This window comes from Stomoxys calcitrans, chromosome 4 (assembly GCF_963082655.1).
Source record: "Stomoxys calcitrans chromosome 4, idStoCalc2.1, whole genome shotgun sequence".
NCBI lineage: Eukaryota > Metazoa > Arthropoda > Insecta > Diptera > Muscidae > Stomoxys > Stomoxys calcitrans.
Window position 1 is genome coordinate 126159288 of NC_081555.1, and position 72089 is coordinate 126231376.

Sequence of the window (72089 nt, forward strand, 5' to 3'; positions counted from 1 at the left end):
AACGCCGACTATATGAAAAATCCGCAATTACTTTTTGGGCAACCAATACTATCAATGAACTTTTACATTGTTGATCCATCATATGGATGATGGAATGGAGAATGTAAGCATTGTATGAACCACGAGCTGTATGACGACGCACAGTGGGCCAAACGGCGAATGATTTGGCAATAATTCCACAACTTGTTATCTTTTTTGAGCTGCGTACAAAATGTTCTAGACATTCGTAGGGGAAGACATAAGCTTTCAGGAAAGTGGTCTATATCTTTAAAAAAAGGGTGATATACAGGGTGTCAAAGTTGGCAACTTTTCACTTCTCCAAACTTCAAGGGGTATAACTTTGATCTACCAATCCGAGTTGCATGATTTAGAACTCTGAAGAAAGAGCTTGACGAGGTAACGAGTTAACGAAAATTAGTTAGAATGGGAGTAATTTCTTTGAACATTTTGCAAATCTTTGACAAAAACAATTTCATTTCGGAGATTTACTCTGAAAATGGAAAAGGAAAGCCGGAGATCGCAACACACACTAACCACTATAGGACGCGTTTTGTAATTTGGTTACAATTACTCATCAGCCATATTTTAATTGAGCTTAAAATTGAATCGGACAGCACTCATTGATTTGCGAGAAGTTTGCCCCAGTTCTTTAATGGAATGTTCATGGGCAAATTTGCATTTCCATATTAGGTGTGAAGACTTCAAGGCCTTACGTTGGTATGTTGTACTTATACCGAATTTATTGCGAAAACACCTCTATGATACAAATACCACATTAACCACGCTCGACAACCCTGTCTGTAACTGTACTTTTCTCAATGCATCTGTTTTTGTGTAATGGCAGATTTTTTGTTTACATAATTACACTACTCCCATGGCATACACATGATTCAATGCATCTGTTAGAAATTTTATTGATGGTTGCGAACGCTAGACAACGAATCTCGCTGTTGCTCTCTGTGCCCAGGTTCGAATCCCGGCCGGGCTCTGCCGAATTTTTTCATATTGAAGTTTTTTTAAAAAAGTAAAAGCGAGCTAAGTTCGGCAGGGCCGAATCTTATATACCCTCAGCCATGAATCGCATATGTTGAGTTCTTTTCCCGGTATATCTTTTTAGACAAACAAAGGACTCCGACTCGGACCACAATTGAACTAACTGTTGGATACCATAGTCGAAGTCATTGTGCGCCCTTTAGGGGTTCAAGAAGTAAAATAGGGAAATCGGTTTATGTGGAGGCTGTATCAGGCTATAGACTGATCCAAACGTTTGTTGAAGGTCATGGAAGAAGCCATTGCACAAACGGGTAATAATTGCGCCCTCTAGAGGCTCAAGAAGTCAAAACCCTAGATAGATTTGTTTGACAGCTATATCAGGTTTTGGACCGATTTCAACCATACTTTGCGCAATTGTTGGAAGTCATAATAAAACACATTACGCAAAATTTCAGCCAAATCGGATAAGAATTGTGCCCTCTAGCGGCTCGAGAAGTCAAGATCCCACATCGGTTTATATGGCAGCTATATCAAAACATGGACTGATATGGCCCATTTACAATCCCCACCGACCTACACTAATAAAAAGTATTTGTGCAAAATTTCAAGCGGCTAGCTATATTCCTTCGAAAGTTAGCATGCTTTCGGCAGACAGACGGAAGGACGGACACGGCTAGATCGACTTAAATGTCATTACGATCAAGAATATATTAGGGTCTTAGACGAATATTTCTATGAGTTACAAACAGAATGACGGAATTAGTATACCCCCATCTTATGGTGGAGACTCAAAAACGGCTGAACCGATATTCATGAAATTTTCACAGATGGTAGAGTTTGAGGGTACTACATGTTTTGATATCCGAAGGGGGGAGCGGACCCTCCCCTTACCCCATTTTCAAAAACGCCAAAACTCGGAGATGCGTGAACCGGTTTAAGCAAAATTTTGTATGCCACCTTATGGTACTGCAAAAATACGAAATTGGTATAAAATGTTGGCGTCAGATGATCTAGGGGGACGCCCTATCCCAAAACCCACCCGAACGGACATGTTTATCGATTGGGACAATATGGGCATCAAATGAAAGGTATCCAAAAGTGGAGTATGAACTTGGCATAAAAATGTCACAATAAGCGAAGGGGAGGTTTCCAAGTAAAGCAACTAAGGGAGAGGAAAAGCATAACCAACACTGAAAAACTTTCTGATGTTTTATGTCATAGGCGGCGATGGTATCCTCTGTGTCACAGTTCCCTCCTCTGCGTCTTGGAGCAACCTCTTTTGACGACAATTTTCGAGTGAATTTCATTGCTGTTGAAGCAACATAAATTACTTTACTGCAAACATAACTTTTAATACAAAATAGATGTTTTTGTTTAGTTTGCGTCCTTTGCTTCGCTTGATAGGTTATACTCTTTGGCCAGGACATCACGTTTGGGGAATTTCATTACAAAAGTACACACTCTATACAAATATCCTTGCATATATCCTTACACACATATGCGGGTATATTCTCATTCAACATTTACTAAAATAAATGATCGTTGCCACGAAATCTGGCATAGACCAATAGTTTCTACCCGCCAACCTAACTAACCCAGCCAAGTCAATTCATGTAAATGGAGCAGCCCAACAAACTGGGTGGGAGAAAATGAGCGAAAGAGAGAGAGAGAGAGAGAGTGGTTACAGGGAAAACACCTTCCACACTTGGCTCTAAATCAGAAAATGAAAATTGAGGGGAAAAAACAACAAGGACTGTAACGACAAGGACGGTGACGAAAACATCAACTGCAAATAGAAAAACAAGCTTGAATACAAACGCACACCAAGAATGACGATGACGATGCCACAGTGTAAGTCCAAGATTGGATCCACTCTGGAAAATGAAGAAATGAAAATCTGCAATGCGTGACCAAGATGAATGTTTACAGTGAACTTGAAAATGAGTTATGAGTATCCCTAACTTGATTAGATTTTTGGTTCGGTAACATTCATGAATAACTGCACTTCCACAAGCCTCCATCAAAAGAAAAACAACCCAGTTAATGGAAACTGTATGAGGAAAAACCTATTAAAGTTTGCCTAAGAGTAAAAGTACAAAAAACCAAATAACAAAAACCATTTTCACGGCCACATGTCCATCTGCCTCAGATAGTCCATCATCTCATTTCAGTTTTGCATGCACGATAGAAAGAGCATCGTTGGTCATTTGATGAATAGTTTTCCATTTAGTTATTGAAACGTTGCCAACCTAACATATGGATAGATGGTGTCTACTCTAAACGAATCGTCAAAATGGCATTCGTCAAAAGAGGCAAATATTTAGATTTTCAAATGATTGAATTTTAAAAATTTTTTAAATAAAATAAATAAACGGCCGGGCCGAACCTTATATATGTGAGAAGTTCATTGAATCAAACATATGGGCACTATATCAAGTTATGGACCGATATGGCTGTTGAAACCATTAAAAACTACACCTTCAAATTTCAGTCAAACCGAATAATAATTGGACAATATCAAAAAGTGAAATCGCTTGGTTTAGACGGGAGCTATATCTGGTTATTTACCGATATGGATCATACTTGGCACAGTTATTGAAAGTCATAGTCAAACGCCACGTGCAAAATTCGATTGGGCGGTAATTGCGTCTTCTAGAGACTCAAGAGAAAAATCTGAAGATATCTTAATATGGCAGCCATATCAGGTTATAGGCCGATGTTTGCGATACTTCGTACAGTTGCAAAATCGTAATGTAGCAAAATCGGGAGATCGGTTTATATGGGATCTGTATCAAGCTATAGATCGATTCAGACCATATTGGACAAGTATGTTGAAGGTCATGGAAAAAGCAGTTGTATAAAAGTTCTGCAAAATAGGATGAGAATTGCGCCCTCTAGAGGCTCAAGAAGTCATGATCCCTGATCGGTTTATATGGCAGTTATATCAGGTTATGATTCGATTTGCATCATACTTAGCACAGTCATAACAAAGCACATCAAGCAAAACTTCAGCCAAATCGGTTGAGAATTGCACCCTCTAAAAGCTGAAGAAGTCAAGACCCAAGATCGGTTTGTTTGGCAGCTATATCAGGTTATAGACCTGTTTAAACCATACTTCGCACAGTTGTTGGAAGTGATATTAAAACACTATGTGCAAAATTTCAGTCAAATCGGATAAGAATTCTGCCTTCTAAAAGCTTAAGAAGTCAAGACCCAAGAACGGTTTACATGGCAGCTTTATCAAAACGTGGACCGATATATGTGCAAAATTTTAAGCGCCTAGCTTTACTCCTTCGAAAGTTAGCGTGCTTTCGACAGACAGACAGACGGACGGACAGACGGACGGACATGGCTAGATCGACTTAAAATGTCATGACGATCATAAGTATTTATACTTTATGGGTGGAGGGTATAAAAACAACCACCAATCAGTACTTCGAAGCACTTTTATCCCGAATTTATTGCCACTACAGTTAGTTATGAGAGATTACTCGCTGCACTCGCTATGTATGAAAGCGTCTCGCTATCATATGAACTAATCATACTAATCGTTTGCCAAATATTAGTCTTCTCATATAAAAAAACTAGGCGTGTGTGTGTTTACCCATGCTTTCGCCAAATCAACCACTTTGCCTTCGTACGAATTTCGTACTACGAAAGCAGACGTCAAGAAAAATATAACTTTGTCTGCAGCAAAATGTTACCGAATACATGCATTATACAACGTGCACTCTCTGAAATCCGAATCAATCATTCTTTTTGCTGAAGGGAATATTTTATGCATTCACTCACCTTGTTACTTGGTGTCTTGTTTATCTGTTTTACTCAGTTCTGAATTGTCTCGTACAATGTTGAATTTTTAAACGAAGAGTTTAGTTCCTGAAATACTCTATGATTGTTAGTGTGTCTTGAAAGCAGAAATGAATGGCCTTGCGCAGGCCTTTGGCCTATATGGCAACCTTATCTAAACATGGCGCGACATGAACCATATTCAGTTCGGAAGTGTGGGTGACTAGTGCAACTCACTGTTTCCAATTTTAGCGAAAATGAACAATAAATGCACCTATTATTGGCTTAATATCCCATACTGGGAGCTTGGTTTATACGATATCTATATTCAAATATGGTCAAATAAATTTGGCCCGTTCAAGAGCTTAAACTTTGTATTGACAATATTCAGACCTGTACTAAATTTCACCACAACGGACAGATAGACAAGGAAAGACACAAGGACATTGTCAAATCAGAATTTTTCGATGATCAAGAATATATGAGGTATTCTCGGGAAAAAAGCCACTTAAAAGATAAAGTTCTTATATTTTTATACCCACCACCGAAGGATGGGAAAAAATTCATTTTTGCATTCCGTTTGCAATCATCGAAATATTCATTTCCGACCAAACAAAGTGCCGTGTCCGTCCGTCTGCCTGTTTAAATCACGCTATAGTTTTCAAAAATAGATATATTGAGATATTGAGCTGAGCTTTGCACAGAATTTTTTTTTGTCAATATTCTGGTTAAGTTCGAACATAGGCTATATCAGACTACATCAAGATATAGCCTCCATATAGACCGATCTTTAAGATCCTAGGCCCATTATAGCCAGTGGTTTGCGTTAGGCCTCTCAACATCCATGCTTTATAGACCAATCTTTCGATTAAAGTTCTTGGGCCCACAAAAGTCGCATTTATTGCCCGATTTCTATGAAATTTGGGACAGAAAGTTATATTAGGCCCTCGACATCCTTTTTCATTACGGCCCAGAGCGGTCCAGATTTGGATATGGCTGCCATTATTGGCATAGTTAGGGTGACAACTCCAACAACAACTGTGCTAAGTATGTTTAAAATCCGTTCATAACCTGATATAGCTTCCATATAAACCGATCTGGGGTCTTGACTTCTTGAACCTCTAGAGGACGCAATTCCTATCAGGTTTGGCTGAAATTATATTTGTGAAATATATATTGTACAACGGCTTCTCCCATAACCTTCAACACACGTGTCAAATATTGTCTGAATCGGTCTATAGCCTGATACAGCTCCCATATATACCTATCTCCCTATTTTACTACTTAAGCCCCTAAAAGGCGCAATTCTTATACGAATTGGCCGAATTTTACACAATGACTTCGAATACAGTCTCCTACACTCAATCGGAGACTGGTCCGAATCGGACCATAATTTGATATAGATATCTACACCCTAAATAAATTATATTCCACTGTGAAATTTTGATTTTCAAAGTGAATATTAATAAAGAAAACTTCTGAAGAATATGCAACCGATATGAATAATTGCATTTTACTCACAAAGAGCAATCAAAATTTCAAGACTTTGGCAATTGAGAAGCTGCAAAGTTTAAATTAGGGACATTGCGACAACTTATATTTGGCGATTAGATGTAGGCAATTTTTTGGAATAAAAATTTTAACTCCGAATGGTTGTAGTTGCCTTAATAACAACACTTGTTAAATGTTTCCCTAATTAAAGGAATTTTTAAAGCTCAAGCATGATGGGATTGCGTTACTCGTATTTCGGAAAGAACGCCTCAGACACCAAGGAATAAATTTGTATGTCAGTTTGTACCCTACTTTTAAATACCTTTCATGTTATACCCATATTGCTCCAAGCGGTAAAAGTGTCATGTTGGATGGGAAACTCCCCGACACTTAAGTTGGCATTTTTATATTAAGTTCGTACTCTTCTCAAAAATACTTTTTGTTTGATGCCCATACTGTCCCAGTTGGTAAACAAGTCCGTGCGGGTGGGTTTTGAGATGGGGCGTCCCCCTAGGTTAGTTGACCCCAACATTTTACACCAATTGCGTGTTTTTGGGGTACCCATCTCCGAGATCTGGCGGTTTTGAAAATTTAAGTAAGGGGGAGGGTCCGCTCCCCTTCGGATATCAGAAAATTAAGTACACTTTTTTCACCGGAGGGTCAAGCTTTACCATCTGTGAAAATGTCATGAAAATAGGTTCAGCCGATTTTGAGTCTATAAGGAACAGACAAACAAACAAACAAAGCGCAACAATTTCATTTCTATATAATAGATTGTTGTTGTTGTTATATGTTGCATTGGATAGAGTGTTATAATTTGTACTTTCGGTCGCTGAGATTCAATATAGATTGTTGCATGAAAATCAACAAATTTCGTCGTCGTTTTTTCGGCAAAAGTTGTTTTTTAAAAATTATTTTTATCTGTGTAGAATAGTGGGAATGTTGAGTGAATCCGTTTGCAACACATCAAAATATCCATATCCGACGCTACAAAGTATATATATTTTGAATTGTCCGTCTATGTGCCAGTCAGTTGTAATCACGCTGCAATTTTTAAAAACTGACATATGAAGCTGAAATTTGGCACAAAGTCCTATTTCTTCTAAACGCAGGTTAGGTTTTTGAATGGGCCAAATCGAAATTTATTTGGATAATGCTGCCATATAGACCGATCGGCCGATTCAGGGTCTTAAGTCCATACCAGTTGCATTTATAGTCCAATTTCGATGAAATTTGGCGCGATGATTTATACCAAATTTGATTTAGATCGGCCTATATCTCTACCCTCCACCATAGGATGGGAGTATACTTATATCGACATTCCTTGTATAACTAGCCAAATGTTCGTCTAACACTTCATAAAGTATATATAATCTTGATCATTATCACATTTGAAGTCGATCTAACCATATCCTTCCGTCTATTTGTCTGTGTGTGGAAAGCACGCTAACTTTCGAAGGAGTAATGCTAGGCGCGTTAAAATTTACACAAATACTTCATATTGGTGTAGGTCGGTTTGGATTGTAAATTGGTCAAATCAGACCATTTTTTGATTCAGACACCATATAAACCGATCTCCCGACTTGTCTTTTTGAGCTATTAGAGGGCGCAGTTCTTATCTGATTTGACAGAAATTTATAAGAATTGCGCTCTATAGAGGCTCAAGAAGTTAAGATTGGGGATCGGTCTATATGGCAGCTATAGCAAAACATTGACCGATATAACCCATTTATAATCCCAGGCAATCCACGCAATTGGAAGTATTTGTGCAAAATTTCAAGCGCTTTGCTTTAATCCTTCACAAAAAAGGGTGCTTTCGACAGTCGGCTCCTGTGCATGCAAGGCAAAGCTTTGGCTATTATAGACTAATAGACGTGTCACAAGATATTTGGAACGTTCGCTTGATCAACGTCTTAGTGGCTCACGTGTTTAAGGATCTCTGTGCGGCAGGTTGCCTATTCTGGTTGCAGTAACATGATTCATGCACACGTAACTGACATATTACCGTGGTGGAAAATTTACTCATAGGTAGCGCTTACACTGGCTAAAGGGCTCCTGTGTATGGGAGACGCCGGATGAACCACCGGTTATTATATTTTTGGAATCTTTTGATCCAAAAATTCTGTAAATTAAGGTAAATGTAAATGCGTAGGCGAAAACGACCATCTGTTAAATTCATCATTTCAACCTTTTTCCTTAATCTACTACTACTACTAAATTTCCCATGAACATTCGATTAAGGAACAGGGCATACTTCTCTCATATCAATGAGTACAGTCCGATTACAAGCTCAATGATTAGGGGTCTCCTATTTCATGTCCCATAGCGACACCACTTGGTTTTGAAGGTTTAACATGGCAGGACACTTTACATTAGTAAAGGGATAAACCCTGTTGAAAATTTGGTTGATGCTCATGCCGGGATTTGAACCCTAGTTATAGGCGTCATAGGGTGACATGCTAACCTATACGCCACGGTGGCCTTAATCAGTTCGATAAAATGTTCTCTCTTGACCCTTTTTATACCCTCCACCATAGGATGGGGGGGTATACTATTGTAATTTCGTCATTCTGTTTGTAACTCCTCGAAATATTCGTCTAAGACCCCATAAGGTATATATATTTTTCATCGTCATGACATTTTAAGTCGAACTAGCCATGTCCGTCCGTCTGTCCGTCCGTCTGTCTTTCTGTGGAAAGCTTGACATTTTGCACAAATACTTCTTATTAGCATAGATCGGTTGGGATTGTAAATGGGCTATATCGGTCCACGTTTTGATATAGCTGCCATATAAACTGATGTGGGATCTTGACTTCTTGAGCCGCTAGAGGGCATAATTCTTATCCGATTTGGCTGAAATTTTGCATGATGTGTTTTATGACGTCCAACAATTGTGTTAAGTATGGTTGAAATCGGTCCATAACCTGTTATAGCTGTCATATAAACCTATCTGGGGTCTTGACTTCTTGAACATCTAGAGTGCGCAATTCCTATCCGATTTGCCTGAAATTTTGCACGACGTGTTTCGTTATGACTTCCAACAACTGTTTTAAGAATAACTCAAATCGGTCCATATCGTATCGGATTTGGCTGAAATTTTGCATGAGGTGTTCTGTTATGACTTTCAACAACTGTGCTAAGAATAGTTAAAATCTGTCCATAACCTGATATAGCTGCCATATAAACCGATCTGGGGTCTTGACTTCTTGAGCCTCTAAAGGGCGCAAGTATTATCCGATTTGGCTGAAATTTTGTACAACGGCTTCTCTCATGACCTTTAACATACGTGTCGGATATGGCATGAATCGGTTCATAGCCTAATACAGCTCCCCTATAAACCGATCTCCCTATTTTGTCTTCTTCAGCCACTAAAGTGCGCAATTCTTACTAGATTTGGCTGAAATTTTGCACAATGACTTCTACTATGGTCTCCAACATTTAATACAATTATGGTCCGAAGCGAACCATAAGTTTCTGTTATCCTTTGTTTGCCTAAAAAGAGATACCGTGGCAAGAGCTAGACAAATGCGATTCATGGTGGAGGGTACATAAGATTCGGCCCAGCCGAACTTAACACGCTTTTACTTGTTAATTGCTCCTTATACACCCTGAACTTTTCATTATAGACCACCTTTAACTCACTGCATCCACTGCTAATGGCTGCATTAAATGCCCTTCTGGCATCTTTTCTTAGTATCTTGAGGGTTCCATTCAATAATCTCAAATTTCAAATAAATCTCTTTGGCAATACAATTTTAATCAAATTTACATTTCAGCAAAATGTTGTCTTAAGACTCGATTTGAACGAACTTTCTGACATGCTAAAATTCATGTGTATCCCTTTTCCGCATACTAAAGAGCCATCTCTGTAAAGGCTTCTTAAAAAATTTTACCAACTTCTTATGTCGACTATTCAAAAGGGAATTCTCATATGTCCATTAACTTTATAAGCATATAACAAAAATTACATACAACATTTGAAATTATGGGGAGAGCTCATCAACCAACCGAAAAAAATTGACTTGTATTGAGCTAAGAATAGATGACCAGTCAAGCGTTAAATGCCGAAATTTTTTTGCTGTGCTTGAGTCCTCGTAAATGTTGTGGGCATCTTCAGCAACGATAGTAACTTGGTAGCTTCATATTTAGTTGAAACAACTTTCCAAACAATCCGCAAATGTCTATTGAGTTGTAAATTTGATATTAATTTTTTACTCCAGTTTGTGGGCAGATATTGCAAACATTTTCCCTCATCTAGACCATTGGGAAATTTGAATTTGGATATAAGTTCAGAAATGTTTATTTGTTTCTAAAATGAACATTAACCATATCTGTTGGCTTTTAAGGTAGTTCAGTACTTGTTTTGTTGTTCAGAAGTTTTTGAACATTCAGAAAATGAACATTAAACATATCTGTTGGCTTTTAAGGTAGTTCAGTACTTGTTTTGTTGTTAGCTGAAACAATGATGTATACATTCATTCGAAAATTACAATCCATCATATGTTTTGAGCTTATATTAAGCATATAATTACTAGGTATTAGCAGAACAACTTTTTCACTGCTTCTTTCCCATATTAGAACTGAGAATGCATGGCATTTTAGAGTGGCAAATATCAGTTTGAATTTTTATGTAGCAGTTTTTGATGATGTTGTCTGCTAATGCTATGTATTGTCGGACGGTATGTTATTATCCTTGCACTTTATCTTTGTGAACATTCGCAGGGAATTGTGTGAAAACTCTCTCCCTGAATGTTGCTTCGATTTTAGTTTAATTTGAAAAATGTTCAAAGTTACAGTGGAACTAATTGGTGTTCGAGCTCCAGAACTAAAACTTTTGTTATAAGTTAGTTTAGGTTGCCACTATGGACATTCACCTTAGCCTCTAATCAGCTTGTTGTACGCTCTAAATTCTAAAAAGTAACCTCGAAGAAGGAAATCACGAATTCTGTGCTTTTAACAAAACCCCTAATTGTTTTCCACGTCCTTAAGTTGGTTCATGTCTAGTAATGTGTCTCCACCTAAGTGCCAGTGTCTGTTAGCCGCGAAAGCAGGACAATAGGAAATGCTTGACATAGGAAATGCTTTAACGTCTCATCATTCTTCCCCACATGCCATCACTTGCCGCACCGATTTTGCTCGTAGTCCCATGTGTCCCGTTATGACACCAAAAGCTATAATGACCTTGTTCTTATTTTCTTTCAGCAATAGCCTCGTCTTCTCACGATCCGTATCTCCCCATTGGATTTTAGTCGTACTAACGACTGTTTCGCTGTTCGTCGCCCGAGCTCTTAACTTGAACTACATCGACCCGAAAGGCTTCAGGTTAACCAAGTTTATTGACGGCAGTCCTCTGGCATTCACTGCCACATCGTTTGCTTTTTTGCTAGTAAGTATTTAGTCTAATCCCGCTCCTGTAGAGCTAGTGATATATCCTCGGATTCAGGACCCATTTCGAGCCTACGGATCATCTGTGAGCCTTCCCGATACGCTCTTGAATGTGGCACTTCTAATTCAGTTTCCTGTCCAAGATCACTCCAAAATATTTGACTTTGTCAGATGTCACAGGCAGATTTCAGTCTTGTCTGCCAACTTCTGTGCCAAGTATGATCCGAATCTGATATAGCCCCCGATTAGATTAGACTTCTTGAGCCTCTAGAAGCCTCAATTTTCACCCAATTTGGCACAAAGACTTCTGTTATGACTTCCAGCATCCGTGCCAAGTATGATCCGAATCGGTATATATACTGATATAGGCCCCTTACAATACCGATATTCCGATATGGATTCTGGAGACCACAGAAGCCGCAATAATTCCTCTATTCTGCTGTTACACAATACTTCAAAATAATATAATCTGAGCTAGGGTAAGGAGTGGCAATCCCTTACAGACTCAGATTTTGCCAAAATTTGGGACAGTGAGTTGTGTGAGGCCCTCCGACATTCTTTTTCAATTTGGCTCAGATCGGTCCAGATTTGAATATAGCTGTCATATAGATCGATCTCTCGATTTAAGGTTTTAGACCTATAAAAGGCGCATTTATTGTCCGATGTCGCCGAAATTTGGGACAGTGTGTTATGTTGTGCCCTTCGAAATTCTTCTGCAATATGGCTCAGATCGGTCCAGATTTGGATATAGCTGCCGATCTCTCGATTAAAGGTTTGCGGGCCATAAAAGGCGCATTTATTGTTCGATTTCGTCGAAATCGCCCATTGTCAGCCCTCTTCAATTTGGCCCAGATCGGTTCGGATTTGGATATATCTGTCATATAAACCGATCTCTCGATTTAAAGTCTTGGCCTCATAAAAAGCGAATTTATAATCCGATTTCGCTGAAATTTGACACAGTGACTTATGTTAGGCTTTTCGACATCCTTGCCGAATATGGTTCAGATCGGTCTATACTTGGATGTGGCTACCAAAAAGACCAATACAAAATTGAACAATGACGTGTACTTAATAGACCACTCAATATCTGTGTCAAATTTGGTGCGGACATATTTAGATATAGCTGCTATGGGGGCATAAATCATGCATTTTTCACTGCATCATGATGAAAGTTGGTTTACATATATACCCTGGGTATCCAAAGTTCGGCCCGGCCGAAGTTAACGCATTTTTACTTGTGTGATATAGCTGCCATATGAACCGATCTTGGATCTTGACTTCTTGAGCCACTAGAGGCCACAATTCTTATACGATTTGGTTGAAATTTTGCATGAGGTGTTTTATTACGACTCCCAACAACTGTGCTGAGTATGGTTGAAACCGGTCCGAATCGGACAATAACTTGACATAGCTCCAATATTGTCCTTTGTTTGCCTAAAAAGAGATATCGGGAAAAGAACTCGACAGATGCAATCTTTGGTGGAGGGTGTATAAGATTCGTCCCGGCCGAACTTGGCACTCTTGTACTTGTTTTAAATTTCAATTTTCTGTTTGGTCTTTTTTCCACACCTTCATTTAATAATCGCCAACATTTTTTTTTTGCATTTTCTGCAGATTATTTTGATAATAAGAATTTATTTTATTCTGTTAGTTGCTTATTTAGAGATTCTGTGGTCAAAAGACAATTAAAAGTTTTTTTTAGCATATTCCCACTCAAATTAAGTCACTGTTAATAAAAATTCTACATACAATGTATTCTTCGAAACAAATCTGGATAGGTGTTTGGCCACAAGCAAACTCTAGGAATTGACAAGGAGCCAATGCAATATTGTTTGTTTGTTAAAAGACAAAGAAGTTACTTAAGTAAAGAACTTGGAATCTGCATAGTCTCAATATGAAGGTGGTTTTAGAAGAAATAAAAGATTGTTTCAATAAATGTTACTTTGGCTATATTAAAATTAAGCTCAAATCAAGTACTAAGAAGTTGGGGAAAAAATTGGAGGTTGAGAGCAGCAATATCTTTTGTCCATCATGAATTCAATATTGAATTTCAAATTTTCCCAACATTCCTTAAAGGAACAGCAGGGCATGCTTTTTTCATATCAATGAGTTCCATCCAATTCACTATATATGTTCATAAAAACTATTTAGTAGGAAAGTATCATGAGAAAAAGTATCAATGTTGAGCCTATTCTGTATTACATTCCATCCACCTTAGTATTCGGTTCTTTTCCGGATATAGATCTGTTCTCTTAAATTGAAACATTTTGTTTGTATTTGTTCTCCATGTATCTAAGGTATCCAAGTTACAATATTCTCTACAATGACTGACTTCTGGTTGGTATTGGCCATAGATTTATCTGTTCTTTGTTTCTCTTCCTTAAGGAAATAAAATGAAAGGATTACCAGGAATACTGGTAAGATAGTTTAACAAAAATGAAACACAGACTTTTCTAAGTAAATAAGTAGCAAAGTAATCAAAAACTGTTGTGGTAACAACGAAAACATGAAAACTATCACCAATTCATAAAGAGTCTTATCACATAAATATACTGCAGCAGTTTTGTGTTTAAAAAGTAGAGATTATACAACATTTTAATTAAGTTATGAAATATATATAGATGTCCTGAGAGTGGAGGCCACCGTAGCGCAGAGGTTAGCATGTCCGCCTTTGACGCTAAACGCCTGGGTTCGAATCTTGGCGAAACCATCGAAAAAAATTTTCAGCGGTGGTTTTCCCCTCCTAATGCTGGCAACATTTGTGAGGTACTATGCCATGTTAAACTTCTCTCCAAATAGGTGTCACACTGCGGTACGCCGTTCGGGGAGGCCCCTTATCATTGAGCTTAAACTTGAATCGGACTGCACTCATTGATATGTGAGAAGTTTGCCCCTGTTCTTTAGTGGAATGTACATGGGCAAAATTTACAAAAAAAAGAGCTTTTTGTGAAATACCATGCTACAAAAACATTGGGTTGCCCAAAAAGTAATTGCGGATTTTTTAAAAGAAAGTAAATGCATTTTAATAAAACTTGGAATGAACTTTAATCAAATATACTTTTTTTTACACTTTTTTTCTAAAGCAAGCTAAAAGTAACAGCTGATAACTGACAGAAGAAAGAATGCAATTACAGAGTCACAAGCTGTGAAAAAATTTGTCAACGCCAACTATATGAAAAATCCGCAATTACTTTTTGAGCAACCCAATAGTATATACATATCGCTTGACTAACAGTATAACAATAAAAGTGCCTTTATCTGAATACCATATGAACTTTATTGGACTAGAAATTCGCTCGGAGGGTTTAATGTCATTTAAGACTTTATTTGCGATATTTGCATGATATCCGATTTGGGGGGGTTTTGGGGGGTAAGGTGGTCCTCCAGACCCTTGGTCCTGAAAGTAAGTAAGTGGTCTTCTCTCAAATACCATTTATTTAAACCCCATATTGTTATTGGTTTAAGGAGAGTTTATAGGATGAAGTGTCTCCCAAACACTTGGCTCCAAAATTGGTTATCAAATTCGTTATCCAATCTCAAATCTCTTCATTTGGTATGGTCGCTAAATTTTTACCCTCTGGGAGGTGTTTTGCGGAAGGGGCGGTGCTCAAATATTTGGCTCCACATTTGGATACCGGATTCGTATTCTACTCCCAAATACCGTTATTTGAGGCCCTTATTTCGATGGTCAGTAAATGATTGCTGTTTGTAGGGTAAAATGCAAATGCAAATTTTGCCCATGAACATTCCACTAAGGAACAGCGGCAAACATCTCACATATCAATGAGTGAAGTCCGATTTAAGTTTTAAGCTCAATGATAAGGGGCCTCTTTTTTATAGCCGAGTCCGAACGGCGTGCCGCAGTGCGACACCTCTTTGGAGAGAAGTTTTACATGGCATAGTACCTCACAAATGTAGCCAGCATTAGGAGGGGAATACCACCGCCGAATATTATTTCTGATGGTCTCGCCAGGATTCGAACCCAGGCGTTCAGCGTCATAGGCGGACATGCTAACCTCTGCGCTACGATGGCCTCCGCTCCCCTGTTTGTAGGGTATTTTGGGAAAACTTCAATTTCGTGCTCTACTCCCCACTGTACTTAGCATTTAGCCCTGAAAATATATCTTCATCGTGCTCTATTCTCATATATCAATATATCATTGGCCTCGAAATTGGATATCAAGTTTGTTTTTTAATCTCAAAAAGCCTTTATTTAAACCCTTTATTGCAAAACCCAGTAAATATGTGAGTTTCGGGTATGATCACTAAAATCTATCAATATCTAGACATTTGGTCCCGAATGATGATCTCAGATTAGTGGTCTTCTCCCAAATACCTATCATTTGTGCCCCATATTTCCATAGTCGGCAAACATGACCAGTTTGGGGAGTATTTTAGGGGATGAGGCGGCCACTCAGTGCCTTGAAAATATATATTAGATTCGTGTTATACTCTAAAATACCTCTTATTTGAGCCCTACCTATATAGGTGGTGTTATGGAGATGGGGTGGACGCATAGACACTTACTTACTTTTACTTTAATTGCCTATGACAGAATATTTGATCCACTAGCCGAACGTTGAAAAGAGTTCCAAGTGCCTCGATCTTCTGCGCTCATTCTAAAATCTCATACACCAAGTTTCGAGATGTCTCCCACAACTTGATCTTTCCATCGGGCTTTTGGTCTTCCCGGTTTGCGTGTATGCTTTCAAAAGACTTCTTTGCTGGAGCTTCTTCATCCATTCTGACAACATGACCTAGCCAACTCAGCCGTTGTATTTTGATGCGTGTAACTATGCTATCGTTGTCATACCGCTCGTGGTTCATACGTCGCCTATATTCTCCATCAACGCAAACTGGTCCATATATTTTTCGAAGAATCGTTCTCTCAAATACTCCAAGCACTGCCTCATCTGCTTTCACAAGTACCCATGCTTCAGAACCATATAACAACACGGGTAGTATCAGTGTCTTGTACAGTGTAATCCTTGTCTGTCGAGAGGGGGCCTTGTTAATAAACTGCTTACTTAGTCCAATGTAGCATCCGTTTGCCAGTATTATTATTCACTTAATCTCAGAACTGGTGTCATTCTTTTCGGTTACGGCGGTGCGGAGGTAGATAAAGTTACTGACTGTCTCAAAGTGGTTCCTAACTTTCTCCATTTTCTTTATCTGGTTGGTTGTGCTCGAACCCACAGACACTTTTTCCCGATTATTGATATCAGATTCATGCTTTACTACCAAATACCTTTCATTTGAGCTCCATATTGCTATGGTCAAAAAATGGGTCCTGTTTGGGGAAGGGTTGCCCCCGAAACATTTGGATATCAGATGCGTATTCGACTCGCAAATACCTTTTATCTGGGTCCCATATTACCATGGTCGGTAAATATGTCTGATTTAGGGGTGTTTTGGCGGTTGGGGTGGTGTCCCAAACACTTATTCCGACAATTGGATATCAGATACGTTTTCTATTCGCAAATACCTTTCATCTGGGTGACATATTGCCATGGTCGGTATATATGCCTGATTTAGGGGTGTTTTGGCGGTTGGGGTGGTGTCCCAAGCACTTAGTCCGAGAATTGGATATCAGATACGTTTTCTAATCTTAAATATCTTTCATTTGAGTTCCATATTGTCGTTATTGGTCTATGTATACATTTAGTAGGTTTTGGGGGTGGGGTGACGCCACAGGTAACCCATCCGAAATTTGGATACCAAATTTTCGTTCTTATGTTACTATAAGAGAGCGCAAAACATCGCACCACCCATATCCGAGATCTGGCGTTTCTGAAAAATTTAGTAAGGGCGAGGGTCCGCTCCCCCTTCAGATATCAAGAAATGTAGAACCCTATTTTCACCACAGGATCATTGTGCACCAGCTGTGACAATTTCAAGAAAATCAGTTCAGCCGTTATTGATTCTTCATGGAACCCAGAAACAAGCACAAATTGGTTTTTGTATATAAGATTTTTTAACATAAATTGATTGCTATTGTTTCTCTTTGTTTCGTTCAGAAAGGTGCCTTTATGAAAAGTGTGTATTACAACTCAACATATAAACTGCATTTTATAGGTATTCTGTGCATTGGGTCGTAATACATTTAAGCTCACTTCCTGTAACGACAACTAACTCTAATGGCAATACATACAAATAAAACAGTGTCCACAGTCGATATTATCGATATGAAATCTAACACTATCGCCATTGGAGTAGAGTCCTAAGCGACTTGGCATTGTTCATCGTTTATTTTCAAAGAGGAAAAAATTGTTTATGCGTTGTATGTGTAAACTATACTAAACTATATGTATATGAATGTTGTTTAAAATTGTAAATCGTTTTTTTAAACTAGCCCAAATGGTAACATCGTGCAGTATTTAATATTGAAATGTGTCCCTCGCCATCAGTAAGATACCTCGACATTCTGCAAACGGAATTGTTTCGTTGCAATTGTAACGTGGCTGTCATTTTATATAACAAATTGTTGTTGATTTCTTTATGTCATTTTATTTATGAATTTTTTCTCTGCCTTGCTCTTCTCCTGTCAGTCTGCAACGTTTTATTCTGTCTCGCTTTAAATGCAATTCTGGCGTTCTTGTTATATCCTTTTTTTTTCATATTTAATGTTCAATGTTGCTACGTTCGCTTTTTTGAACTACAAAAAAGAGTTGCCAACGAGCAGAGACCAACATTTTTGAAAAAAAAAAATAAACAAGTAAAAGCGTGCTAAGTTCGGCCGAGCCGAATCTTATATAGGCCAAGATTTGTTGAGATACCGCCAAAAGAACTCAACAAATGCTAACCATGGTTCTTTTCCCGGTATCTTTTTTTGGACAAACAAAAGATAGAAGAAAAAAATTGCGATGGTGTTGGAGCTATATCAAGTTATGGTTCGATTTGGACCATAATGGAATGTTGAAGACCATAGTAGAAGTCATTGTGCAAAATTTCAGCAAATTCGAATAAGAATTGCGCCCTTTAGGGGCTCAAGAAGTAAAATAGGGAAATCGTTTTATGTGGGATCTGTATCTGGCTATAGACCGATTCAGACCATATTTGACACGTATGTTAAATGTTATGGAATAAGCCGTTGCGCAACATTTCAGCCAAATCGGATAAGAATTGCGCGCTCTGGTGGCTCAAGAAGTCAAGATTCAAGATTGGTTTTTAAGGCAGCTATATCAGGTTATAGACCAATTTGTTGTTGGAAGCCATAACGAAAAAAGTCATGACGAATTCCAGCCAAATCGAATAGTAATTGCTCGCTCTAGAAGTCAAGACCCCAGAAGAGTTTAAATAGCAGCAATATGAGGTTATAGACCTATTTAAACCATACATCGGATAAGAATTGCGCCCTCTATTGGCTCAAGAAGTCATGAGTTAAGATTGATTTATATGGGAGCTATATCGGGTTATTGAACGATTTGAACCATACTCAACACAGTAAAAATAAACCGTTTTGAACCATTTATGACACGGATGTCAAAAAGCCTAACATAAGTCACTGTGTCAAATTTCAGTGAAATCGGATTATAAATGCACCTTTTATGGCCCCAAAACCTTATATCGAGAGATCGGTCTATATGGCAGCTATATCCAAATCTGGACCTGAGCCAAATTGAAGAGAAATATCGAAGGGCTTACCTTAACTCACTGTCCCAAATTTCGGCGACATCGGACAATAAATGCTCTTTTTATGGGTCAAAAACCTTAAATCGCGAGATCGGTCTATATCGGACCGATCTAAGTCAAATTGAAGAAGGATGTCAAAGGGCCTAACACAACTCACTGTCCCAAATTTAGGCGACATCGGACAATAAATGCGCCTTTTATGAGCCCAAAACCTTAAATAGAGAGATCGGTCTATATGGCAACTATATCCAAATCAAATGGCACCGATCTGTGCCATATTGCTGAAATATGTCGAGGAGCTTAACTTAACTCACTGCCCCAAATTTCGGCGATATCGGACAATAAATGCGCCTTTTATGGGCCTAAGACCTTAAATCGAGAGATCGGTCTATATGGCAGCTATATCCAAATCTGGACCGATCTGGGCCAAATTGAATAAATGTGGTTTTTATGGGCCTAACCCTAAATCGGTGGATCGGTCTATATGGGGGCTAAATCAAGATATAGTCCGATATAACCCAACTTCGAACTTAACTTGCTTAAGGACAAAAAATGATCTGTGCGAAGTTTCAGTTCAATATCTCTATTTTTAAAGACTGTAGCGTGATTTCAACAGATAGACGGACGGACATGGCTAGATCGTCTTAGATTTTTACGCTGATCAAGAATATATACTTTATAGGGTCGCAAATGGATATTTCGATGTCTTGCAAACGGAATGACAAAATAAATATCCCCACATCCTTCGGTGGTGGCTATTGTGAGTCTTTACCTAAGGTACACTGTTGTCTTGTCCCAAAGTCAATTTCCCAACTTTCCACGATACTTTTACCTTCATTTTAAATTTTTGTCTTGAATAATTCCAAAACGGCAACAGTGTTTATGAGAGTACAACCGTATGAGGATGAGAATTGTAACAGAAACCGACCATATCCCAAAGGAGTCTTGCCTTTAAGTGTGAGTAGCAAGCCGGTGTTGCATGACATTGTTCCTTATCGTTGGCGCTTCTGTTGTTGCTCTTGCTGCTACTGCTGCTGCAGTACGTTGTACATGTTTTCTGCACCAGCACGTGTTGCCTGTTCTGTGTTGAATTTATGTTGACATCGTTGCACGCCAAGTTCATTTAATTTTTTTCTCTCCAGCTTCTAGAATTTCATACATTTTTCGTGATCATGTTTTACTATGTAATTTTATTTCTTTTTTTGTAATAATTTATGTTTTGTTGTCTCAAAGGTTGACTTGTGCGAGTAGTAATTGGTGGAAGAAATTTGTAGACCATATGTACAAAAATTACTACATTGCATCCATAAATAAGTAGGCATGAAATGTAAAATAAACTGTTCTTTCAAGAAAATTATGATTTGCAACTCAAACTTGTAAAGATGTAGTGATTCCAATGAAAGCAAACTAATTGTGAAAAGTGTTTTAACTAAAGTCTAAGTTATTCAAAGCTTGACTAAATATGGCTTTGTAGTGGCGCTCGTAGATGTGTGCGTGTCTACTTTGCAAAAGATGATTGTATCTCGCCTTTGATTATTTGAGCGCTGAAAAGTAGGCACCGATTAGGGTCTTAATGGTTGCATTCCCGATTGCAACTTCATGTGTTTGGTTAAGAGTGCATTTTGTGACATGCACTTGGTTCAAGAGGATTGTTGTATCTCTTTGAAAAAAGAAAGAAATGAAGGAGACAGTAGATGCAAGTGGCTCTTTGAGTAGGTTTTGAAAGCTATATGCTATACAGATCTTGTATATAAAAAAATTCCGCTAGGCCTGCCGCCATGTTGTACAAACCGTGGTTATATCTATAGGTTGAAGGGCATTTAACATGCATTCCAGTTAAACTTTTAATAAGTTCACTTGGTTAATCTAAACAGCGATATTTTTTTTGTGGTTGAGTTCTCTTATGGAATTATTGCTTGGCGTGTGTTTTGTAATTTTATTCCTTAGTGAGTTTTCGATTGTTGGCTATAAAATCACCTATGTCTAAATACTTTTTATTCCTGAGATCAGGCATTTTGGTTCAGTGTGCACAATGGTTTTTCTCGGTGCGACTTTAAGGGAAAAAGAGAGGCTTTGGATATAGGATTTCAAAAATTCTCCAAGATTACTGATGGTGTCCCTTTCTTACGTGGGTTTACCGGTGGCTGTGTGAATAATATATATTTGCTTGGCCGACTTTTTAAAATTTTTTGATTTTGCAAGTGATTTATTTTCCATCTAATTTGTTTCATCTCGTTATTGTTATGGGCTTCTCAACATAGGTGAGAACATCTCGGACTCTTGTTTTTGACTCTTCCATTAACAATGTCTTTGTTTTACTGCGCAGGTTCGGTTGGAGTCCTTGATTCTCTCTCTCTCTCTCTCTCTCTCAGAAAGATCACTGATGAATCGCATCTTTAGCTCACTACACTGCCATCGTTCAGGGGTTCGTGCATATTTCGGTACCCACGCAGAACTAGTCTCTCTAGTGTCGTTACCGTGTTACATCTCCTTGTACAAGACATGTTGAATGCCACTTGAACGTCGTCGAGTCTGAAAGTGTGTTGAAGAACATCCATTGGGACGATGACAAAACAGGGGACATCTTTACCAACTTTAAACAAAAACCATACAAAATATCGGATGGTCACAAAATGCCGAGCCCCGATCACACATTCGAATTTGAACCTTTTGTTCCCAACATTTTACTCCTCTCGAAGTTCTTAATCCAAATGATTGAATAAAACTAAAGAAAAGAGTTATTCTTTTTGTTCACTCCAGGCAAATTGCCGGGGATTGCGATGACGAGAAAACTAGATTATTTTTCTTCTTCATAAAATTTTTGGAAATCTTTCACGAGGTCCACGGCAATTTGCCTGGAGTGAACAAAAAGAATAACTCTTTTCTTTAGTTTTATTCAATCATTTGGATTAAGAACTTCGAGAGGAGTAAAATGTTGGGAACAAAAGGTTCAAATTCGAATGTGTGATCGGGGCTCGGCATTTTGTGACCATCCCATATTTTGTATGGTTTTTGTTTATAGTTGGTAAAGATGTCCCCTGTTTTGTCATCGTCCCAATGGATGTTCTTCATCGTTGGATTATGGAAACGAGTAAGTCCAAATTGTTCTTGATTTCACCACATTGACAGTAAATGAGCAAATGCTAAATTTCATTACTGTATTCTATACTGCAAGACGGTATACCGCTACCGTTTTGTCAAATTAGTTGTTGTAATTTTTTTACTTTTTCGCGCTTTTTGCCAAAGGGTTTTAAATACGGGTTTTTCCATCATTCAGTGCTGCTGAATTGCCTCGCTCGACAGACATCTCAAACCTATGTTGAGAGATGCATGAAGTAATAGTTAGACAAGCATAGAAAATCCGCGCTTATTTATTGCAGCTTCGGTTCAATTAATTTTGTTTCAAATGCGAATTTTATCTCTTTTCCTTGTTGTTGTTACAAAGCGGACCCAATTACTAATTGTTTTTGTGTAACTGGCCCACAAGGCGGCTAGCTTATACCTGTGTATAAACCCACTATTTCAGTGCATAGCACTGTTTTGAAGTGTCTGTTGTGACCTATTTTCTGTCTCCCTCTTTCATTTAAAATTGAAGCACGTTTACTATTTTAATTTTAAAAAGTAGCAGATGTAGGTTAAGAATTCGTGCTTCCACTAGGCTTTCCCCCCAGACCATTTTGAATTTGAATGAGATGGATTCAAATTTCAGTTTTAGGTACAACCAAAAGTATCAATCAGTCGAGACAAAATCACACAAATTTCGCTTAAAAAATAACATTTTCTATTAAAATCTTAGTATGAAAATCAAATTATGGAATGAATCAAATTAAAATTTCTATGAAATTTTCTATGAAAATCTTATTGCGAAGAAAAAAGAATTATTTTCTTGTAAATTTTCTACCGACAATATTTTGTTAAAACAACGAATTTTAATTTAATTTAATACGAGAATTGAATTTATACGCTAGACAAAATCAAACTTCAACAAAAATGCTGACAAATTTTTCTTACATCCATTCTTCTCTTTCCAATTATTGTAGTATGACTATTCAAACCATTTATATAATCGTTGACGTTCATATCAAAAATCCTTAATACATCGTATTGGTTTTGTATATTTACACCTAAGAGGATTTTCATTGATTTATGTTGCCCATTTTGCAAAAAGAAGTCATGACATTCACGTGGGCAGAACCGTTAAAGCCCTGAAGTAGGAATTTCGTGAGCCAGCGCCCTTTAGCGGGCCTAATGATAATAGCGAAAGAGATGTGCAATATGAATTTCGAGTAGATTACGTAAAAATATTGGCTTATTTTTGTTAGGATAAGTTAAATTAGAATAACAGTCTACATTCACAAAAATAAGGAAAGGATGGGCGACTTTCTATCATCGGAACAACAAGATCTCTTTAAAAAGCCAAATTATATGAATACAATTCATTGAAGCGAATGTAAACGCTTCTATGAAATGAGAACCTTAAGTGGAAAACTTTTTGTCTGCCAAGCGTGACGTGCGCACAGTGAAGAAGATTCTATATTGTTCTTTAAGTCGTATATTGCAAATGAGTGGACGTTTGAAGTTTAAGTTCGGTCACATTATCTTGAAACGTTTACATATCCTAATTTGTGACTAGCTGTCATCCGTTGACTTTTGGGCATTTCCTCTAGGTTTAGGTTGAATGGGTTGCCCACCATGGAATATGAGTTCACTCGGAGGCCATTCTGTTCCATTGTGATACACTTAAGGAAAGAAGTGAGGGTGAAAAAATAGAGAAAAAGTGTGAAATATGTGAAACATAAGAGGAAATTACAAGAAGAGAATCGGTGGCGAGCGCCATGGGTTCGTCGAATTCAACGACGAATATTACCAATATAGGCGAAGAAATCTGGTTATAACATCAAAATCGAGCTCCCGGTTTTTAACAAAAAAATCTGTCTATCCAGTTGTGTCTTCTATGGGAACTTTATCCAAATGTGAATCGATTTTTACGAAACTCAGCATATTCCAAACCAAATTTAACGCAAAACGTTTATAGTCACTACGTCGTTATATGTGTTAAATGGCTCATATGTATATACGAAAGCTAAATCTAACTCTGAACAGATTTTTACTAAAGCTCATAGCTTTTAGACTAGACAAATAAAAGAATACTAAGTTCGTTCGGGCCGAATCTTATATACCCTCCACCATGGATCGCATTTGTTAAGTTTTTGCCCAGTATCTCTTTATGGGCAAACAAAGGATAATGGATATGAATTGCTATGCTGTTGTAGCTATGTCAGATTATAGACTGATTCGGACCACACTTGATATGGATATTGGAGACCATAGTATTGTAGAAGTCGTTGCCCAAATTATCTGCCAAATCCGCCCTGTAGGGGCTCAAATACTAACACTGGAGATAGGATCATATGGGGACTATATCAAGTTATGGAGACGCCACCGTGGCGCAGAGATTCGTGTGTCTGCCCATGACGCTAAACTCCTTGATTCGGGATTGGACAACTCTTGAGTTGCAATCCCCAATTGACAGCTCTATCGTAAAGCTTGACATTTTTGAGGTTATACGTATTTAGAACGTTTTGACATTCGAGCGCTATTTGTCTGGTTTCTGTTGCTATCTGCCAACTGACAGCTCTATCGTAAAGCTTGACATTTTTGAAGTTATACGTACTCAAAACGTTTTGACATTCGAGCGATATTTGTGTTGTTTACAGTAACCTAAAAGATTAATCTCGCCCAAAAAATGGAATTAAATCGTGAAAATTTTCGTGCGATTATTTTGTACAATCTTCGACATGGATTAACTCAAAAACAGTGCATCGATGAATCTAATTCAGTTTTTTGGCGATGAAGCTCCATCAAGGACCAGTATTTATCGATGATATAGTAAATTCAACCGAGGTCGTAGTTCACTCCAATAGGAATTTCGTGAATGTCGTCCAAAATCAGCTGTTGTCCCAAAAACCACTGATGATGCGCGCCAACTGATATTGCATGATCGTCATGTGACCTATCGTGAGATTGGGACAATCTTAGGCATTGGTGAGACCAGCATACATTCAACATTGCATGAACAATTGATCTGAAGAAGCGGTTGATATGTTCAGAATGCATGTTTTGAAGATACCTTAATCAGAGTGGCAAAATTGCTTCGACAATTGGTTCAAACGCATGCAAAACTATGTAGATCTTAAAGGGAAACATTTTGAAAAACAATAAAGCGACTTTCGGTGATTAATATATGTTTTTGTGTTCTCTAATCCCGAAATATAAAAGGTAACCCTTGTGCTAATGCTGGCTGCATTTGTGAGGTATCCTGCCAATTCTATACTAAGTGGAGCTATTCGGACGCCGTTCGGGCTAGGCATAAAAAAGGATGGCCCTTATTAAACTTAAACTTTAATCGGACTGCTGTCATTGATATGAGAGAAGTATCCCCTGTTTCTTAGTGGAATGTTCATGGGAAATTTATCAGTAGTTGTAGCATCAGGTTATGACCCGATTCAGCAGAAGTTGTGGTACAAAGTTTCAGCCAAATGATATAAAAATTGCTCCCTCTATAATCTTTAGAATCGAGAGATCTGTTTTGATGGGAGCTATATCTGGTTATAAACCCTCCTAGTGCTGGCGACATTGGTGAGGTACTGTTCCATTTGGTTGGCAGTCATGTAAAAACTTCTTCACATAGAGGTGTCGCACTGCGCCGTTCGGATTCGGCTGTAAAGTGGAGTCTCCTTATCATTGAGCTAAAACAATTAAAAGCGTGCTTAGTTTTTCCGGGCCGATCCACCAGGGATCGTATTTGACAAGTTCTTAGCCCTATATCTCTTTATAGGCAAACAAAGGATAATCGATAAGAATTGCTATGCTTTTGGAGCTAGACCAATACTTGATTTGGATGTTGGCCACTAAAGTGGAAGTCATAGTGCAAAATATCAGCCAATTTGGACAACAAATGCGCCCTTTAAAGGCTCAAGAAGTCAAGAACCGAAATCGGTTTATATGGGAGCTATATCATGCTATGAACCAATTTGGACCATACTTGACACAGTTATTAAAATTTACAACAAAACACTTCACTTCGTGCATCGGATAAGAATTGCGTACTCTGGAAGCTTGAGAAATCAAGATCCGTCATCGGTTTATTTGGCAGCTATATCAAAACTGGAATGGGAGCCATTTAATAACTTCTCCACAATGAGGTGTCGCACTGCGGCCCGCCTTTCTTACTCGGCTATAAAAAGGAGGCCCCTTATCATTGAGCAAAAGTAGAATCGGACAAAACTCAGTAGTATGTGAGAATATTGCCCCTGTGCATTTGCATGTGAGAAGTTTGCCCCCGTTCCTCAATTTTGCATTTGTAGTTCCTGTGGGCATTGCGACATCTTGATCGCTGACCTCCTCCTGGCTACCTGGAAATTATTTAACAGTTGTTCTACCGTCTCCTAGTTGCTATCGATGTAAGTTTCGTCTTTTCTCAGAGAACTTGGCGTACTAGGATTCTGCAGAGCACTTTATGCAATTTGATGTATCACTAGTGACCTCTAATTTATAACCGAATTTCGTCAGTAACTGCTTTTCACTCTCCTCGCCACCTTCTTGAACCTACTTAGAGGCCCACGATTTTCATTTCAGCCATCTGCCGTATTCTCTCTTTTCGCCTTGTTAAGATTCTCCTGAGTATTTAACTCCTTCCTGACTAATTAACTCCAGTGTCCATCACTTTTGGTTCGTCCTACTCGGAGGTACACTTTCTGGGCATGTCTTCCGAAAGACCTGGTTCAGACACTCCGCAAGACCCACGGTGGTGGTGAGTCCAGTTTCATTTCATCTGTTATTGCCCCCACAGGAACAATGCTTCTTCATCGTTCTCTGAACCCATCCCAGTTTGTCTTTCTCGGATTTCTGTACAGCTTCCGCCTTCCTATCTCGTGCGCAATATGAAAACCTAAGAAAACGAACAATGGTTGAAGTCGTTCCAGTTTGAGAGTTTAACAGAGTTGCTGTTCGTCATGATCGTTACATGTATTTTCTGTTCCCACAAACCTTTGCGTCTATCCATCACATATCCAGACAGCTAGTCTTCCGAACAAAGCTTGTTTTGAACTGATGATACTTATATTATCAGAACCAAAAGATTTGAATGAGTCCAACTCATCCTAAAAATTTTTGACTCAGTTACAACTTTTCCGAAAGTCCCCAATGAATGCATAGGCTCTTCTGGCGGAATCTTGTATGATTGAATGATTTTCCCGGAAATGTATATCCAGATGTATTTCTTGTGTTCCTTCTTTAGACATTGCCCATACCTTCTCTGTATACTCAGAATACCTTATCGTATTTACTTTGGAGGCTACCATCTTCCGCAGGCTACAGGCTTCTTTGATGGAGTTGCTATAATCCATACAGGATTTGTTCTAAACCGTTTTTAATTCGTCCTTGTATCTCCTTAACTCAGTCCTTTTTATGAAAGTCCCAGTCTTGAGCAGATTTTGTGGTTTTTACTTTATTGAAGCGTTTTCTACAACCCTTACATACACCAGTCATTATTGTGGACTTATATGGTGGTCAATGTTTGTCCCTTGGTTTGGTGTTAGGACATGTAGACATAACTGAATCGCTCAGGACATTTGACATTATATCAATGTCCTTTTAGTTACAACCAACTCTTGATTTCAACTAGAGATAAACCTGCTGAATATATTCCTAAGCTTAGCCCACTCAGATTTCCTTCTGCTTGGCGGACGGTCTATATTTGAGACTGAATCCGAAGTAATAATGACTGGAAGATGATGAGATGTTGTTGTAATCTAAGACTTTTCATTCACATATCCTTTGGCTGGTATTCTCCGACACATAGGAAACAACTAGTAGTTCTTGGCTTTTTTCCTGACCAGATTGTAACTATTATATGTTCCATAAGAAGCAAATCCTTCACCTCACAGATATCCTTCTCTCAGTAGAAATATTTCAGCTATGATAATGCCCACACTTGAGGCCTATTTCCGAATAATTTCTACGGATCGCATTTGTTTGACCAGTTACATTGAGACATTTTGCGTCAGTGAAAACTAAAGCGTGAAACAGGCTCCTCCTCGTAATACCATCATAATGATGGGGTGATGCGTGTCCAGATTAAGTGTTGCATCATGAATGTATTGCAGAACCTCGTGAACACAATTCTCTCGCACTTCATAATGCCACAAACGAATAGCAGCTGACAGCATTGTTAAATTAACGTCACTTCGAACACACACGAACGCAGTTACGCAAATACTTATATGGCTCCGAACCAAAGGACAAACCATAGATGTGAATACAATTCTGAAATTTTACGTTGCCTAACGGAGTTTTATCGCCATCGATGCCTTGTGGGAGTTCAAACTGTAATTGAACATTCACGCGTCCACAATCCTCATGGACATGTGATTTTCCGATCAATGCATAATTTCTGGATAACTTGATTTTATGTGTTTGTTTGTCAATTCCTAATTGCGGGAATACAAATAGGAATAAAAACAGCAAAAAAAAGCAACACGATGGCTTTTAAAGTTGAAACGGTTAGATACACACATCTCAGGAGATGTAGTTTTTAAAGTTTGGAGAATCGCATTGCAGAATGCTATTTTAACTCACTCAATGCAAATTTTCACCAAATCCCACCATGAATTGAGTGCCAAAGATAGTCACTAGCGATGTTGACGTGGACTTTGGTAATGATGCTGTGAAATTTGTCTAGGCTATCTTATAATTTTGTTCTTACCCCTATCAATGACGAAGAGCAATGATTAAACAACGCACTGATTTCTCATTATGTGCCAAATGGTCTCTTTTGCTTCGTACAGTGGACTTTAAACTGAATGGGGTTTTTAAACAATTCACCAAATATTTTTTATTGCAAACATATTTTGTCGAATCTTGTTGAAATTATATCGTCCAGGTCCATATCACCAGTGTCTGCCTACAAGCAGTCAGTCATATCGCGATACCGAACACCATTAACGGTACATCGCCAGACACCGCCAAAACCAACGGAGGGACATCCTGCTCAAATACAAACAGCATGCCTATGTCGACAAATATGCCAAGGACCGCATATGCACTGATTTTGAAGGACTCAGCGAGACGTCCCAGCAGGGGATCCTTCATGAAGTTCCATATGTATGGAGCACAGATGGACCCCTGAGGGCAGCCACGCTGAATATCCTTCCGAACCGTATCGCTAGCAACAACCACGGTCGGTGGAGGCTGCTCCACACGAGGTTGTGCATAAAATAGAAGAATCCTTCGATGTCAAAACGTACACCCTGGCGGTATGCATTGACATCGAGGGGGGTTTTAATAATCTGCTGACCGACACACTGATCCAATTCTTAGACCACTACCGGGTTGACCCGGTTCTTATAGATTGGATAAACCATATGCTAAGGAATAGGTGGATAAATTGTGTGTCCCATGGCATTAATATAAGGGAGAAAGTAGCAAAAGGTACGCCACAGGGGGGCATTTTATCCCCACTCATGTGGGTGACCACCACATATGGCCTATTACGGATGCTGACTGAAGGGGAATTTGAACCCGTCTGGTACGCAGACGATGTTATAACACTTCAAAGGTCTAAAAATCCGAACGAACTATGCAGAAGGGCCAAAAGGGTCTTGCATATGGCATATGACTGTGCTAGACCCAGACGTATCAATGTCAACCCAGAGAAGACTGAAATATGCCTGTTCATAAGGAAGACGAAGGTGGGCCAATTTAACGCACCACAAGGTCAAATATTTAGGTGCGTTCTTGGACAGAAAACTAAATTGGAAGTGACATATTCAGGAGCGTACTTAGAAGGCTCACAGATTTTGGGCACTATGTAAACGGGCCGTAGGCTCGAAATGGGGCCTGAATCCTAGGATAGTCCACTGGCTCTACAGGAGCGTGATTAGACCAATACTTACTTACGCCTCAGTAGTTTGGTGGACTGCTGTGGAGAAAAAGTGCAACATAAGGACCATACAACAGGTTCAGAGATCATGTTGTCTTTGCATAGGCGGAGCGATGAGTACCACGCCCACTAGGGCACTGGAGACTATTCTAGATATCCCACCCATTGACATACAGATTGACAGCCGCAGTGGCTGCCTCACACTTAATGGGAGAATGTATTGAGGATGTGAGCAGCTAACACCATCGCGGTATAATCCAGGTGACGATAGGAAACCTGGAAGGAAGGGAAGAGGTTTCCGATTGGAAACCTGAGATGAACCTTGAAGACAAGTGCCAGGCACTGCTGCCATCGGCACAGTCTTGAGTATTGCCATCTGGAAGATCATATTGCACGGATGGATCAAAGCTAGAGGATAGAGTGGGCCTGGGGTGTACATTGAGAACCCAGGGACTGAGATCTGTTTCAGACTGCCTGACCATAATACGGTCCTGCAGGCGGAGATCGGGGCGATCACGTAATGCGTGAAGTGGTGTGGTGCTAATGCTTGATCTTCGAGTTTGAACATCTTTACCGACAGTAAAATTGCCATAAGGGCAATAACAACCAGGACGGTATGGTCACGAGGAGTCTTGCAGTGTAAGAAGGAAATTAACGCCTACTTGAGGATGGGAATATCCGCATCGTTTGGGTGCCGAGCCATAACGGAGTAATGGGAAATGAAAGGGCAGACGATTTGGCGGTGAAGGCCCGAGGACTGCCGCCAATAAACTTGGTTAATCCGAAGCCTTTTGGGTCGACGCAGTCCGAGTTCAGGGAATGAGCGACGAATGCGCATGCAACATTGTGGAACAGCGAAACAGTGGGTAGGACGGCGAAAATACTAGGGGGGATCCAGATCGTAAGAAGATGAGGCTGTTACTGAAAGGAAGTAAGAAGGAGGTCAGTATAGCTATTGGTATCATAACGGGACACACAGGACTACGAGTTCACGTATGTAAAATCGGTGCGGCAAGTGATAGCATGTGTAGGGCATGCGGAAAAAATGATGAGACGTTGAAGCATTTCCTTTCGCGTCTAACATATACCGGCACTTAGGTGGAGACACAATACCAGATATGATCAAACTTAGGGGAGTGGTATTGAAAATATTTAGGGATTTTGTTAGTAGCACGGAATTTGTCACTTAAAATTTTCTTTTTAGAGGTTACTTTATAGTTTTTAGAGCGCACAACTAGCCGATTACAAAATTTCAGCCAAATTGGATAAAAATTGCGGCTTGTAAGGTCTCAAAAAATCAAATCGGGCGATCGGTTTAAATGGGGGCCACATGAGGTTATAGACCGATTTGGACCGAACTTAGCACAATTGGTGGAGGTCGTAACAGGACATTACATGCATAATTTTAGCCAAATTGGACAGTTGTAGAAAGTCATTACGGAACGCTACATGCAAAATTTCAGCCAAATCGTACAAAAACTGCGGCTTCCAGGGACTCAAGAAGTCTAATTGGGAAATCGGTTTATATGGGAGCTATATTTGTATCTGAACCGATATGGCCCATTTGCAATCCCCAACGACCTACATCGATATAAAGTATCTGTGCAAAATTGCAAGCGACTAGCTGTTCGGCCTCTATCGTGATTTGGACAGGCGAACGGACGGACTGACATGGGTAGATCGACTCAGACCGTCGAGACGATCAGGAATATGGATCTTAGACAAATGTTTCGAAGTGTTACAAACGGAGTGACTAGATTAGCATACCCCTATCCTATGGTGGCAATATCCTAATACTTTCGACACCAGGTGCGATTTTATGCCAAAATCATGAAATCGAGCCTTCTTAGCTAAATGGTCATAAAATATTAAGTAAATGTTTTTTTTTTTTTGTTGTAGGGGCTTATGAAAAAAATGAGATTTCGGGCCCGAGGACATTTATTGCTTGATTTCGATAACATTTGTAACAAAGAGCTATACTAGTTCACACGACATCTAAACCGAAGCCAAACCGAAGCCATAGAAGTCGATTTTTTCCGATTTTCCTGAAGTTTGGAACGGCGAGCTGTATTAGTCCTCTTAAAAACCAGTGTTCCATACTTCACTCATATCGAGTAATAAATGAGTCTTTTATGGACTAAAAACTTTACATCGGGAGATCGGTCTATATAGCAGCTTTGTCTAAACATGATACGATGTAGACCAAATTCGGCAAAAATGTCATGGGATCTAATATAACTCAATGTTTTTTATAATTAGAGAAATCCCGTTAAAATGCTTTTGTTGTTGATTTCGACCTTTATTTTCCAAATTTTTGTGCTCTGTCCATCGAAATGTGTAAACTTCACTAGCCTATCCACTGTTTTATCCATGTGGACAATCTCGTTATGCTTAGCTGACAACGGAAGTTCCATAGCTAATGTTTGCCAGTTCTATGTTTTCGTTGCATAACACCCATTAAAGGAGACTTCTTTCGGTCCACATGGAACAATGGACCTACAAGGATGCACAATAGAAGGGGGTGTGGCTAACAACAGTGATATGCCTCTTGCTGGTTTCTTTCAATCGCCTGTTGTGTTTGTTCTTTGTCTTCTGGCTTGGTGGTATGGGAATGTTGGAGGACAGAAGACATCGATGCCAACATGTGGTTGCTTTGGCAAGTTTTGCAAATCGAAAACAACAATAAGAACAAAAAAAAACAAATCAAAGAGTAGCACCCATAATATGAGCAATGGCAGTTGGACTAGCAAAGAAACAAGGAAAAATTGTCAAAAGTTCAGTACAGCCGAATCGAAGATGCGCTACGCCAAAGATGTCGTTCATCGAAGGTGTTGTTGGAGTTTAGTTGACTTTATACAAATATAATGGAGAATAATCTAATTTGACCATTTAATGGGGCTCAACGTTTTATCTCGGTGAAGATTTTGGCAATAATGGGTCGCATTGAACTTATCTTCTCTTTGCTCCTTGTTTGCTTTGGTACATAATTTGTTTATTCAGTGCACAAAAACAAAGTTTTGTTTACCTCTAAAACCATAGGATGGATAACTATCAGCATTACAGATGATGAATCCTCTTATACTTCATGGATCCTCAGAACAATAGTTTGAAAAAACAAACGTTATGAAGAGATTAATATTTACCTAATCCTGGGAAAAATGGTATCGAAGCCAACAACTATCTCTAAATACCAACAATACGTACAGTACCTACTCCATCTGCAGAGCAATAGCAATAATGGCAATGAAAGAAGCATCTCTGCCAAGTGATGGGTTAAGGCAACATTACCATCATCACCACCACCACATACAGCACATTGATGCAAAGATTATCTGATATATAGTCGATAGTCTTGCTCATGTGTTTTTGTGTGGATGTGTGTTGCTTTTGTATTGTATGAGTGTTGGTATTTGCGAGGATATGAAATCAGTTGAAGTTGGCTGCAATTGTTCCAGAGCTATGTCCTGTCACCCATAAAACAATTGCTAACTGACCTCAATGTGACACTGCAACGGATGTTGTGAGTGCATCTCAATAAGGAGGATGCGAGTGATTTTACGCTGGAGTGTGCAAGTAAATGCGTATGTGTGTGTTCTACTCCTTTAAAAACTCCATGGCAATGGACCCTTTGGTTTAGTGCCTTACAATTTGTTGGCTTTTGTACTGTTTCTGCTTAAATGAAAAATGAAGTCATGAGGCTGCCGTAGCAAATGGATGTTCGATTTCTTTTGGTAAACATTGAATGCTTTAGATTTAAATCTTGTGAATAAGGTTTAAAAGATTTACAATAGAGGATGTTTGATTTTCCAGATAACTAGCTGGACAGGGCCCGCTTCTCTGCGCTCTCTTTTACTTTATATGGAACAAAATTATTCTTTGAATATTTATTTTTGACAATTAAAGAGCTTTTAGTGAAATACCATGCTACGAAAATGATATGTGTATATAGCTTGAGAAACAGTACAACAATATAAATCTCCATATGAACTTTATTCATCTATGAATTCGCTAGGAGGGTTTATGGTCATTTAAGTTTGGATGTTGAAGACTTATTTTAAATTAAAAGGCTGTATTGGAGCCAGATATTCTCATATGGATTTTGGTAGTGGGAAGTGCCCCAGTGGTGAGTTAAGGATGTGGTGTGGACCGCCAGAAACGTGGTCCCGTAAGTGGGGATGAATTTCGTGCCCTACTCCCAAATACCTATCATTTGAGCCCCAAATTGCCAAGATGGGTAGATATGTATGTTAAATTTAGGGATGTTTTGTGGGGTGAGGTGGTCCCCCAGACATTTTGCCCTGAAAAAATATTAGCATCGTGCTCTGTCCTCAAAAACCATTTTTTAAACCCCCATATTGCCATTGGTTTAAGGGGAGTTGATGGGATGAGACGTCCCCCAAACACTTGGCCCCAAAATTTGTTTATTAACTTCGTTTTTCAATCTTAAATACCTTTCATTTGAGACACATATTACCATGGTCGGTAAATTTTTACTATTTGGGGGGTGTTTGGGGGAAGGGGCGGTGCCTCAAATGCATGGTCCCACTTTTGGATATCAGATTCATGTTATACTCCCAAATACCTTTATTTAAACCCCATGTTGCGTCAGTCAGTAAATAATTGCTGTTTGTGGGTTGTTTTTGGGGAAAGGGTAGAAAATTGATTCCGAAAGTGGGTATCAATTTCGTGCTCTACTACCCAATACCTTTCATTTGAGCCCCACATTGACATGGTCGGTAAATATGCCCGATTTAGGGGTGTTTTGGGGAGTGAGGTGATCGCTTAAACACTTAGCCCTGAAAATAGCATTAGCATCTTGCTTTACTCTCAATTGCAAATTGCAAATTTTGCCCATGAACATTCCACTAAGGAACAGGGACAAACTTCTCACATATCAATGAGTGCAGTCCGATTCAAGTTTAAGCTTAATGATAAGGGACCTCCGTTTTATAGCCGAGTCCGAACGGCGTGCCGCAGTGTGACACCTCTTTGGAGAGAAGTTTTACACGGCATACTATCTCACAAATGTTGCCAGCATTAGGAGGGGAAAACCACCATTGAAAAATTTTTTCTGATGGCCTCGCCAAGATTCGAACCCAGGCCTGCAGCGTCAATGGAGGACATGCAAACCTCTGCGCTACGGTGGCCTCCTTAAACTCTTTAGTGCAAAACTCAGCAAATTTGGGGTATGGGCCCTAAAAACTCTCAATATCGAGCTCCACTCTCTTTAAGACCCAACTGGTCATGGTTAGCAAATATGTCCTATTTGCGGGTGGGACGTCGGTTAGACAGATGGTCCCGAATGTTGATATCACATTCGTAGTCTACTCCCAATTACCTTTCATTTGAGCCCCATATTTACATAGTCGACAAACATGACCGTTTTGGGGGCTGCTTTGAGGGATGGGACGACTGGGCTCTGAAAATATATATAAAATTCTTGTTCTACTCTAGAATACCTCTTATTTGAGCCCCATATTGCAATAGTCAGCAAGTGTGTCCTAATTGGGTGGTTTTATGAGGTGGCCCATAAACACTTTTTCCCGAATATTGATATCAGATTCGTACTTTACTCTCTCAATGACTTTTCATTTGAGCCCCATATTGTTAGGGTCGTAAATTTGTACCCTTTGGGGGGTGTTTTGGGGATGGGGTGGGCCCCCAGAAACTTGGTCCTACATTTGGATATCAAATTCGTAATCCATTCGCAAATACCTTTCATTTGAGTCCAATATTGCCATTGTCGGTAAATATGTCTGATTTAGGGGGGTTCTGGGGGTTGAGGTGGTCCCCCAAACACTTGGTCCGACAATTGGATATCGGAAACGTTTTCTACTCTTAAATGTCTTTCATTTAAGTCCCATATTTTCGTAATTGGACTACATATATATTTCGTAGGTTTTGGAAGTGGGGCGGTCCCCTTAGGTGCCCCATCCGAAATTTGGACACCAAATTTTTGTTTGTAGGTAACTATAAGAGAGCACACAAAATTTCGCTTAAATCGCATCACCCATCTCCGAGATCTGGCGTTTCTGAAAAATAGGGTAAGGGGGAGGGTCCGCCCCCCTTCACATATCAAAAAATTTAGTACCCTATTTCCACCATTATGCACCATTTGTGAAAATGTCAAGAAAATCGGTTCAGCCGTTTCTGAGTCTATAAACCTACATAAATTGATTTTTATATGTAAGATCTTGTCGAAAGTTTTGTCGCAGAAAGTTTTTTTTAAATCTTTGTGAGCCCTTTTTTGAGTTTTGTTATATTCACAACTTTGAAGTTTTTAAATTTCAATTCAAGAATACAAAATGGTCTCTGAATTTTGTACATTTTTTTTTTAAATTTTTCAACATTTATTTACGATAGAATGTCTAAATAAAAACAAAATTTCAGGAAACACTTTTCGCTCAATCTCTTAACTTATGATGTTTACAACTTGTATTTGATGGCACGCAAGATGGGATATTTGTCACCAGAGCAGGCGCCACGGAAATCATCGTAGGACAAATCAACAAGAGCCACACCACCCAAACCCTTAGCCTTAGCATAGCCTGCTTTGTTGGCAGCCGTATCGGGATCTTCGTAGCCAACCCAGATACCATTCTCACCCTTATCGTCGGCGGCACGGTAGGCATAGTTGCCGAAACGTTTGGTGGGATCACCAACCTTGCGCAATGGTTGATCGGCGCCCTTCAGATGGGCATTGGCATTGTTGGGCAATTTGGCACAAACCTCAGGCCAACTGTAAAGGCCGTCAGTTTGTGTTTGCAAACCGGCGGGGCCAGCTTTGTCGGTCTTCGACACTGGGGGCAGACCGGTGAGACCAGAGTCTTCAGTCATCTTCCAGGAGCGAGCATAGGCAGCAATGCCCACATTGATCTTGGAGGCAGGGCAATGGTGGTCCAACCAATACTGAACTTGGAAGTTGACATTGGATTCGGGATTACGTTCATTGAGCTCATAGATGGGAGCAGGGAAATCAGCAACTTCGGGATTACGTGCAGCAGTTTGGAAATCAAAAGCCATCAAATTGACATAGTCCAAATTGTTGACAATGGCAGGCACTTCAAAGAACACTTGAATGGAAAATGCACAATGATATCAATTAAACAATACCAAGCATTGTAAAAGAAGAACCCCATAACTTACATGAAGAGTTGACATTGGGCAACACGGTAAGACCCAACAAATAACCATCGGGACGCAAAGCATTCTTCAAGTCTCTTATCAAGGTGGTGAACGCTTCCTTGTGTTCCTCAGCCTTCTCATCAACCACAAAGTCTCCGGTGAACGTTTTCTTAATACCCTTCCAGAATTTACCAAAAGATCCATGAACCTTCTTTGGCTTATTCTTGGGGAACTGCCAGGCCACATCCAAACCATCGAAGCCATAGGTCTTGACCAAGGCATGGGCGCTGTTGATGAACGGTATACGGGCATCGGTAGAATCCAACATAGCCAAATATTTGTTGTTATCATTATCAACTTCATCGTTGTCACCACCAACACTCAACAACACCTTAAGGTGAGGGAACTTCTTCTTCAAGCCGGTGACGGTGCGGTACAGGCCAGTACCCACATCCAAGTCAAGTTTTTCATTACGGCTCACCAATTTGTTGCTTGTGGGGTTGATGATGGCATAACCGTAGACAAGGTGGGTACAGAATTGCAGTGCTGGCTCCAAATCGGGCAAAGTCAATTTAGCGAGACCTGTAAGAGCAAAAATGGGCAAAATCAATTGACGTCACTTTTTCATTGTGAGTAAACAAATTTTTTGCCTGACTTCATTCATAGCTATTCTTTAATATATGGTAATTGCTTAACAAGCGTTAACACTTTTTATGACCCCAATAACATGTTTGACGATTTGCTTCTAATTTTATTTATTTTTATTTGATCAAAGTCTTGGAAGTGCTAAAACTCAACATTGAATTGGTTTTTCTTACGAAAGCATAGTATTGGACGTACATGTAGCTAATTTATTATACGTTCAAAAGTTCAACCACAATTTGTACATATTCAGATGAAATCATGCATTTATTATGCTCGAAGTTAAATTGTCATTGAAACCTTTGTTGGGTTACTTCTTTCATATTAATAAGAGAAGCTCAATAATACCACCTTCATTTTTTACCGGGTCCGAGTGGCACACTATGGGCGGAAAAGAAAAATGTGGCTACAATTCCATAAAACCCTTAAAAGTGCCCCGGTTTTGATGAAATTTAAAACTGATTGAGAAACCGATTGTATTTTCATACACGCAGGGTATAATACAGGTTGTCAAAAATGGACAAATTTTAGCATCGTTTATTAAAATTTTTGAACTGTTAACATTTGACGCACAAGACCAATTTGCACTAAGTTTTTATACCCTCCTCCATATTATGAGGGTATACAAATTTAGTCATCTGGTTTGTAACAAATAATGATCGACGACCCTATAAAGTATATATTTTTGATTGTCTTGACATCGTCTTCAAATCACAATAGGGGCAGAAAGAATGAAGAATGACAACCCACATCTTATTGATGTAGGTCGTTGGATAGTGGAAGTCGACCGTTTCGGTTCAGATTTGGATAAAGCGTCCATATAAACCTATACATCACTATGATATATTGAGCCTCTATATATTGAGCAGCTCAATGCTGCTCATTGACGATGCCATCCCCTCCTATCTCGATTGTGGCAGGGGGATTTTGAGTCTCCTGCAATCCGCCAGACTTTAGCGATGTGGTCGATAGTTCCTCAGACAAGGGTTCAGCAACAACTGCTGAGTCGTCTCCCGATTCCCCAACCTCACCGCTTCTATAGACCTTCAATTTCAACTTGTTGAATCCGTAGGATACAAGCCCTTCAGACTTGTTGAGGTCTGCGAAACAGCCGGAGTTTAGTTCGATTACTGCATGTCTCCGGTCACCATCACCATCAGCCTCATTCAATCTATCAATCTTCCAGTCGGTGGTTGAAAGATTGGGATTACATTCCCTTAGTCTTCCAAGTATCGCTTCAGGGTCTGAGGGAATCCTTGGTATCCAAGCATGCGCCATTGGTCTAGAATGAATATCTTCCTTCTTGACTAAATTTAGTGCCGCACCTGGCCAGATTTCAGTAATTTCTTTTATAGCACAGCGATACATTTCAATTGAGCGTTGACCGCCGAAGGCAATTAGTCTGTATCGGCCTCGATACCAGTCTGCAACGTCACAAACTGGAGGAGACCCAGGAAATGCCGCAAGGACATCGGAGTATACTGATGACAGTCCATGAACTATCCCACTCCAATTATTCCTAGGTAAGCAGCCCTGTACTTCTCCATTGTCGACAACTGCCATCACCAAACTGTCCCTAGCGACATTAGCAAAGGTTGTTGCACCCATCTTACTGTTGTTCGCCCTAGTTCTTTTAGGCATGGGATGCCCTCCAGGTGACCGAAGCCTTTTGGCTGACTGCGGTGCAGTTTCTGAATCTAGATGTGTAGTCTTTGGGGTGGCCTTCGCAGCGAATTCCCGAGCCCAATTTATTTGCACCAAGCCTCTCAATAAACCTGAGATGCGTCTTCTATTATTCCGGGGAAGGCCGATGACCTAGGCAAATTAAAGGCATGCAAAGAAAGAATAGGTTCGGCCTTGTCCTTTAGACTAGAACCATGTGTCTTCGTCAAAAGCCCCTGCTGACCAGTCGTCTGTCGGCTAGTGGAGCCTGAAGAAGCCGCTCCACCAGTCGAGGTTTCAGCAGGCAACATGCTACGGCCTGATACCACCACCGCGGCTGTTGGGTCTTTGGAGTCTATTCTAAGCCTACACCCGGGCTCTAGATCTGTCGCTCCACTGGAAACATATACAGATCATCAACCGCCTAATAGATACTTCTATCGCAGCTATCCTTGAGTGACTTAAATCTTTACTCCAAAAAAATTGCCTATTTCGAGTTACAGGAAAATTCTGGCGGAGTGAAATAACAATACATCCGCTCCACTCAACGGTTCAAACAAGAAATTTGTACCATACTTGACACAGTTGTTGGAAGCCATAACGAAACACTTCCTGCAAAATTTCAGCCAAATAGGATGATAATTGCGCCCTCTAACGACGAAAGACCTCAAGATCCAGGATCGGTTTATATCGCAGATATATCAGGTTATGTATCGATATGACCCATACACTGCACAGTTATAAGGGGTCATAACAAAACATCTCATGCCTAATTTCAGACAAATCGGATATGAATTGCGCCCTCTAGAGGCCCAAAAAGTCAAGATCCAGGATCGGTTTATATGTCAGCCTTATAAAAACATGGGCCGATATGTCCCATTTACAATTCCAGCCAACCTACAACAAAAGAAGTATTAATGCACAATTTCAAGCACCTAGCTTTATTCCTTCGAAAGTAGATGTGCATTCGATAGATGGACGGACAGTGGTTAATCGACGGAGAATATCAAGACAATCAAGAATATATATACTTTGTGGCGTCTCAGATCAAGAGTTCGATGTGATACAAACAGAATTACGAAATTAGTATACCCCTCATACTTTGGTGAAGGGTACAACAAATCATTCCAAAGCCAATACGGATATCTTTTCGAAATTTGGAATGGAATAAGCTGTACAGACAGTTGAATACAATTTTCATCGTAATGGAGGCTTCGGACTCTTAAATCAACTTATCTCTTTTGCCGGTGAAAGGACATGTTTCAAATAATTGTCAACTATTATTTAATCATTTTTACCTGTCATGCCCTTTTCAGATATATTGTAGACAAATGAAATCAAATGCAGAAAAACTTTGGATTTTCCTAGTTGACTTCTCCAAAAGCCACTATTAAAACTTCGATACAGATTTCGTAGAAAGCCATAAGCCTATATTAGTTACGAAATTCCCTAATGGCTTTTAAATTGAAGCAACATTGAAGCAACGAGATATGATCATTGTTGGCTATGAATCAGCGGGACGACACTGATTCATAGCTCTTTGTTTTTAGATAAAACTTCAATGACACTTTGCCCTTAGATAAAATTAAAATTTTCTTCATAGATAACAGTTTGTTTACTGTTTATTCTAACATGGAATTTCAATTAAATATTACTTAAATTTCATTTGTTTTTATACCTTCCATCATAGGATGGGGTATACTAATTTCGTCATACCTTTTGTAATACCTCGCAATATTCGTCCAAGACCCCATAAAGTATATATATTCTTGATCGTCATGACATTTTAAGTTGTTCTAGCCATGTCCGTCCGTCTGTCTGTGGAAAGCATGCTTACTTTTGAGGGAGCAAAGCTAGGCGCTTCAAATTTAGTAAAAATACTTCTTACTAGTGTAGGTCGGTTGGGATTGCAAATGGACCAAATTGGTCCATGTTTTGGTATGGCTGTCATATACACCGTTCTTGGGTCTTGATGTCATGACAATTGTTCTAAGTATGTACCAAACCAGCCCACAACCTGATATAGCCGCCATATAAATCGATCTCCAGATTTAATTCTTGGGCCTCTAGATGGCGCAATGTGTATCCAATTTGTCTGAAATTATGCATAAGTTGTTTTGGTAAAACTTCCAACAACTGTGCCAAGTAACCTGACATAGTTGCCATATAAACCGGTCTCCCAATTTGAATTTCTGAGCCTCTGGAGGGCGCAATTATTACTCGATTTGCCTGAAATTTTGGAGATGGTATTTTTCTATGACTTCTAAAAGCCATGCCAACTACGGTCCGAATCGGTCAATAACTTGATGAAGCTCTTATATTTTTGAAAAATTCATTCAAAGAACTTGACAAATGCTATCCATGGTGGAGGGTATATAAGATTCGGCCCAGTCGAACTTAGCACTCTTTTACTTGTTAAGTTTAGTAATACCCTCCACTAAAGGATAGGGGTATACTAATTTCGTCATTCCACATATTCATCTCAAACCCAACAAAGTATATATATTCTTGATCGTCTTAAAATGCTAGGTCGATTTAGCCATGTCCATCCGTCTATTGAAACCATGCTAAGTTTCCAAGGAATAAAGCTAGGCGCTTGAAATTTTATACAAATAGTTCCTATTAGTGTAGATCAATTGGGCTAAATCGGCCCGATTTTTGCAATAGCTACCATATAAACCGTTCTCCTGATTTGATTTCTTGAGCTTCTAGTGGGCGCAAATCTTATCCGATATGATTAAAATTAAGCATGAAGCTTCTTGTTTTGGCTTCCAACAATTATTCTAATACGATCTAAATCGGTTTTTAACCGGATATAGCTTCCATCAATTTCCCGATTATTCTTGTTGCCTATAGGGCACCTACAGAGGGCGCAGTTTCATTCCGATTTGGCTGAAATTTTGTTCAATGATATCTCCTTCTTCAACATACGTGCCAAATATAGTCTAATACGGTCTATAACCTGATATAGCTCCCATATAAACCGATCTACCGCCCTATAAGACGCAATTCTCATCCGATTTGGCTGAAATTTTCCACAATGATTTCTATTATGGTCTCCAATATCAAAGCCAAGTATGATCCGAATCGGTCTGATATAGCTCCAATAGCATGACAATTGATACCAGGCAAAGAACTTGACTAGTGCGATCCATTGTGGAGGGTTATAAGATTCGGCCTGGCCGAACTTTGTTTGTTATTACATAAACTTATTTGTCCTTAATCCATTTTTTAGTTACAAAATAAAATCTTTTATTCGCTGGAAAATTGTCCATCGTATTGAAAAGAAAGTGTTACCAAGAAGAAAAGAAGAAAAATTGGTTCTACAGAAAATCGAGTTTTTGTAAAATATACGAGGGTTGCCTTTTATATTTTGGCATTGAATAACCGTTGTGTTGCTATCTGCCAACTGACAGCTCTATCGTAAACTTGACATTTTTGAGGTTATGCGTACTCAGAACGTTTTGACATTCGAGCGATATTTGTGTTATTTACAGTAACCTAAAAGATTAATCTCGCCCAAAAAATGGAATTAAATCGTAAACATTTTCGTGCGATTATTTTTTATAACCTTCGACATGGATTAACTCAACAACAGTGCATCGATGAACTTAATTCAGCTTTTGGCGATGAAGCTCCATCAAGGAGCAGTGTTTATCGATGGTATGGTGAATTTAATCGAGGTCGTAATTCACTCCAAGACGAATTTCGTGAAGGTCGTCCAAAATCAGTTTTTCCAAAAACCATTGATGCTGTGCGCTAACTGATATCAACTGATATTGCAAGAGCATCATCAACCTTCGGCATTAGTGGGACCAGCATACATTCAATATTGAATGACCATTGGAAAAAATCAAAAAAAAATTTGTTCGCGTTGGATCCCCCGCAATTTGTCAAACACTCAAAAAGGCTAATGTCGATTGGTCGGACGTAATGCTCCAAAAATACGAAACAACTGCATTTTTGAGCAATCAAAACATCGATTTGATGAGTCATTCGCCATATAGTCCTGACTTGACACCGAATGACTTCCTTTTATTCCCGTACGTAAAAAATAAAATGAGAGGTAAAGTTTTTCCACACCTGAAGAAGCGGTTGATGCGTTCAGAATGCATGTTGGAGATACCTCAATCAGAGTGGCAAAAGTGCTTCGACAATTGGTTTTAACGCATGCAAAGGTGTATAGATCTTAATGGGGAATATTTTGAAAAGCAGAAAGGCGATTTTCGATGATTAATATTAGTTTTTGTGTTTTCTAATCCCGAAATATTAATGGAAACCCTCGTAAAGGTATGCATTCTTATCACAATTGAGAATTAAAAAAAAAATTAAATAAATTTGGTCTTCGATTTAATTGGATTATTTTTTTCTCGCATTATTCACACTTGTATCAGTGATAGCAAAGAAACTAACTTTCATTGAAACTCAGATGGAAGGTAGTGTTTGTGACGTCAGTTCATTGTCATACAATGCAAACGTAGAAAAAATCTACTATGAAAACCGCAAATAAATCTCAACAGGTACATGCAAATATTTTGCACTAGTAAAGAACGATGAGAAAAACACATTATGACAACATTTGTGTTCAATAAACACTGGCGCTGCACAGTAGGCAAAATGATTCATTAAGATTTTGCCGAATTAAATAAAAAACCAAGCATGCTAAGTTCGGCCGGGCCGAATCTTGGGAACCCACCACCATGAATTCTGCTAAAAATTTATACAAACTTAATTTAGTTGAAGGGCATAATTTTATTCTACATACCAATCTTCTGTCTAACCAGCAAAATAAAGCTTCTAGGAACCGAACAAGGACAATCAAGAGACCAATTTATATAGGAGCTATATCAGGTGAAAGACCGATTTGGACCGTACATGGCACAGTTGCTTAAAGTCGCAACAGATCACCGCATGCAAAATTTCACCCAAATCGGACAAAAATTGCTTCCAGGGGCTAAAGAAGTCAAATCGGGAGATCGGTTTATATGGGAGCTATATAAGGTTTTTGGCCGATTTGGAGTGTACTTCGCTCAGTTGTTGTAGGTCATAAGAGAACACCGTATGCCAAATTTCAGCCAAATCGGATGAAAATTGTGGCTTCCAGCGGCTCCAGGAGATCGGTTTATGTGGGAGCTATATCAGGTAATAGACCGATCTGGACTGTACTTGACACAGTTGTTGGAGGTCATAACAGAGCACTAAGTTGCCAAACGTTAAGCCAAATCGGATGAAAATTGTGTCTTCCAAGGGCTCAAGAAGACAAATCGGGAGATCGGTTTATTTGGGAGCTAAATCTGAACCGACATAGCCCATTTGCAATCCCCAACGACCTACAACGACCCAACGTTTTAAGTGAGTAGCTTTACGCTTCCGACCGCTATCGTGATTTCGACAGAGGGACGGACGGACAGACATGGCTAGATCGAATCAGAATGTCGAGGGGATCCAGAATATATTGGGTTGCCCAAAAAGTAATTGCGGATTTTTCATATAGTCGGCGTTGACAAATTTTTTCACAGCTTGTGACTCTGTAATTGCATTCTTTCTTCTGTCAGTTAACAGCTGTTACTTTTAGCTTGCTTTAGAAAAAAAGTGTAAAAAAAAGTATATTTGATTAAAGTTCATTCTAAGTTTTATTAAAAATACATTTACTTTCTTTTAAAAAATCCGCAATTACTTTTTGGGCAACCCAATATATACTTTATGGGGTCGCTAAGCAATATTTCGATGCGTTACAAATGGAATGCCTAGATTAGTATACTCCCATCCTATAGTGGTGGATATACAAATTACATATGTTATTTTGATGATTTTTATTACATGTGTCTCATTTGCATCACACGTCTTGTACAATTCTACATGTGCTAAATTTGACATGTCATAAGAAACCTTCATACCTCGTAAAAGAGCCGAAAGATGATTTGCATGCATTGTTCTAATTCCACTTCCAACAACTGTGCCAAATACGGTCCAATCCAGTCTATAGCCTAATATAGCCCCCATGTAAACCGGTCTATCGATCATCCTTGTTCGGTTCCTAGAAGCTTTAATTTTTGCTGGTTTGATAGAAGTTTGGCATGTAGAATAAAATTATGCCCTTCAACTAAATTTATTTTCCATAGATTTTTAGCAGAATATTTAGTGGTGGGCTTTTACTTGTAGATTAAGTTGGTCTATTTATTTCTACTGTGCGCTGTATGCCAACGGACACCTGAGTATTAGTCACATGTTTAAAATTTTTAATATATGTATTTGTAGCAGTTCCTGAAAAGTTCAATAGCAATTGAAAGTGAATACTTCCAATGAAACGATTTCAATCACAAGTTTAAAAGTATTTCTAAGAAACAAAAACAACTTCAAAAATTCCCCTTCCGTGCTTGTACGCATTTAACATCCCACAGTAAATAGAAAATAAAAGTATGAAGAATTCGTAAATCTTATTACCATTTCTCTGAAAAATTAGCTTATTTTAAGCATACATCTTTAAAGTATTAGGCGGTCCATCCTAGAATGGTTAGGCACTCTATCAAAACAATTTTTTTGTTTATGTAATATGTTGTGTGTAATATTATTGTGTACATCTAAACGATACGAAAATTATCATACCGAATATAGGCAATAACATTGGCTACGTGCTTTTCATTCGATGCAATAATCCCTGAGTGCACACTCAATATTGTTACTCTCTGTATATCTAGCCAGATAGCAGCAAACCGCATGCTGTATTAAGTAGCGCTTGACTGCGGACGTAATTAATTATCACTTCGTAGACTGTAAATGGGCTTATAATTTACACACAAATTTCTCGGAAATAAACAAAACAATTTAAGTTGAATGTGTGCCAAAAACGACGGGGACACAGTCAGTCTGGATTTTGATGGTCTCATTTTTTTGTGAAAATAACATTTTGATAAGATGTTGAGTCTTTAAACAAAAACAAGTAGAAGCGCGGTAAGTAAGACCAGGCCCAATCTTATATACCTATCACCATGGATCGCATTTGTCAACTTTCCTCAGGTTATGAACCGATTCGGACCATACTTAAAACGAATGTTGAAAATCATAGAAGAAGTCATTGTGCAAAATGTCAGCCAAATCGGATAAGAATTGGGTATTCTAGAGGTCGCAGAAATTCACTAGGGATATCGGTTTATATGGAAGCTATAACAGGGTATAAATAGTTTCAGATCAGTTTAGCATGAAAATTTAACTTCATAATAGAAATCATTGTGTGAAATAGCAGCAAAAACGGTTGAGAGTTGAACCCTCTAGGGGCTGAAGAAGTCACATCAATCGTTTTATATGGAAGGCTATATCCAAATTCAAACCGATTTGGCCCTAGACGGTCAGACATGGGTAGATCGACTCAGAATGTCGATGACGACATATATATGTCCTTTATTTACAATTGGAGTATGTAAAATATAAAGGGTAATTTTTTAAGAGATATAGTTTTTCAAAAAAAAAAACACATAAAATTAAAAAAAAAGCATGAAATCTTTATTTGAATCGATAGTATGGTCCATATAATTTAATATTTGAAGATTATTTCAAGCAAATGTTGACCCTGACTGCGCCTCAAATGGCCCATCCGCTTAGTCCAATTTTGGCATACACTTTCCAACCTTACGGCCGGTATCTCACGAATAAATGCTTCAATGTTGTCTTCCAATGGGTCAATTGAAGCGGGCTTGCCTGTATAGATATGAGCTTTAACATAGCCCCATAAAAAAAGTCTAAAGGCGAGAAATTGCACGATTTAGATGGACATTTGACAGGTCCCGAACGTGAAATAAAATGTTCCCAGAACTCGTCTCTCAATAAGGCAAAAAAAGTTGGATATCATCTCACGGTAGTGCTCACTATTTACACCGCTCACCGTTACGATTCGCATCGTCTTTGAAAAAGTACGGTCCAATGATGCTACCAGCCCAAAAACCGCACCAAACTGTGACTTTTTCTGGTTGCATTGGTAGATTTTGCAATATTTCTGGCAGAACATCACTTCAAAATCGACAATTCTACTAATTTACGTACCCATTGAGCCAAAAATGATCTTCGACGCTGAACACAAATCAATACAAGAATCGCGCGATGAACTTTCTTAATTTGCAAGCGTTGTTCGTTTGTAAGACGATTCATGGTTGAATTATAGTGTAAACTGAAGATATTTAACAGTGAAACATAACACGAAATTTGCGTCAGCTGTTAAAACCAGCGTTTCCAAAGAGATAATAGCTAAAAATTACCCTTTATTACAATAAAATATGCCCACGATCAAGGATACATATAAAGGGTGATTTTTTTGAGGTTAGGATTTTCATGCATTAGTATTTGACAGATCACGTGGGATTTCAGACATGGTGTCAAAAAGAAAGATGCTCAGTATGCTTTGACATTTCATCATGAATAGGTAAGGTTTTCTTGCTTTTGGGATGAAAATGATCTTTGTGTCTTTCCATCCCACAGATATATATGACATTCTTATAGTAGCAGAGTATATCTCCCTAACCCAGGGAACTAGTCTATCAGACACAGCTTGTAATTCAACCGGTGATACATCATCAGGGCCTGGCGACTTAAAGGAGTCGAAACTTCTTATCGCCCAGGAGGATTTTCGGCTCAGACACAATTTCCCTAATTTTTATACCCTCCACCATAGGATGGGGTATACTAATTTCGTCATACTGTTTGTAACTCCTCGAAATATTCGTCTAAGACCCCAAAAAGTATATATATTCTTGATCGTCATGACATTTTAAGTCGGACTAGCCATGTCCGTCCGTCCGTCTGTCTGCCGAAAGCATGCTAACTTTCGAAGGAGTAAAGCTAATCGCTTGAAATTTTTGCACAAATGCTTCTTATTAGTGTAAGTCGGTTGGGATTGTAAATGGGCTACATTGGTCCACGTTTTGATATAACTGCCACATAACCCGATCTTGGATCTTGACTTCTTGAGCCGCTAAAGGGAACAATTCTTATCCGATTTGGCTAAAATTTCGAACGAGTTATTTTATTATGACTTCCAACAACTGAGCTGAGTATGGTTCAAATCGATACATAACCTGATTTAGCTGTCATATAAACCTATCTGGGGTCTTGACTTCTTGAGCGTCTATAGGGCGCCTTTATTATCCGATTTAGCTGAAATTTTGCATGAGGTGTTTTGTTACAACTTTCAACAATTGTGCTAAGAATAGTTCAAATCGGTCCATAACCTGATATAGCTGGCATATAAACCGATCTAGGGTCTTGACTTCTTGAGCCTCTACAGGGCGAAATTTTTATTCGATTTGGTTAAAATTTTGCATGAGGTGTGTTGTTATAACTTTCAACAACTGTGGTACGAATAGTTCAAATCGGTTCATAACCTGATATAGATGCCATATAAGCCGATATGGGATCTTGACTTCTTGAGCCTCTAAAGGGCGCAATTATTATCTAATTTGGGTGAAATTTTGTACAACGGCTTCTCTCATGACCTTTAACATACGTGTTGAATATGGCATGAATCGGTTTATACCCTAATACAGCTCCCCAATAAAACGATCTCCCTACTTTACTTTTAGAGCCCCTAAAGGGCGCAATTCGTATACGATTTGGCTGAAATTTTAAACAATGACTTCTATTATGGTCTCCAACTTTCATTCCATTATGGTCCGAATCGGACCATAACTTGATATAGCTCGAATAGCATAGCAATTCTTTTCTTTTATCCTTTCCTTTCCTTTGTATGCCTAAAGAGAGACACCGGGAAAAGAACTAGAAAAATGCGATCCATGGTGGAGGGTATATAAGATTCGGACGGGCCGAACTTAGCACGCTCTTGTTTTCTCAAAAGTGAAGTCGAGCTTTATAACTTATGTTAAGCAGAAAGCTTTTACTAGATTTTAAACCTTTTGTTTAAACCTTCAAATAATTGCCTTTTGTAAATATGGGCAGCTTGGACATTGTCTTTACCTAAGATAAAATAGATTCGTTAGTGTGAGGTTCCACTGTATATCTTTTTAATGAATTCAATACAAATAATGACCATGCTAATTTTATTATCATAAAGCAGAGTAACCATAAGAAGCTTTTAATCTTTTTCTTAGAAATAATAAAAACAACAAAACCAAAAAAAAAAAAAAAAAAATAAACAATTCAAACAAGCGTTCCATTTTAAATAACATTATTGGAGGCAATGTGTACCAGTTGAGTGATAACCTTTTGAACATTTCGCTAAACTAAAAATTAAGACAATTTCTAAAGAATTGTCTACATAGTAGTTAATCTGGAAAAATCTAAATGCATTTTGGAGTAAAAGTACACGTCATTTACAAAAAAGGGGCAAACAATGTATTTTTTTCATAATTTAAATAAAAAATATATATAGGAAAGAATACCCTACACTGCTACTTATACTTTTACCTATAAAATCAAAGCACTTTATTTCTGAATACATTTTGACAGAACAAAATAACCTTCAGTTTCAATTAAAATTTGTTTTCTATTTAGCACTTGCATATGGGGCTTTACACCGGCAAATAAGTTTTTTTTTTTTTAATTCTTGATTTATTTACCTTCACGTACGTAGGAATTGCCATCATAATAGCAAACTAAATGAGAAGTCGAGGCAGTACTGGCCGAGCCTTGTTGGATGGCAATGGCCCCCAAAAAGGCACACAGCACAACAAATGATTTCATTTTTGCTTCGTTTTCAAGTCACAAAAATTTACTATAAATTCTCTATAGGCACACAAACACACAGAGCACACAATCAACGATCTCCGGCGATCTTTACGCACCGAATTTGAAATACAAACTAAAATCACTGTCTCAAGCAATGTCTTAGGTAAAGTCGGTTTCAAGCAATGCAAAGGCAATTTAAACAAAAAAGTCAAACAAAAAATTTTATGTTTGCGCTTATGTCTCTTCTCCATTACGTCGAGAGTTGCCACATGCATACATTTTTACCAAGTGCGACTAAAATAAATAAAATAAATTCTTTCATTGATTTGGAAATCAGTGTTACCACTTAGAAAGTTATAAATGGGAAAATTGCATTTAAACAACAAGTAACAAGTAAAAGCGTGCCAAGTTCGGCCGGGCTGAATCTTATATGCCCTCCACCATGGATCGCATTTGTCGAGCTCTTGCCAGGCTATCTCTTTTTTGGCAAACAAAGGATAAAAGAAAAGAATTTCTATGTTATTGGAAGAACAAAGGATAATGGATAAGAATTGCTATGCTATTGGAGCTATATCAGGTTATGTACCGATTCGGACCATACTTGGATTGAATGTTGAAGACCACAGTAGAAGTCATTGTGCAAACCGGATAAGAATTGTGCCCTATTGCGGTTCAAGAAGTAAAATCGGAAGATTGGTTTATATTGAAGCTATGTAAGGCTACTAGCTAGCCTGGTGTGCTTCGCTATTCCCTAAAGTGGCTATTTAAAATTTAATGTTTCTTTAAGTACTATGAAACTGGTGCCTAAAGCCATAGGTCCTTTTAGGATTCACATTCCATTATTATTATTTACCAGCTGGACTGGGCCTGCGCTTTTTATACCCTCCACCATAGGATGGGGGGTATACTAATTTCGTCATTCTGTTTGTAACTACTCGAAATATTCGTCTGAGACCCCATTAAGTATATATATTCTTGATCGTCGCGAAATTTTATGTCGATCTAGCCATGTCCGTCCGTCTGTCCGTCCGTCCGTCCGTCTGTCTGTCGAAAGCACGCTAACTTCCGAAGGAGTAGAGCTAGCCGCTTGAAATTTTGCACAAATACTTCTTATTAGTGTAGGTCGGTTGGTATTGTAAATGGGCCATATCGGTCCATGTTTTGATATAGCTGCCATATAAACTGATCTTGGGTCTTGACTTCTTGAGCCTCTAGAGTGCGCAATTCTTATCCGATTTGAATGAAATTTTGCACGACGTATTTTGTTATGATATCCAACAATTGTGCCAAGTATTGTTCTAATCGGTCCATAACCTGATATAGCTGCCATATAAACCGATCTTGGGTTTTGACTTCTTGAGCCTCTAGAGTGCGCAATTATTATTCGATTTGAATGAAATTTTGCACGACGTGTTTTGGTATGATATCCAACAATTGTGCAAAGTATGGTATAAATCGGTCCATAACCTGATATAGCTGCCATAAAAACCGATCTTGGGTCTTGACTTCTTGAACCTCTAGAAGGCGCAAATCTTATCCGATTGGAATGAAATTTTGCACGACATATTTTGTTATGATATCCAACAATTTTGCCAAGTATGGTTCAAATCGGTTCATAATCTGGTATAGCTGTCATATAAACCGATCTTGGATCTTGACTTCTTGAGCCAAGTGATGGCGCAATTCTCATCCGATTTGGCTTAAATTTTGCATGAGGTGTTTTGTAATGACTTCCAATTACTGTGCTAAGTATGGCCTAAATCGATATAGAACCTGATATAGCTGCCATATAAACCGATCTGGGATCTTGACTTCTCGAACCTCTAGAGGGCGCAATTCTCATCTGATTTGGCTGAAATTTTGTACAAGGCCTTCTCTCATGACCTTCAATATACGTGTCTAGTATGGTCTGAATCGATCAATAGCTTGATACAGCTCCCATATAAACCTATCTCCCGATTTGGCTTCTTGAGCCCTTACAAGGCGCAATTTTTATCCAAATGAACTGAAATAATACACAATGACTTCTACAATGTCAATCAGCATTCAATTATGGTCCAAATCGGACTATAACTTGATATAGCTCCAATAGGATAAGAGTTCTTATTCAATTATTATTATTTGTCTAAAAAGAGATACCGCGCATAGAACTCGACAAATGCGATCAATGGTGGAGGGCCCGGCCGAACTTAGCACGCTCTTACTTGTTTCATTCCCTTATTTTATCTTTGGGGGTGCTGGTATGGCTTTTCAGATATTTCGCCCCAATATAGATATCAAATTGGTGCTCTACTCCCAAATTTCTTTCATTTGAGCCTTATATTGCTATGGTCGGTAAATATGTCCGGTACGGGGATGTTTTTGAGAAAAAGGTAGAGCCCCACGTATCAGATTCGTGCTCTAGTCTCAAATACCTTTCATTTGAGTCTAATATTGTCATTATTGGTTTAAATTAGCATTTGGCGGGCTTTGGAGATGGGGCGAACGCCCTAGACATCCCACTTTTAATAAGTATATCAAATTTCTGTTTTTGAGTCTTTATACAAAATTTTGCAAATTTTGCCCATGAACATTCCACTAAGGAACAGTGGCAAACTTCTCACATATCAGTGAGTGCAGTCCGATTCAAGTTTAAGTTCAATGATTAGGGGCCTCCTTTATAACCGAGTCCGAACGGCGTGCCGCAGTACGACACCTTTTTGGAGAGAAGTTTTACATGGCATAGTACCTCACAAATTTTGCCAGGATTAGGAGGGGAAAATCAACGCTGAAAATTTTTTTCTGATGCTCTCGCCAGGATTCGAACCCAGTCGGACAAGCGAACCTCTGCGCTATAAACAAACTAAATTTCGCATAAATCGCCCCATCCATCTCCGAGCTCTGGCGTTTTTGAAAATAGGGTAAGGAAAGGGTCCGCCAATTAAAATTTTGATATTAGATCTACTTCATTTTCTTGGTTTTGGTGGTGGATTGGAGTAGCCAAACCCTTGGCCATAAAACAGATATCACAGTTGAGCTCCTTTTGCCATATTCCACAAATGTGTCCAGTTTGAGGGGTGTCTGTAGGGTGGGGCGGCCACCCAAGCACTTAGCCCGAAAAAATATCAGCATCGTGCTCTATTGTTGAAATCCTTTTATTTGAACAGCAATAGTAATTGGTTTAGGGGGAGTTTATGGGGTGAGACTACCCTCAAACACTTGGCCTCAAAATTTGATATTAAATTGGCCTTCTTTTCAAATACCTATTATTTTAGGCGCTTTATGCCGTAGCAGGCAAACATGACGGTTTGAAGGGAGTTTAGCGGACGGACCCTGAAATAATATGAGCATCGTGCTAGAGCACGATTTTGTTTGAGCACCACAATGTCAAGCAATTTGAAGGTGGCGATCAAAAAAGTCAGGTCTACGGGTCTCGTTGAGATCCAAATTCTTATAACAGATAGCCGAACCGGCCCGCTCCGCTTCGCCTTCTTTAACTCTCTATTATCTTTTAAGGATGGGGACACTTCGCTCCTGAATGTGGATATGTAATTCGTGCCTATGTCCGCCTATGACGCTGAATGTCTGCGTTCGAATCCTGGCAAGAACATCGGACAAAATTTAAAGCGGTGGTTATCCCATAAAGAAGAAATACGAATTTTAAAAGCTGTAGCGTGATTACAACTGACGAACACAAGGACGGACAGACACACGGACATCGCTAACTCGTCTTAGAATGTTACGACGATATTTATACTTTGTAGGGTCGAAAATTGATATTTCGATGTGCTGCAAACGGAATGACTAAATGAATATACCCCTCTCCTATGGTTTTGGGAATAAAAATGTTCAGCGGTGGTTATCCCCTCCCAATGCAAAATTTGTGAGGCACTGTGCCATGTAAAAACTTCTTCCCAAAGAGTTGTTGCAGTGCGGCGCACGGTTCGGACTCGGCTATAAAAAGGAGCCACCTAACCATTGAGCATAAACTTGAATCGGACAGCATCTATTGATATGTGGAATGTTCATGGACAAATTTGCATTTCCCCCACTCCAATTCCTAATTTCCTTTCGCCAACGCAATGCATTGCATTCATAGGGGACATCCCCTGCATGTTGGTTGATAGAAAAAAAATGATACAAATTGGGTGTGTCATTAACATAACTAGGCGTATAGTTACAAATTCAGGTTTCAGGCTCGTACTCTACTCGGAAATACTTTTCGTTTCACTACAATAATGTGACGCTCAATATTTATGACTATTTGGATTTTATTTGAGAATTACACATACCCAGATTTTTATACCCACCACAGAAGGATGGGGCTATATTCATTTTGTCATTCCGTTTGCAACACATCGAAATATCCATCTCCGATTCTATAAAGTATATATATTTTTGATCAGCGTAAAAATCTAAGACGATTTAGCCATGTCCGTCCGTCTGTCTGTTGAAATCACGCTACAGTCTTTAAAAATAGAGATATTGAGCTGAAACTTTGCACTGATTTTTTTTTTGTCCATAAGCAGGATTAGTTCGAAGATGGGCTGTATTGGCCTATATCTTGATATAGCCCCCATAAAGGGCGCATTTATTGTCCGATTTCACCGAAATTTGGAACAGTGAGTTGCGTTAACTTCTTCGCCAACATTCTGCAATTTGGCTCAGATCGGTCTAGATTTGGATATAGCTGTCATATAGACTGATCTCTCGATTTAAGGTTTTGGGCCCATAAAAGGCGTTTTTATTGTCCGATTTCGTTGACATTTGGGACAGTGAGTTGTGTTAGGCCCTTCGTTAGCCCTTTTAAATTTGGCCCAGATCGGTTCAGATTTGGATGTAGCTGCCATATAAACCGATCTCTCGATTTAAGGTCTTGGCACCATAAAAGGCACATTTATAAGCCGATTTCGCTGAAATTTGACACAGTGACTTATGTTAGGCTTTTCGATATCTGTGTCGTATATGATTCAGATCGTTATATATTTGGATGCAAATTGCAAATTTAGCCCATGAACATTCCACTAAGGAACAGGGGCAAACTTCTCACACATCAATGAGTGTAGTCCGATTCAAGTTGAAGCTCAATGATAGGGGGCCTCATTTTTATAGCCGAGTCCGAACGGCGTGCCACAGTGCGACACCACTTAGGAGAGAAGTTTTACATGGCATAGTACCTCACAAATGTTGCCAGCATTAGGAGGAAAACCCCCGCTGAAAATTTTTTCTGATGGTCTCGCCAGAATTCGAACCCAGGCGTTCAGCGTCATTAGCGGACATGCTAACCTCTGCTACCAAAAAGACCAATATTTGGTTCTACAAAGTTGAACAATGAATTTTTCTTAATATCCATGTCAATATCCTTACTTAATATCCATGTCAACATCAATATCCATGTCGAATTTGGTCCAAATCGGACGATATTTCGATAAAGCTGCATTTTTCACCGGACTATGACGAAATTATGCACTTTTCACCGGACTATGACGGTGAAAAAAGGTGGTTTACATATATACTAGAGGTGGTGGGTATCCAAAGTTCGGCCCGGCCGAACTTAAAGCTTTTTTGTTGTTGTCTATTTTTAAAAGCAAGATTTCAAATACATTTAATCTAGTTTGAAGGTGTTTTTGGGCGAACAAGCGGCATATTCACACTATATTGCCAACTTAATGAGTTACTTCAATGGTCTATCTTCATACTGTTCCGGAGCTTGCTTATAATATTTCCAATGTGGCAACTTTGATTGCGAGAAAAATCCCCGAAACTGACTTATTTGAGAGGCGTTAGAACACGAATTCGGAAAAAGACGAAATCTGAAAGTAAACAACAAATGCAAACAGTTGCCGTAAGTGCGGCTCAAACCCCAACAACAACAATTATAACAAAGAGATCAAAAAGTCAGCCTTAACAAATTAAAGATAACAATGCCTTGTAGTGATTTGTTCGAGTCAATATTGTTGTTTTTTTTTCTTGGTTTTGTGTGCTTTGTTTCTTGTTATAGCTCTCAGTCTCTCTCCCCGAATAGAATAATGCCTTGATGTTGTTTTCTTGATATTATTAGCTGTATCTCACCCAATACAAAGTCTTGATGTTGTTGTCACTGATGTCATACATGTGATATAGATCATATTTTCTTCATGTTATATCTTCGCTGACCACATCAGCTGCTGTGGAGTGTGTTACTCGTAGCCTAGGCACAATATTTAAAACGTTTATAGTAAATAACGGATTATGTCTAATTATTGTGGAAAAATCCATTTGAGTTAAGTTACTTGTTTATATTTATTGAATTACTGATAAAATAAATTGAAATGGGTGGACAAGAGCACAAACTAAAATATGTGCCACTTGAGCAATATTTTTTTTAGAAATATTGAAATACCTTATTGAAACTTGATAGTTTTATACAATGCTTCTTTCTTAGCTGATCTCAATGATGATTGGGGACATATGTTTTATAACCAGCACCAAGTTAAGTTAAGTTATTGTTAAAAAGTTTTGTATAAATGACATACTATACTCGTATGTCATTCACTGACATACATGAGTAAACCTTCTTAATCCTTGCCTAAGAATACTTACTTGGTGGTGCTGTGACTTGAACCCAGCCCATCAACCCAAGTCAATATTGACATGGATTCAAAGATTTTTTGACAATTCTGTACTTAATACCCTAAAAAATTATTTGTATTGTAAAAAGTAAAAAGGCATTATGTTCGCCGGGCCGAACTTTGGATACCCACCACCTCGGGTATATATGTAAACTCCCTTGCGTCACAATCCGGTGAAAATTGGATAACTTATACATCCAAATCCAGCATTGACATTGAGTGGTCTAATCAATATAAGTTACTGTTGAATTTTGTATTTCAAATTTCCACAAAATCGGGTAACAAATAAAGCTTTTATGAGCTTACCCTTAATCGGGATATCGGTCTATATGACAGCTATATCTCAATACAGTACGCTCTTTACCATATTTGGGTTAGATGGCGGTTGGCCTAGATTAACTTACTGCTTCAAATTTCAGCGAAATCGGATAGAAAATAAAGCTTTTATGGGATTCATACTCTTTATCAGGAGATCGGTCTGTATGGCAGCTATATCTAAATATAGTCCGATCCATACCATATTTGGGACGAATGTTGGAAGGCCTAAAGCTACTCACTGTTTCAAATTTCAGCGGTTAAAAAATAAAGCTTTTATGGGCTTCAGACCCTTAATCGGGAGATCGGTCCTTATGGCAGCTATATCTAGATATAGTCCGTTCTGAACCATATTTGGGGCGTATGTCTGGAGACCTAAAACTACCCTCTGTTTTAAATTTCAGCGAAATCGGTTAAAAAATAAAGCTTTTATGGTCTTCAGACCCTTAATCGGGAGATCGGTCCTTATGGCAGCTATATCTAAATATAGTCCGATCTGAACCATATATAGGTCGGATTTTGGGAGGCTCAAAACTGCGTGCTGTTTCAAATTTCAGCGAAATCGGATAAAAAATAAAGCTTTTATTGCCTTCAGACCCTCTATCGTGAGATCGGTCTGTATGGCAACTATATCTAAATATAGTCCTATATAAACCATATTTGGGTCCTATGTTGGAAGGCCTAAAGCTACTCATTGTTTCAAATTTCAGCGAAATCGTTTCAAAATAAAGCTTTAATGGGCTTCAGAGCCTTAATCGTGAGATCGGCCCCTATTGCAGCTATATCTAAATATAGTCCGATCTGAACCATATTTGGGTCAGATGTCGGGAGGCCTTAAACTACTTTCCGTTTCAAATTTTAGCGAAATCGGATAAAAAATCGGATAAATGATCGGCATATCGGTCAGCTATATCCAAATATAGTCTGATCTGGACGGCATTTGGGTCAGATGTCGGGAGGATTTAAACTACTTTCCGTTTAGCGAAATCGGATGAAAAATAAAGCATTTATGGGCATTAGACCCTTTATCGGCAGATCGGTCTATATAGCACCTATATCTAAATATAGTCCGATCCAAACCACATTTGGGACGAATGTTGGAAGGCCTAAAGCTACTCACTGTTTCAAATTTCAGCGAAATCGGTTAAAAAATAAAGCTTTTATGTGCTTCAGGCCCTCAATCGGGAAATCGGTCTATATAGCAGCTATATCCAAATATGGTCTGATTTGGCCCGTTCAAGAACTTAACCAGCGTGCATCAAAAAGACGTATCTGTGCGAAATTTCAGCTCAATATCTCAATTTTTGAAAGCTGTAGAGTGATTGCAACAGACGGGCGGACAGACGGACAGAAACACGGACATCGTTAAATCGTCTTAGAATTTTAAGACGATCCGAAATATCTATACTTTGTAGGTTCGGAAATTGTTATTTCGATGTGTTGCAAACGGAATGACTAAATGAATATACCCCCGTTATCCAACGGTGGTGGGTATAAAAAAGGTTAAGACTTGCTTTACACACCTTGACACATATTATTCGGTCTGGCTCCATTGAGCTTTAAATTGTCTTTTTTTTTAATTTTTAAGGGATTTTATATTATTGTCATACAAATATAAGGTGTGAATAAGTGATTTACTCATTAATGATTTTATCTTGGGTATCGCAGCTTAATGTGTTTCCTTGATGAGCGTATTTATACATGCTGCTGCTTTTGGTATAGCATATGACTCGTTTAATGTTTGCCAACTTCATTGCAAACAAATTTAGAGATGTGATTAAGCACCAACGAAAGTGCTCGAAATAAGACGTTGCGGTATAAATTTACTTATATCAAAAATGGTATGGTCGTGTTATCACATAATTTGATACAATACTTTTTTAAAAATAAAATGCGTATTATGTATTATCCCGGCTTATTGTATTTGTTAAGTGTACATCTGCGGTTGTGACGCTAAACCACAAGTTCGACAAAAATTAACAAAACTTGCCCAAACCGATTTTTTTTTATGAAGGCTTTTGTAAATAATGCAAATAAAGCTACAACATTCATTCAAGCGCGATGGGGGTGTGGAATCTAAATAACTGAGCTGGTTCCAATGATTTAGACAAATTATGTTATGTTATGTTTTAGGCAAGATTGCGAAAGAGATTGTCTCTTTGAAAAAAATTTCATAACAAGTGCTGCTAGATTGAAAGTTAACTCGTTAACCTTATGATCGGACGGTCACGCAGTAATCAAAAATGGAAATGTATACATCATTTCTAGCTCTTATACCCACACCACTAATGTTGTAATTTAATACATGCGTTCGCAGTCCCCACAGAGAGAGGGTGATAAACTTTGTATGTCCATCTATAATATGTAGTCAAAGTACAGATCACAATTTCCATCCAATCGTCTTGAAATTAGGTACAGTTCTATTTATACCCACCACTTATCTAGATATTTCGTTTGTAATAGCTTGAAAGTAATCCATTTAAAATTTCGCATAGATAATAGATATAGCACCCATTTAAACCGAACCGCTTAAGGTTTGCAATATCTCGTCTAATTTTGGGGATATTCGGCTTTCAGTTTTTTCTTTGCATTTTTGACCAATACCTGCTTCAAATTTTGCAATTTACGAAGAAATTTGTGATTGGATTAAATTTTTCATTTTTATACTCACCACCATAGGATGAGGGTACACTAATCTTGTCATTCCGTTTGTAACACCCCGATATATTCGTCTGAGACCACATAAGGTATATACATTCCAGATCGTCTCAACGCTCTCTTCATCCGTCCATCTGTCGAAATCACGATAGAGGTCGAACGCGTCAAGTTAGTCATTTGAAATTTTGCGTAGATGCTTAATATTGATGTAGGTTGTTGGGGATTGCAAATGGGCCTTATCAGTGTAGATTCAGACATAGCTTCCATATAAACCGATCTCCCGATTTGAATTCTCAAACATCTGGAAGCCGCAATTTTTGTTCGATTTGGCTGAAATTTTGCACGTTGTGTTCTGTTATGATTTCCAACAATTGTGCTAAGTACGGTCTAAATTGGTCTATAACCTGATATAGCTCCCACATAAACCGATCTCCCGAATTGAATTCTTGAACCCTTACAAGCCGCAATTCTTGTCCGATTTGATGAAATTGAGCGTGTAGTGTTTTGTAATGTCTTTCAACAAATGTGCCAAGTACGGTCCGAATCGGCCAATAATCTGATAGAGATCCCATATAAACCGATCTCCCGATTAAACTTCTGGAGCCCTTGCAAGTCGCAATTTTTTTCGATTTGGCTGGAATTGAGCATGTAGTGTTTTGCTACGACTTTCAACAGCTGTGCCAAGCATGGTCTGAATCGGTCTATAACCTGATATAGCTCCCACATGAACCTTCTTGAGTCTTTACAAGTCGCAATTTTTGTCCGAGTTGGAGTTGAAATTTTGTATGCGGTGTTCTGTTACGACTTCAAATAACTGTGCCAAATATGGTCCAAATCAGTATATATCCTGATATTGCTCCCATGTAAAGCGGTCTCTCGATTATCCTAATTCGGTTCCTAGAAGCTTTAATTTTTGCTGCTTTGACAGAAGTTTGGTATGGAGAATAAAATTATGCCCTTTAACTAAATTTATTTTGTATAAATGTATAAATTTTTAGTAGAATCCATGGGTTCCCAACATTCGGCTCGGCCAAACATAGCACCCTTTTTCTTGTTTGTATAACTTTTTAGCTGAATAATCAGATCGTAAATTGCAAAATTCGAAGCTCGGTCAAAATTGCAAAGAAAAAAATATTAAAAGTTGAATTTCCCCGAAATAAGATGAGATATTGTAGAAATCAAGAGGACTTTTTTGTACTGATTTATGAGCACTACTCAAGATTTGGCATCCCCAACAAGTTTTCGAAATACCGGCTTAACCAAATTTAAGGGCCTGCCAAAATGCGCCCGAACAACTTAGGGCCTGACACAATTTCGCTACACCCCAGCTCTAACCATTAAAAATTTCAAAGAGATATCCCTACCTGAAAATGAGCCATTTGCAAAAGTTGGGGGCTTAGACCGCGCATGTGGCAGTGCGGCTTTGCCTGAGCCGCTTTTAAAAAAAAATTACTGCACCACTATTACTGATAGAACCGTTTGGAACTACGATATCCCTGGTAAAAGAAGTTACATAGACTTCCACATGGATGGTTCCAAATTAAGCGAGCAGGTGGGATTTGGAGTGCACTCTAATGGTCTAGAACTGGTCATATCGAAAAGGTTACCTGACCACTGCAGTGTGTATCAAGCGGAGATCCTCACAAATAAAGAAGTGGTGAAATGACTGAGATATAATGTCATTACGACAATTTGCATTAATGTCTTCTCAGACAGCCATGCCACCATTAAATCCCTGAAGAACGTATTTCTAACTGTGTGTGTCCCGCACTAGCAGTCTGAAGGAGTTCCACTTTAGGTTCTCATTTCTTTAAGAACCTATCTGATTTTGCGGATGTGAACGTTTGCAAGTTGTTTTGCTTTTTAAAGCGATCTGGATGGTTCAATGGTAGGAACAAGAAGGCATCTTCCTTCTTCTGTTACTATGGTATCACAATTGACGAAAACGTCTAAGTGAACCTTATGCCAGACTGCCACTTAATCATCTGCACACATGGCCACTTTTACACCTTTTTCTTTCAGAGACAAACATATGTTGTTAATGGTCATATTCCAAAATTGAGGAGACAGTACACATCCTTGAGGTGTCCCTCTGCTGACCCTTCTTTTTAGATCTACAGATCCCAAGCCTGCCGTAATGCAGCTTATAGTAAGTAAGTTATTAACAAACATTCTTACGGTAGTGTTGATTGCAGAAAACTCCTTCATGATTGACGTCCTATTGAAAACACCTTCAATGTCAAGAAATGCTACCATTGTACATTCCTTGACAGTAAGAGAACCCTCTTTGTAACCTCTGCGCTACGGCGGCTTCCAATCTATCGGTGGTCTATACCAAATGGAGTAGCCGGATTGAGCAAACCGAGAAAAATTAGGTTAGGTTGGGTTGAAAAGACGATGCGGATATTAATACGTTCTATGCTACTATAAACATACACCTCAGCCAGTATTCGAATTGTTGTGCGCTCCTAATACTAAAAGTAACCCCGAAAAGAAAAATCTAAGTTAGAAATGCCATGGTGCTTACAAAATCCGTAATTGTTTTTTATACTAAGCCCCTAAGTTGGTTCATGTCTGGTTTTGAGTCCCCACCTAAGTACCGATGCTGTTCCACGAATACATGGACGTTCGTCGGACTACGTCGACCCGAAAGGCTTCTGGCTAACCAAGTTTATTGACGGCAGTCCTCTGGCCTTCACTGCCAATTCGTCTGCTCTTTCATTTCGCCTTACTACCCTTAACCCGGCACCCAAACCACACCGAGATCAAGCGCCATCCGATCGGAAACCTCTTCTAATCCATTCGTGTTTTCTATCGTCGTCTCGTTTATACCGCAATGATATGAACTGCTCCTATCCTCTATCGCCTTAAGTCTTATAGCCGCAGTGGCTGGCTCACACTTAATATGTTTGTCAATGGGTCGGATATCTAGAAAAGTCTCCAGTGCCGTAGTGGGTGTGGTCCTCATGCTCAGTCTATTCCAAGACAATATGTTCTCTAAGCTTATTGTATTATCTTTACGTTGCACTTTTTCTCCATCGCAGTCTATCAAACTACAGAGGCGTAAGAAAATATTGGACTAATCCCGCTTCTGTAGAGCCAGTGGACTATCATCGGATTCATTTTGAGCCTATGGCCCGTCTACATAGTGCCCTATATTTGTGAGCCTTCTCAGTACACTGAATGTGATACTTGGAATTAAGTTTCCTGTCCAAGTTCACTTCTATGTCTTTGGCCTTATCAGATATCGAAATCATTATATTGAGGAAACGTGGTGTGTCAAATTTCGTCTTTCTTAGGAACAGGCAGATTTTAGTCTTTTCTGGGTTAACATTGAGACCCCAGGGTCTAGCTCAGCCGTATGCCTTATGTAAGACCCTTTTCCTTGTGCCAATTTCTTCTTTATATTTATGTCATGGGACCCACAATTTATTCATCTGTTCGTTTATCCAGTCTAGGAACCGGGTCCACCCGGTTCTGGTATAAGGAATGGATCGGTGTGTCGATCCGCACATTGTGAAAACCCCCCTCAATGTCAATGCGTACCGCCAATGTGTACTTCCTGGCATCTAAGGACTCTTCTTTCTTATCTTCCCTTCCCTTCACATAGACATGCTGTTTTTATATGAGCAGTTTACTGGATGTCCTACTCTTCATGATGGTATCCACAATACGTTCCATCGTTTTGAGTAGAAAGGACGTAATGCTTAAAGGTCTGTAGGCCTTTGGTGTCGAATAACTTGCAATGCCGGATTTGGGTATAAATACCACATACCACCCTTGCATCCTGCCAAGCTTTTGGAGTATATGCAAGGCCTTGGCACACTGTGAATATAGAAGTCCTCCTTCTGTAGTAACGCCGAAAATATTCCATCAGGTCCGGGTGACTTAAATTGTTTAAAGCTCCTGGTTAGTCCTGGTTGTCTCAGCGCTCAGTCCCACATCGTTCACTAACGATTCAGTTTGGGCATGGGAGAACCGAGAAACAAATTTTAAACAGTTGTTTGAGAGTTTGACGGTTTAAACAGCTGCTTGACATTTTCATACGTAGATGTCCAGATTTCTTAGATTACTGTATGTAGTCAAGATAGTAATATTTACCTTAAGCTCTCGCTTATAATTATTACATGCTTTATTGGTGTCACATACGACATTAAAAAGAAAAACACTTTTGCTGTCACTCAATTGGTTATAACCAATTTTTGCGAAGTTTTTTATTACTCTCTATTTGACTGTTTAATTCCAAATCCACAAATTGAGTGATTAGATCAAATTCAACACAAATGTGGCTGCAACATTGACAGTTCTTAATCACAAATATATTTCCATCTATTTATACAGTCATGTTTTATTATATTTTAATTTGAATCCTAATCTCACTTTCATGGCCAATCTCGCCATCATTCGCACTCAAATGCTTGAAAACCATACCAAACCACTGAAACCAATTAACATTCGTGTAAAAATGTCATTCATTAGGACTGTAACTCTTTCCACTCGATTACAAAATATTTTTCTAACAAACTAATTATCATCAATTATAATTAAATCCATTGTGATTTATTGCAAAACAAATCGGCGGTCAATGCTTAGAGTGGAGAGTGCAGGGGTCAAAGGGGTCGGTTGGATGGTGATCGCTTTTTTGCGCTCCCTTGGGAATTATAACCAATTATTCTGCAAATAAATCACACAGAGTTTTACGCTTTGGTACATTTGCGTTATTTACTGTGTATGTGTGTGTGCGCGCATGTGTTTGTGTTTTCAGCATCCTTTCGTTTGCCGATATTATTGTAATTTAAAATTTTAATGACTTAAAACCACATATGGTGTTCGCAACCGATTTACATTGCCATGAGACATGCGAATCGACATGGACATGTACTAATTCCATTTAATAAAAGCCAAAAAAACACTAAACCAAAAAATAAAAGCGTGCTAAATTCGGCCGGGCCGAATCTTGGGTACCCACCATCATGGATTCTGCTAAAAATGTACCCTTGTTAATTTAGTTTTTTTATGAATTATTTTGGAACACTCAAAACGGGTAATGAATAAGGTTTCTATAATCTCCAGAAGAGAGATTACTCCTTTACGTTCAAAGGTATTTCAAGCCATGTCTGAGTTTGGTATGCCTGCAAAATTAATAAGACTCTGCAGGATGACACTTGCTGATACGCGTTCCTCACTAAGAATAGGAAAGAATCTCTCCGAACCATTTAATACCAAACGAGGTTTCAGACAGGAAGAGAGCCTATCGTGTGATCTCTTTAATATCCTGCTGGAGAAGATTATACGAGATGCAGATATGAATAGATAAGGCACACTAATCACAAGAGAACACATGCTACTCGCCTGTGCCGAGGACATCGATATCATAGGTCGGTCACCGGAAGTAGTAACTGCAGCCCTTGAAAGAATCGAAAGAGAGTCAGTGAAAATGGGGATGACAGTAAATGGATGGTTTCAGCTCCTAAAAAGCCTTGCACAACCGAGAAGATAAAGAAAATGCAGAAAGTTGGGAGCCACAAGTTTGAGACAGTCAGTAACTTTGTCTACCTCGGCGCCGCCGTAACCGAAACGAATGGCACTACTTTTGAGATTAAGCGAAGAATAATACTGGCAAACTGATGCTACTTTGGACTAAGTAAGCAGTTTAGAATCAAGGCCACCTCCCGACAGACGAAGATTACACTATACAAGACACTGATACTACCCGTGCTGTTATATGGTTCTGAAGCATGAGTAGTTGTGAAAGCAGATGAGGCAGTGCTTGGAGTATTTGAGAGAGAGATTCTTCGTTTGCGTTAATGGCGAATATAGGCGACGTACGAATCTCGAGTTGTATGAGCTGTCTGACGACGATATCATAGTTGCACGAATCAAAATACAATTGCTGCGTTGGCTAGGTCATTTTGTCAGAATGGATGACGAAGATCCAGCAAATAAGTCTTTTGAAGACAAACACGGTGGTCCATGCAAACCGGGAAGACTAAAAGCCCGATGGAAAGATCAAGTGGTGGGAGACACCTTGAAACTTGGTGTCAGAGATTTTAGAATGAGCGCAGAAGATCGAGACGCATGGAACGCTATTCTGCGTTCGGCTAGTGGAATAAATATTCTGTCATATCCAATTAAAGGAAGAAGAATCTCAAGAAGATATCAGGGTATCGGTTTTTAAGGGGCCTATATATATTTACGAACCTATCGGGCTAGGATTGGTTGAGAGTGGCCACACAACGCGTTCTACACGTACCAAATTTTACCAAAGTCGGGCAAAAACTAAGGCTTCTAGGAGTAATATCGGGAAATCGGTTTATTTGGTGGTTTTGGAAAGCACACTTTATGTACCAAATTCCAACCAAATCGGGTGAAACCTGAGGCTTCTAGGGGCTCAGGAAGACAAATCCAGTGATCGGTTTATATGGAGGCTATATCGGTTTATTTGCCGATTCGCATCATACAGAACAAAAGTTTTTGCGCCAAATTTCAGATAAATCAAGTGAAAATTGAGGTTTCTAGGAGCCCAAGAATTCAAATCGGGTGATCGGTTTATATGGGGGCTATATCGAAATCTGAACCGATATGGTCCATTTGCAATCCACAACGATCAACTTCAAAACAATCCCATTGCTGCCGGTTGTACGTACCGGATTGACCAGATGAAGTCCTACATTTGCAAGGGCTGCAGCCTCAGTGTACAACACACTGCTACAACAACATCTACTTTAAAAAGAAGTATCGATGACGCTGAACGCCTGTGTTCGAATCCTGGCGAGACCATCAGAAAAAAATTTTTCAACGGTGGTTTTCCCCTCCTAATGCTGGCAGCATTTGTGAGGTACTATGCCTATGTTCGGACTCGGCTATAAAAAGGAGGCCCCTTATCATTGAGCTTAAAACTTGAATCGGACTGCACTCACTGATATGTGAGAAGTTTGTCCCAGTTCCTTAGTGGAATGTTCATGGGCAAAATTTGCATTTGCAATTTGCATATATATAGACGATACATATACGTTATATATATAAACGATATAGACATGTCCGTCCGTTCCTTTCTGGAAATCACTCTATTGCCTAAAGTTCAAAGATAGCATATATCTTGATATAGCACCCGATAAGAAATCTTAAGGTCATAAAAATCGTATATATTATTGCACCGATTTAAGGGTTTGTTCCCAGAAATACGCATTTACTACCCATTTTTGTCGTTACCGTAAGTTGCATACGCCCCTCAACATCTGAGTATATACCTGATATGAACATATTTGTATGCAGCTGCCATATAGCACTATTTTTCGATTGAAGACATTGAACAGATGACCATTAAAAGCACGAAACAACTTTTGTCGAAAAAGCGGCGACGAAATTTGTTAATTTTCCTGCAACAATTTATTTTGAATTGCGACGACCAAAAATACAAATTTGTTGACTTGCCTTAAGCAAGTCGAAAACCCGTTTAACCAGCCGCTATATATGCTTTGATGCACTGCTTCGGTGTGGTGGCGCTTTTATTTTCTTTGTTTGGCTTGCGCTGCTTGTCTCGTTCGTTTACTGCACTGCTCTCGGGTTTTTTCTCTGCTACTCTCACTACTATTACTCTAAAATCCAATTTTGTTAATTTTGTCACCGCATGATTTGAGAACTCATGATTTTAAATTCGGTAGTCTTGCATGCAACCTCTGGCCTACCGGCATCACTTCCTCAAGATGAAATAACTCATTCAATTAACAAAAAAAATTTAAAACCCACTTCTAGCCGAGTTTCTAAAATAAATTTCAAGAAAAAATAAAAAAAAATTTTTTGACCCGCCGTCGGTCTTAGTGGCATTGGAGTCGCGTGTGCTACATGGTAGTACGCGTATTTTGACAACTAACTCAACAAAATAGTTTGTTAAAAATCCTTGGTTTGAAAGTACGTAAAGGTGAAGTTACATACCTCGTGCAGCACTGCATGTCAGAAAAATTAAAATAGGTTGGTTTGTATTGTGTGAATTACACAACAAGTTACCCGAAGCCTTTCGGGTCGACGCAGTCCGAGTTAAGGCAGTGGGCGACGAATGCGCATGCAACATTGTGGAACAACGAAACGGTCGGTAGGACGGCGAAACTCATATGGGGGATCCAGATCGTGAGAAGACGATCCTATTACTGAAAGGAAGTTCGAAGGAGGTCTGTATAGCTATTGGTATCATAACGGGACACATAGGACTACGAGCTGATTTATGTAAAATCGGTGCGGCAAGTAATAACATGTGTAGGGCATGCGGGTAAGATGATGAGACGTTGGACCATTTCCTGTGTCATTGCCCAGCTTTCCTGTGTCATTGCCCAGCTTTCGTTTCTGCGGATGCAATACCAGACATGAACTAACTTAGGGACGCGGTTTGGAGAACAATTAGGGATTTTGTAAGTAGCTCGGCATTCCCTAGTAAGAATTTCTTTTTCGAGATTACTCTTTGGAATTTAGAGCGCCCAACAAGTCAATTACTGGCTTAGGTGTATGTCCATAGTGGCATCAGGCGGATTAATTTCTGCACCCTGTTTTCAACCTAACCTAACCTACACAACAAACGCACGCTTCTGCAGAATAAGTTAACCAACTCTTAAACTTGAGCGCGTTTCAGGACGCAAAAGATATGATTTGAATATGCTTTTTGCACAAAATTGTTTTGCAATCTGTAAATTATTATAATCATACTTAACCACATCATTGCCAATTTCCATTCAAAATCAAAAAGAAGAGAAATAATTTTGAGTTATCCGCGGCAATTTTTTCAGCAATAAACTTGGTATTTATATGTTGGAAAAATTGAGGCCAGCATACCAACCTACCAAGAGAACAAAAACCTACCGATTTTGGTAGGAACCTACCAAAAACGGCAACAGTGATCTTGATGCGTTCAAACTATCGTGATTTGACAGACGGACGGACATAGCTAGATCGACTTAGAATGTCAAGACCACCAAGAATATATATTTTCTACATGGTTTTAGATCAATATTTCGAGGTGTTACAAACGGAGTGACTAGATTAGTTTACCCCCTATCATATAGTGATGCGTAGTTAAACCGACAATCAAATGGACACTTCAATACTATTGGGCAATTGGATTTATTTAGTTTTCAATAAATTATTTATATTTATATTGCTTAAAATTAATGTAAATTCGTTTATAAAGGGTGATTTTTTTGAGGGTAGGATTTTCATGCATTAGTATTTGACAGATCACGTGGGATTTCAGACATGGTGTCAAAGAGAAAGATGCTCAGTATGCTTTGACATTTCATCATGAATAGACTTACTAAACGAGCAACGCTTGCAAATCATTGAATTTTATTACCAAAATCAGTGTTCGGTTCGAAATGTGTTCATTCACCGTAACGTTGCGTCCAACAGCATCTTTGAAAAAATACGGTCCAATGATTCCACCAGCGTACAACCCACACCAAACAGTGCATTTTTCGGGATGCATGGGCAGTTCTTGAACGGCTTCTGGTTGCTCTTCACTCCAAATGCGGCAATTTTGCTTATTTACGTAGCCATTCAACCAGAAATGAGCCTCATCGCTGAACGGTGAATGAACACATTTCGAACCGAACACTGATTTTGGTAATAAAATTCAATGATTTGCAAGCGTTGCTCGTTAGTAAGTCTATTCATGATGAAATGTCAAAGCATACTGAGCATCTTTCTCTTTGACACCATGTCTGAAATCCCACGTGATCTGTCAAATACTAATGCATGAAAATCCTAACCTCAAAAAAATCACCCTTTATATGTAAAATTAAAGAAACAGTTATACGAGGGCTACAACCATCATGAGCAAAGGTTAGATTAGGGTTTAGTGTCAGTTTACAATCAAACTGTCATAGAAATTTTAGTTCTTGTAATACCACAGGAGAAGGAGAAGTAAGATTCCTACTTATTCCCACCGTTGAACCAGCCAGAAGTCCAACAATTTACGAATGTTTACATCCACTTATTCAGACAAGTCCTTAAAGAAATATGAACCTGAGAAGGAACTTCTTCTTATTGTTAGTGCAGGAGAGGTATATAAAAGATGTTCTATAGTTTCCTCTTTCTCGGCGTCCTCACAGCTTCTGGTTATTGCCTCCTAATTCTGGCGACATTTGTGAGGTACTATGCCATATAAAAACTATTCAGGCATGTCGTTGTGAGATATGCAACATTCAAGGGCTGCTTTTGAATCCAGATATACGACAAATTCGCCCTATCAAGTATAATGGCACTATACTGGTTGTCGTATAGCGGCTCAGACAATACACAGTTCAGGCTGAGAGGGAAATCTGGCATTGTGCCTAGGACAAACCAATGTCCATAGCTGCTGGTAGGCAATGGAAAATCGCTTTCCTTTTCCATTTGCATCTCCGATCATTGAGCTCGCCTCGAAAAAGAAACAAACAAAAATTGTAAAAATTTAATGATCTCTCCCTAACAGGCAAAAAACTTGAAAAATTCGGCAGAGCCCGGCCATGATTCAAACCTGGGCACACGGAGCAACAGCGTGAGCTATTGCCGTTGTCTACGCGTTCGAAGCCATCAATACAACTTCCAACATATGATCAAAATCATGTGTGGTACGGAAGAAGTGTAATTTACCACAGACAGAATGTCTGCCATCACACAAAAATAAATGCATTGGAAAAAGTACAGCCAATAAGCAAGGTTGTCGAGCTTGGTTAATGTCGTAATTGTATCATAGATGCGTTTTCGCAAATAATACGATTTAAATAGAACATACCAACACACGAACCTTGAAGCCATCACACCTAATATGGTTGAAAAGTCTTCTAACCAAAGACGAAACGCGTCCCATAGTGGTTGGTGTGTCTTGCTATCTTTGGCTTTCCTTTTCCATTTGCATCTCCGATCATTGAGCTCGTCTCGAAAGAGAAACAAACAGAAATTTCCCTTATTCTCAATGTAGCGATCGCAGAAATTTGTTTAGCCACAATATCCAAAGGCATTAAATGTAGCATTAAATTCAAAGATTAAAATGGACTCATCCTCGTTGCTGCTGTGATTCCTAAAGAAGCCATCCATTGGATCTTTCTGAGTATTGAACAGTAGATGAATTTTTAAAGCGTTGTTCTCCAGAACGCAACATCATATCCATGACACTTGATTAAAAACAACTAAAACTTTCGTCAATTGCCCTCTTGCTGGTGCATAGAGCAAGAGTCAGCTTTTTTTGTGGCGTGAGTTTCCAACATTCGTTTTGGTCATATGCAAGCGGTTTTAATTATTTTATTGCGTATAAAATCTTCGATCTGATATTAGGGATTGATAATTTAAACTGTTAAGATTCTCTAGACACATTTCCTGCCTGATATATCCATTTCCATTCCTCGTACTGTCCATAAAATTTTTGTTGAAAAATTATCGAGAAATTATATGGTCATAATAATGTGTTGAATGTAATTGTTCGTGTATGTTGGTTGTCTTATGGCTTTACAATCAATTGAAAATAAATTAAGTATTGTCCAAATACAAACATCAGCATGTGTAGATGAATAGTTGTAAATTTAGTGATGTGGACCGACTTTAATGTAATTGCAACACAAAAAAAATGGAGTGTAATAATACGAGTATTTCTCTTTCACAAATCGAGTAATGCAGATCCAGTACCTTAAAAATCCACTACAATTATTTATTAAAGTTTGCTTTTTCCTTAGTCTATCAAGTCGTTCATCAACAATCTTTTAGTATTTTTAAACAAAATTTATATCATACAATCGGATATTGTCCATCTGAAGACCATTGTTTCTATCACAAATAGAACACCAAAAGCCAGTGAATTATATAAGTCTTCTATGAGCTCGAAATGTTAAATTTATTTGGGAAATCAACCCACATATTGGCCATCAAACTCTGAAAGAATACCTAACCTCATTGACTTTTTCTTGGTAAAAAATATAGCAAGTTCTTATATATTTCTTGAAAACACTACAGCAATATCTTCGTCCGATCACTCTGCTGTAGTTATGACTATCAGTCACTCTATAATTGAAAAACCAGCCTCAACCCTCTTATATAAAGGGTGATTTTTTTGAGGTTAGGATTTTCATGCATTAGTATTTGACAGATCACGTGGGATTTCAGACATGGTGTCAAAGAGAAAGATGCTCAGTATGCTTTGACATTTCATCATGAATAGACTTACTAACGAGCAA

The 72089-nt window shown here is 38.8% G+C and overlaps 1 protein-coding gene across 1 annotated transcript; it reads right to left on the bottom strand.

Moving 5' to 3' along the window:
* Positions 1–36561: 36561 nt before the first annotated feature.
* Positions 36562–50473, bottom strand: LOC106088469 (chitinase-like protein Idgf4). The gene is made up of 3 exons (XM_013253991.2): positions 50224–50473; positions 37379–37939; positions 36562–37305 (listed from the first exon to the last, which is right to left on the bottom strand). Exons 1-3 carry the CDS (start codon positions 50345–50347, stop codon positions 36659–36661), a joined length of 1332 nt encoding a protein of 443 aa, XP_013109445.1. The 5' UTR covers positions 50348–50473; the 3' UTR covers positions 36562–36658.
* Between the last annotated feature and the right edge of the window lie 21616 nt (positions 50474–72089).

Bases quoted from the DNA above. Each gene is read 5' to 3' on its own strand.
- LOC106088469 (XM_013253991.2), bottom strand. From the start codon at position 50,347: ATGAAATCATTTGTTGTGCTGTGTGCCTTTTTGGGGGCCATTGCCATC. The intron at 37,940-50,223 runs GTAAATAAATCA...TTGCTCTTACAG, and splicing joins CAATTCCTACGTACGTGAAG to GTCTCGCTAAATTGACTTTG. The intron at 37,306-37,378 runs GTAAGTTATGGG...TTTCCATTCAAG, and splicing joins GCCCAATGTCAACTCTTCAT to TGTTCTTTGAAGTGCCTGCC.